Source organism: Bufo gargarizans, chromosome 4 (genome assembly GCF_014858855.1).
Source record: "Bufo gargarizans isolate SCDJY-AF-19 chromosome 4, ASM1485885v1, whole genome shotgun sequence".
In the NCBI taxonomy this organism is placed as follows: domain Eukaryota; kingdom Metazoa; phylum Chordata; class Amphibia; order Anura; family Bufonidae; genus Bufo; species Bufo gargarizans.
In genome coordinates, this window is record NC_058083.1 from 202409024 (window position 1) to 202481112 (window position 72089).

General features: G+C 46.8%; 1 protein-coding gene and 1 pseudogene across 1 annotated transcript; both read left to right on the top strand.

Moving 5' to 3' along the window:
- The first annotated feature begins 13853 nt into the window (after positions 1-13853).
- Positions 13854-38907, top strand: LOC122935063 (annotated as a pseudogene).
- LOC122935062 lies at positions 24678-29345 on the top strand. Its single transcript, XM_044290785.1, has 2 exons — positions 24678-27136; positions 28090-29345. The coding sequence occupies exon 1, from the start codon at positions 25523-25525 to the stop codon at positions 27086-27088; it is 1566 nt and encodes a 521-aa protein (XP_044146720.1). The 5' UTR covers positions 24678-25522; the 3' UTR covers positions 27089-27136; positions 28090-29345.
- Positions 38908-72089: the final 33182 nt, after the last annotated feature.

Consider the following 72089-nt stretch of genomic DNA (forward strand, 5'->3'; position numbering starts at 1 on the left):
TCCATAGGAATGTATTAGTGCCGGATCCGGCATTCAAAATACCGGAATGTCGGATCCGTCTTTCCGGTCTGCGCATGTGAGTGATCCGGCGACAGAACTGCCTGCCGGATCACTCCGCTGCAAGTGTGAAAGTACCCTAAGACCGGCATCTAAAACATCGGTCTTAATAAATTACCCCATTTGGCCCTTTAGTACTGATTAGCCTATCTAAGGCTAGTATTACACCAGCAGATAAAGCTGTCGATTGTTGAGAAGGAAGTGTTCCTTCTGACAATCGCCTGCTTATTAGTGAAGAAGACTGTTGCCATTACATGCAGCGATCTCCCCTATCACTAATGCCATCGTGCTTCCCTATACAGAATCATTAGTTGCCCAGTGTAGTGTCCCACTAGGTAGGAGTGGGCACTACACAAGGGTCAATTGGGTAACGTGTTACTTCTGCTCACAAGGGACAGTGATATCATATTTATCTATGCATTTAATGTCATTTTCTGTGTGTTTTTACATTTGTATGGTTGCCCTGTTATATGCTCAGCAGGCCTATTTGGTGTAGTTAGACATCCTAGACACTATAGGGAGATAGGGAGCCCCTAGTATAAATGTCCAGGCCCAGACAGGGAGGGGTAGGTCATCGTCAGGAGTCTGTGGAGACAGAAGTGAGAAGGCACCAGCCAGAGATATGCTGAGGGCCTCCTCCTGACATGCAGCAGGATAGTCCAGGCTTCTAGTTGCACCAGGAGGCTAGTGGAGAAATACAGCCTGCCTGGAGACCAGTAAACCCAGCTAGCACAGATGAAGTAACCCCAGTAGCAGGAATGGACCTCCTGGGAGCAATCTGCAGCCACCTTCAAACCCAGCACAGGAACAGTACAACCAGCTCAGATAAGTAAGCTGATGGGCAGATGTACTTTAATATAAAGCAAGGGTCAATACTGGAGGAAGATTTATATACCAAGGATTAAAGCCAGCATTTGGGCATCCGGGCCTTGGGATCCAGCCAGCTAGAATAGCTGAGGGGATAGTGCAGCCTAGCTCTGCGAAGCATTAACTGTTTACCCTCCAAGTATCTTGCAAGATTTATACCTGCCGTATTGTGAAGTAAACCTGCTGTGCATTTGTGACATAAGGGACTGCATCATCAACAATTGTATGTACAAAGTTGGACTGTTTCTCCAAGTAAAGCAACGTTTGGTTTACCATACCATCTGTGTACTCTATTACTACTCCTACAAATCGGTGTGCCACCGTTACAGGCACTGGTGTCACGATCCTTAAAGGGACTTTGCCTCAGGCACTCAAAATACCTGCAACATCCAGGGCACCTCATCCACCTTCAGACCTGGTCCCTATTTACAGAGTGTGCCCCAGAGGAACTTGTGTCTACCACTCCTTCATCGTTGCATGCCTGCCCAGGGTTCCCCTCTAAAAAGTGAGTAACCCTCGATTGCCCATAACCGTGACCTCACTATCGCAATACCCTTCAGGTCTGGCGTGCTGCACCAGCAGCAGACCGTGATAAGACAGCATAATCTGCCATGGTAAACAATGATTTTTTTAACCTGCTTAAAAATTGCGATGGCCTGATGAACGGGGTAACACTTGTTAGTGATGATCTGCCTGACGATCGCTAAGTCGAGGTTTATACTGTCATGCTGGTCGTCCATGCCTGCTGCGGTCTTGCTGTCCAGGGCAGGCATGGACGTCTCTCTGCTCTCCCCGTGTGAATTGGGATTAGAGCTCTGAACTTTTCTTCAGCACTAAGGCTACATTCACACGTCAGTATTTTTCTATAATCCGATTTTCGGTCCGTTTTTTGCGGATCCGTTGTTCCTGAAAATGTTTCCGTATGTCATCCGTTTTTTGCGGATAAAGTTGTTTGGATTTGGATAAATAAAGTTGTTTGGATTTCTTTGAAAAAAAAAAAAAAATTGTTATGTTTCCAGGAACGGATTCCGCAAAAAACGGATGACATACGGAATGACATCCGAATGTCTTCCGTTTTTTGTGGATCCATTGACTTTGTATTGTACCAGGATCCGAATTTTGCGGACAAGAATAGGACATGTTTTATATTTAAACGGACATGCGGAACGGAACAACGGAAACGGACAGCACACATTGTGCTGTCCGATTTTTTCCAGGACCCATTGAAAATGAATGGGTCCAGATCTGGTCCTGATCTGTTCCGCAAAAAACGGAACAGATCAGGAAAGAAAAAACGGATGTGTGAATGGACCCTTAGAGAGTTAATACTTTCCCCCTGCCCCTGTCCAGGAGCAGGTTAAGTAGCTGATCACCCTCCCTATTTAGCTGAGCTTTTGAGCTTTGAGGTTATTCCTAGCTAATAACCAGGGAAGGTGCTATCGCCTGGATATCCATGTCCCGAACATCGTTTGTCTTCCGATTCTGCTCCTTGCTGCCTTGTATTCAACCTGCCCTGACCTTGGAACTGCTATTTGGAGTACTAGTATTCTGCTGGGGGGATTCTAGTACTCGTTAGTACGGTCTTTTTTTTTTTTTTTTTACCTTCTACCTTAATAGACGTTTTTTTTCTGTCCAGCATGTATTGGATACAGCAGGACAGGAGAGGTTCCAAATAGTGTTTGTTTTAAGTTCGGCATCTAAAGTTCGGGTTTGGGTCATCGAAGAATCGCGTTATGGATTCTAAATTCCATTATGGTCCGTGGGAGCGGAATCCATAACGCGATTCTTCGATAACCTGAACTTTAGACGCCAAACTTAAAACACAAGTTCGCTCAACACTAGTTCCGAACTATCACATCCAGTTACTACAGAGGAGCGCACTTTTACTACTCTTGGAATCTCATATGTACATACAGTAATATAAAAAAAATGATACAACTATTCGTCCTTTGATTGATCTGCTCTATTCACTTAATCCCTTTGGGACTCAGCCTTATTTCACCTTAAGGACCAGGCCATTTTTTGCAAATAAATCTGACCAGTGTCACTTTAAGTGGTGATAACTTTAAAACGCTTTGACTTATCCAGGCCATTCTGAGATTGTGTTTTCGTCACATATTGTACTTCATGACACTGGTAAAATTAAGTTAAAAAAAATTCAGTTTTTTTAAAATAACAAAATACAAAATTTACCAAAAACTGGTAAAAAATTGCAAATATCCAAGTTTCAATTTCTCTACTTCTATAATACATAGTAATACCTCCAAAAATAGTTATTACTTTATATTCCCCATATGGCTACTTCATGTTTGGATCATTTTGGGAATGATATTTTATTTTTTAGGGATGCTACAAGGCTTAGAAGTTTAGAAGCAAATCTTGAAATTTTTCAGAAATTTTCAAAAACCCAATTTTTAGGGACCAGTTCAGGTCTGTAGTCACTTTGCGAGGCTTACATAATAGAAACCACCCAAAAATGACCCCATTCTAGAAACTACACCCCTCAAGGTATTCAAAACAAATTTTACAAACGTCGATAACCCTTTAGGAGTTCCACAAGAGTTAATGGCAAATGCAGATAAAATTTCAGAATTTAGATTTTTTGGCAAATTTTCAATTTTAACCCATTTTTTCCACTAACAAAGCAAGGGTTAACAGCCAAACAAGACTGATTCTTTATTGCCCTGATTCTGCAGTTTACAGAAACACCCAATATGTGGTCGTACACTATTGTTTCCAGAAAACATGTTGGTCCTTTCCTTTTTACTCTAGAGGTGCATCAGGGGGGTTTCAAAAGGGACATGGTGTCAATAAAAAAGGCCATCAAAATCGGCCTTCCAGAAAACATGTTGGTCCTTTCCTTTTGCGCCCTGCCTTTTAGTGATACAGCAGTTTACGACTACAAATGTGGCGTTTCTGTAAACTGCAGTATCAGGGTAATAAATATTAAGTTTTGTTTGGTTGTTAACCCTTGCTTTGTTACCGGAAAAACGAATTGAAATGGAAAAGTGCCAAATATAGCTGTTTTGGCACCGTTTTAAAAAAAAGATTCTTACGGATGCGGCGATACCTAATAATTCAACGATAATTTTTTATTAATTTTTAGCCAATTATCTTATGTAGGGGCTCATTTTTTACGGGATGAGAGGACGGTTTTATTGGCACTATTTTGGGGGCTATATGACTTTTTGATCGTTTGCTATTAAACTTTTTGCTATGTAAGGTGACAAAAAAAGTTCTTTTTTTGCACCGTTTATTTTTTTTGGACCGTGTTAATCTGGGGTGTTAGGTCATGGGGTATTTTTATAGAGGAGATTCTTACGGACACGGCGATACCTAATAAGTCTACTTTTTGCAATTATTTAGGATTTCGACTATATTATCCTAATTTGTAAACTTTTTAAAAATTATTTTAGTTTTTACAATTTATTGGGGTGTCTCAAGTCTGGGAACCATAGTTTTTTTTATCCGATTGTCAGTGGCTACATTGGGATATAAATTTAGTACTCCATGGAAGTGTGGTACTCCCTGAAGCAACCAATAATGCAGAGTAATCACATTGAGTAATGGTGTCCTTCCGTATCCCTCTCCTGTGACACACTCTGCACCTTTTTTGGGTCCATCCCTTCTTTCCAATATGGGGGACCACACCTGGAAAGTGTTGGCCAGGGACGATCCGGGCGCCTCCAGTTCCCGAGGTACTCCGGCCTGCTCTTTTCCGGTCAGAAAAGATCAGGTCCTTGAGGACTGCCTCATAGAACTGAAGGAATGTACCTGTGTTGCCAGCGCTCCGGGACAGCACAAAAGAGTTGTACAGGGCAACCTGCACCAAGAAGACTGCAACCTTTTTGTACCATGCCCGGGTTTTGCGCATGGCATTGTATGGCTTGAGGAATTGATCAGGGAGATCAACTCCTCCCATATAACGATTGTAGTCGATAATGCAATCGGGCTTGAGGACCGTTGCCGAGGTACCTCGCACAGGGACAGGGGGGATGCCGTTACCGTGAATTGTGGACAGTACAAGGACATCCCTCTTGTCCTTATATCTGACCAGCAACAGGTTTCCACTGGTAAGGGCATGGGTCGCACCCCTGGGGATAGATACATGGAGGGGGTGGGTAGGGAGTCTGCATTGATTTTTCCACACGGTCCCACAAGCGGACGTGGATCTGGCGGCAAGGGACTGGAACAAGGGGATACTGGTATAAAAGTTATCCACGTAAAGGTGGTAACCATTATCTAGCAGTGGGTGCATAAGGTCCCACACAAGTTTCCCGTTAACACCCAGAGTGGGGGGACATTCTGGGGGTTAAATACGGGAATCTCGCCCCTTGTACACATGAAACTTGTAAGTGTACCCTGAGGTACTCTCACAAAGTTTGTACAGCTTCACACCATACCTCCCCCGCTTAGAGGGAACATACTGACGGAAAATGAGTCTCCCCTTGAACGCAATGAGAGATTCATCAACCGCGACCTCCCTTCCAGGTACATAGGCCTGTACAAATTTGGCCCCAAAGTGATCGATGACCGGCCTGATTTCGTACAGGCGGTCATAGGCAGGATCACCTCGGGGTGGACATGCTGCATTATCTGAATAATGCAGACATTTCCGGATGGCCTGAAACCGTGTCATGGCCGTACTGTAAAGTGGGGTCTGGTAGAGGACGTCCCCACTCCAGTAATGCCTGACACTAGGTTTCTTGACTAGGCCCATATCCAGCACGAGGCCCCAAAATGAGCAATGAACTGTTGGGCGTATAGGTTCGTCTGCTGCACCATTAGATTTACCAGTTGGTCACTGAAAAAATGACTAAAAAAGTCATATGCAGTGAAGCCCACTGTGGAAATCTGGATTCCTGGTTGGCCTACAAAATCAGGAATCACGGGCTCAAATCGCTCTGGGGTATACCAGACAAGTTCACCGGCAGGGGGCTCCGGTGGATTTAACTGGTGGGCCAGAAAACTAGTACGAGCCCCAGAGCTGCTCGCACTAGGGTGGGCCACAGGGTCCCTAACATGGCAGTCCCCTTGCTCCGCCAGGCGGCATCTCCGCTGCCCTGGGGGCTTATCATCATCGCTAAATGATGAGGAGGATGCGGATGACAACAGTAAAGTGGGGTCATCCTCGTCCTCACTGGGACTCTTGGACTCGGAGGAAAGCTGGGCGTATGCCTCCTCGGCCGAGAACGTCCGGCGGGCCATAGGGGAGTGTGTCTGCGTGTGTATGTGCGTGTAAATCTTTTTTTGGTGTGCGTGTGTGTGGGGGCACGGGTGTCCACGGACTTATCCCTAAAACTAACAGAAAGAAAAAAAAACTAACTAAAAAAAGGGCAAAAAATGTGAGAAAAAAGTAAAAAAAATAATTTAAAACTGCTGATTAACCGTCCGAAGTTGATCAGCGGTGGGGTGTGCGATGCGCTAACAGTGGCCGGACGCTAAGGCTGAGTTCACACGAGCGTGTCCGGATTAGGTCCGGATGCGTCCCGATGTATTGCGGCAAACCCGCGCGAGTAGGTAAGCAATTGCAGTCAGTTTTGACTGCGATTGCGTTCCAATGTTCAGTTATCGCGCGGGTGCAATGTGTTTTGCACGCGCGTGATAAAAAACAGACTGTGGCACCCAGACCCGAACTTCTTCACAGAAGTTCAGGTTTGGGTTCGCTGGCGATGATGGATCATGTGATTGGACCATGTGATCTGACGTCACCACAGGTCATTTAGCCGGCAGCTCAGTCAATTCAGACCTAAATTGGTCAATTCAGACCTGAGGTTTGCTGAGATGGCCGACATGGGGGGGGGGTCACAGTACCCCCCGGCGCTTCTAGCCAAGGTGCCTGCTCAATGATTTGCACTGGGTTCCGATCACCGCCTGCCGGGCGGCGGTGATCGGAACTATACATGACGTACCGGTACGTCATGTGTCCTTAAGTACCAGGACAACATGCTGTACCGGTACGTCATGTGTCCTGAAGAGGTTAAAGGGAACCTGTCACCTGGATTTTGGGTATAGAGCTAAGGACATGGGCTGCTAGATCGCCGCTAGCACATATCCAGTCCCCATAGCTCTGTGTGCTTTTATTGTGTAAAAAAAAAATGATTTTATAGATATGTAAATTAACCTTAGATGAGTCCTGTCTCCCCCATGCTTCAGAGATGAGTCCAACGTTCTCTGACTCTGAGCCCAGCCACTCCCTCTGTGAAGGAGCCCAGCACCTCACGGCATCCTCCGAATCTCCTCCTTGCTCCCCGACGTCGCAAAGCTAGAGCGCCGTAATCTCGCGATGCATGAGCTAGCGCATGCACAGTTCGTTCCCTGAGGCTGGTGCCAGCACAGGGAAGGAACACTATGCCGACACTGCACATGCGCTAGATCGTGCATCGCGAGATTACGGCGCTCTAGCTTTGTGACGTCGGGGAGCAAGGAGGAGATTCGGAGTATGTGAAGGGGTGCTTGTTTTTTTTAACACAATAAAAGCACACAGAGCTATGGGGACTGGATATTGCGGAAGTGCTAGCGGCGATCTAGCAGCCCATGTCCTCAGCTAAATACCCAAAATCCCGGTGACAGGTTCCCTTTAAATGCACTACACTACAATAAAAGTTAAACCCCATAGGCCAGTGTGATGCTGTTTCTGCCATCATTGGATACAAGAGTATTTTGTTTATATGCAATAAAAAGTGATATGATAATTAGTGTATCTATGATAAATACTTAACGATTCCCTTGTTGATGATCATATGTTCCACAGTAGTTGCCATAGACATGCTTGAACTGCAGCAGCTCTTCAGTAATTAATGCCAGCATCACATGCTTCTTTGCGCTTGAACACAGCTGATAACACTTGTGCTCTCTTCAGCAGTGGAGAGTAAGTGAGATTTTAAATTAATGGGTATTTGTACAGTACATACAGTAGAACCATGTAGTGCTCAATCATCATTCACTGGTTGGCTTATGGCAAATTACTAGAAGTCAAGCACTTACTGTACTTTATTCAACTGAGAGGCTTGGACGATCGAGAAATAGAAATAACTTTGCTACAACATAGAAAATCAGATAGAAAGGAAAAGTAAAAATCATTGACTCTCGAGTTTTTGCTATTTATTTTATTTCATATTTGTTTTACATTTTAAAAGAAATAATACAAATAACCACAATGACCACAGATATTAAATACATAAATACTACAGTAATTCCTGGTTTCGGCTGGCAGCCATTTTGGGGTTACAGAGAGCTCAGGCTTGCGGTGGCTCTTTTGGATTTGGGGGTTAATCCCGGGCGGCTGGGGGCTTTCTAGTACTCGTTAGTAATGTAAGTTTTTTTTTTTTTTTACCTGTGCCGTAGCTCTTGGACCCGGTTTTGCTCAGCAGGCGTTGGGTCTCCGGTATTTTGTTTGTGCATTTCTACTGAAGCGGCAGGGAGCTCAGTGACGTGTCCAGCATGAATCCCGAGTATGACTATTTTCTGTATTTAAATTGCTTCTGATGGGAGACTCTGGTTTGGGGAAATCTTGCCTTCTCCTTAGCTTCGCAGATGACACATACACGGAAAGTTAAAATCAAGACTATAGAATAAGATGGGAAAACAATAAAACTTTAAATATGGAATACAGGACAGGAGAGGTTCCGAACTATCACATCCAGTTATTCACATACTGTATACTAACTGTATACTAGCGATTTTGCCTTCACGTAAGCAGGGACAAATACTACCGTATGAAACTGCAGTTCCATGCGCCACCTGCTGTTTACAAACCCAAATTGCACCCTGAATTTTCTCACTACTCTTTTTATGCGATTCGTTAGCAAATGAAATAGGATATCGCTCTGCGCTCACGCAATTCTACTGTGATCGCTAGCGCTGCTACATCTGTACTCAGTCTGCCCTGACTATTGGACTGTGTTCATATTATGCTTTTGCCTGTGTCTTTGGTGCTATGCACTGGTGTCTCTGACCCCTGTGGGTCAGCAGCCAACTACACCAGGACTGAAGTATTGAAAAATGTTCCAGCTCACCTGAGACAAGGACCCACACTGTGCTCGGAAGGTCTGGACCAGGACCAATTTAAACTTGTAGAAAAGTCCAGCACTGGGTATTAAAATCTATGTATTCTTTATTGAACATTCAATACAAAAAGGTGTGGAAACAGAATCTCCGTTACACGTCTAGACATCTGATACGCGTAAACAGGAACAGCAGAGATTTTGTTTTCACACCTTTATGTATTGAATGTGCAAATAAAGAATACATGGATTTTAATACCCAGTGCTACTCCAGGAGGTACCGCTGTCTGGTTGGTTCCTTGCGGTGAAGTTCTGTACAGGGGTTAAACGGTGAATACCAGGGAACTGCAAGGAAAACGGCCTTCGGTTTAGCCCAAAATCAAACTGGTTAGTTGGCACAGTGGGTCCACCTTCACTGTCCGTAAAACATACTATGCAACTAATAGTGTAAATGCTCCAAGTCATGTGCATTGTGGTTCCCACTGTATAATATTTTTATATCAGTTTTGTTCTTTTCCAGCATGGTTCTGGAGTAACATACATCCTTCTTTCGCAGTTGAATGAATAGACATAGATCCACGCCAGTGTCTAACATATAAAAGGGAATGTTCTTCCAGCTATTGGGTGCTTGGGCATGTGCTCACATTGTAACTGCAGCTGGGCTCTGCAGGAAGACACAGTGAAGGTACTGGCAGCTGCTGCTATGGGAGAGAACTTGGCCTACAAATAGGACTTATGAAGACTCTGTTCAACAAAATCACAATGGTTGGCAGGTACAAAGTCCCCAAATAGCCATATATTCCTGGATCAGGGAAGAAGTTCAAAACAAATCCATCACTGATTTCAAGCAGTGTAAAAATTGCCTCTATACCATTTGAGAACCACCACTGCTACCCTGTGAGCTGAACTGATTGTATAATAAGGAATTGCGCCGCTTTGTTATAGACAATTATGCTACTACTATATTGGATAGTAGCTACCTAGAAGGCTTACTAGTTAATTACAAGTTTTTCGATAAAGTTGACTGTGCTCCTACACCCAAATTCGTCTGTGCCATTTCCTACCATGCAGTTTTCCTGCACCACACAGACACACCTGGGGACCAGTGCTTAGTAGGAGAGACTCTGCCAGACTGCATTAGTGACAAGAAGACGTTAACATGGGAATGTTGAGCCACAGACCCCATGTTACCAGCCTGTTGACCAGGGCTCCAGCCGGATGACCGAGCCACTGGGACACCTGCCTTTTGTCGGGGAACCAGCCTTCTGAGAAAAAAAGGACAGCTAGCTCAAGCCTTCTTCTGCCAGGGAAACCTTCTTCAGACAAAGAGAACCTAGGGGTCTGGGCCTCACTATGAACTACACTGTTATACAATATATGGTAATGAAACAACCATGTCTACGATATACCATATTGGCTGAGCAGTCTGACAGGAACGCTCACCAATGTGTAGTACAGTATATGCAAGTACCAAAGCATAATTTGTAGTGAAGCCCTGGCCTCTTACCCCCCAAGGAAGCTTTACAAGATGAGACAACCAGTCTTGCTCACATTCTAGGACATGTTGCAGGCAAATGTTTAATATCATTCCCGGATAGCTCCTTTAAATAAATGTGTGTTTACATTTTGCTCACCCTAAGCACTGTAGTTAAGGCTACTTTCACACTAGCGTTCTGCTGTCCGCTCGTGAGCTCCGTTTGAAGGAGCTCACGAGCGGAGCAGAACGCTTCCGTCCAGCCCTGATGCAGTCTGAATGGAGCGGATCCGCTCAGACTGCATCAGTCTGGCGGCGTTCAGCCTCCGCTCCGCTCGCCTCCGCACGGACAGGCGGACAGCTGAACGCTGCTTGCAGCGTTCAGCTGTCCGCCTGGCCGTGCAGATCCATCCAGACTTACAATGTAAGTCAATGGGAACGGATCTGCTTGAAGATGACTCCATATGGCTCAATCTTCAAGCGGATCCGTCCCCCATTGACTTTACATTGAAAGTCTGAACGGATCCGCTCAGTCTACTTTCGCACTTAGAAATTTTTCTAAGTTAATAATGCAGACGGATCCGTACTGAACGGAGCCTCCGTCTGCATTAATATGATCGGATCCGTTCAGAACGGATCCGATCAAACGCAAGTGTGAAAGTAGCCTAAAGGGGTTATCTGGAAAATTATATTGATAACCTATCCTCTGGAAAAGTTAATCAATATCGGATTTGTGGGGGTCCGACACCCGGGACCCACACCAATTAGCTGTTAGAAGAGGCCAGCACTCCATGAGTGCTGTGGTCTCCTCCTAAGCCATGTGACATCACTGTACATCGTTCACATGGCCAAATGAGAGCTCAGCCCCATTCAAGTCAATGGAGCTAAGCTGCAATACCAAGCACAGTTGCTAAACAATGGACTTTGCTTGGAAAGCTGATTGGAGCTGGCTGCACTTACCAGAGCTCCCGTGAGAACAGCGGTTTCCTGAAACCGCTGATTGGCATGGGTGCCTATGTAACTCCCCAGAGTAAAATTACCACCTTTTACACCCCTCTACTATCTTTTATGGTTGCTTAAATGTCATCATGTGTATTTATTTCCAGGTCCTGCACAATGTGTATTTATATTTCCTTGTAAATGTTATGTTCATGTAATGTGCCTGGTCTACCAGCAGATGGCGGCGCCTATGGCAGAGCTAGTTTGCCTAGAGTGGTACTTGCTTCCCATTCTAGCCCTCTTGAGAGAGGGAGGAGTTCAGTGTTAGTTAGAAGTTGGTTCAGAGTACCCCCTGCAAGGGGAAGGGTGTGCCCTAGCCAGCAGAGCACCCCCAAGCTCTGCTGGGCATAGAGGCTCATGCTAAAAGCCGCAGAAGCCAGGAGGAAAGGTTCCCTGGATAAAGATAAAGATCAAGATACAGATACAGATAAAGACAGAGTCAGACTACAGAAAGTTAAGTACAGCAGCAAAGGAAAAGTTTCCATTTAATCCAGTTAACACAGCAGAGCTAGAAAGTTTCAGATGTAGTAGAGCTGAGAGTGTTTGCCTGACAGAATTTAAGCCAAAGCCTGCTGTTGACCAAGATAAAGTTGGAAGATTGTTCCCTGATGAAAGTTTATTCAAGTAAAACTGTTAGCAACTACAATACAAGTCTGGACTCTATTTTATTTAATCATCCCTTTCAACGACCCCGCTTTTATTTGCTGTGGACGACAATGCCTGGGGTTCCAGGATATCCAGAAAGGAGCACCGTGACATGTGCACATCCACAACATCTAAAGTGACATTATAGGCGAACCTTACACCACTCTGGCATTCCTACACTGGGTACCACCTCACACCAACACCATCTACTTAGTGGGACTCCGCCCCCCGTTGCTGAAATGAATCTGGCATCATGACAAAAACTTTTATTTAAAGGGACCCCCTGACCCCCTGCCCGCTGTACCTACAACATTCAATGTATGCCACCAGGAACGATCCATTTCATACAATGATCCGCAGATATGCCTTTAAGGGGAGAGTCTCAGGAAAGTTAAGGTCTGGAGAAGGTTAAGGGTTTTTTCCAAAGTATATAAACATACCCCCCAATCCCTGGGCTCCTCATATAGATTACACTTACCCTGCTCCCTGGCACCCACGTTGCGCTTTGTAGCCACACGGCTGGATGCTCATCTCTGTTGCGACCTATTGGTTGCCCCCCCCCCCAGGGGTCGGGAGCGACACGGAGAGCAGGGTAAGTAGAATCTATATGAGGGGCTCGAGCATTAGGGGGCATGTTTTATACTTTGGATAAACCCTTTAACTTCTATAAAAGCTTCTTAAGCGATAATACAGTGTTGTTCCATAGGGAGGTCTTGTCAGTTGAAGGCTTCATCTATCACATTTGTTGATGTTAGCTAAGAGGTCAATGCTACATGAGTGGATCTGTCCCATATTGCTGTCTCTGGTGGTTAGATACCCCCTTGTAGACCTGTCACTCACTCCTCATAACATGTCATGAGGAGTGAGTGACAGGTCTACTACATATACTTGTATCAATTTTAACCCATGAAACAAAAATTCTAGAGCATCTTTTCTTAGATCTCTAGATTGTACAATTTCTCTATTATTATTACTACTAGAAAATTTATATTTGGGTGTTACCCACCCTCCCCCCATCCCTGTTAAAGGGGTGTGTCCCTGCACAGTCTGACATGTTCCGATTCTGCATGAAGCCACCCCCCAAACTGGTAACACCCAGTTGTCAATTTCTTCATTAATTTTTAGCAGGAATAACGGAAGAATCGTACAATACACAATTGTATACTCCAGATTTTTTTATATTATGGGGATTACAATTATTTATTGGACCGACATGTCAAGAGAGCTGACAGGTCCTATTTAATTACCTTTAACATTATAATATTACAGGGGTTGTTGTACCTTTCCAGAGGTCTGCCCCCCTACAACCTGCTGGAAGGTGACGCACACTGCACCATCGACCCCTGTCAATCAGCTCAAAAATCGGTGCATTTAGATGTATTCGGTGCTTTCACCACTCTTTGCAGAGGTTATTGTATTAGCTGAACACTACAACAACTAGGCCTGAATGCAGAGTAACCCCATGCCTGCACGGAGCGCCTCTGTTCCGCAGTTAACCCCTCCAGCACCAGATGTCATCTATCATTCCTTCAGCACATTAACCTGCTCCCTATATTATTCCACATGGAGCTGATCACCCCTCAGCCCCCAGCAGAATGAGATGGATTCCTACAGAACCATTAGGCCCCTTCCACAACAAGTCTGTGCCGAATGAAACACCAGAGAAATATCATATTACAGCCTGTTTCTGTGTGCATTCTACTCTAGGCAGAGGGAAGGGAGGGACATGCAGCAGGAATAGTCATTGGCTCTACGGCCTTAAGTTTCGTTTCCTGTAAGTCACATGCACTATCTGCCAGCTGGTGATTACTCAGACTGAAAATGGACGTAGAGACCTGGGAAGATGAATTTTACGATGAGATTGAAAGACTGCCTAATGAGTGGGTATTCTGTATAGATGATGCCCTTCAAATGCAAGAGAAAGGAGCGAAGTACACACAACGCACATTCGGGAGGTAATTGTAATCATGTATAAGTACATTGCTGTTGTTATAATAGCCCCTTAAAGGGGTTGCGCAGTGGCTTAATATTGATGACCTAGTCTCAGGATAGATCATCCATATCAGATCCGCGGGGGTCTGGCACACCTACCTACTGGCTATTTTAAGGGGTTGCAGTGCTCGTGTAAGCACTTTGTGCTCTCCATTGTTTACCTGCATGACGTCTCTCATGTAGTGATGTGCAGTGTGTTTCAACTGCCCCTCCTATTCAAGCGAATAATCTTTCTCACTGTAGAATTTTGGACTTCAAATTGTTTGGACATGGTCTATGATAATTGCCAAATTGTGTGATCAATTAATCAAGGACATTTGATTAGTAACTCCTGACTGCTACTGGTGGATTTAGACACGCCAATAATCGTCCAGATTATCAGGAACGACTGTTCCCCTAAAAGTCGTTGCCGATCATCTGGCCATCTAAATGTGCCGCCAATCACCTGATGAACGATCGAAGCGCTCTTTCATAGAGGATCCTGTAGTTCGTGCAGGCACCACCATTCATGGCTTCTAAGCAGCAGATGTGTGTGACCTAAACAGCGATCTGCTGCCCAGAAACAATGATTCCCTGTCCTCATACAGTAAAGGAGATTGCTCTATTTAAATGCGCGGTTTTCTTCAATGAACGAGCAGCTGACTATGGGGAAAGAACGCTTCCTTCCCGACAATCAGCCGATGTAAATCCACCTTTACCGTCCTAATTCCTATGGATGCAGAAAGAGTGCTGTTAAAGAGGTTGTCTGGTCCCAAAATCAAAATTCTTTTAATGTGCTCCTAACACCCCTCACCATGCATACATATGCCCCCAATACCTGTTTTTCATGTCTGAGCTTTCCTTCCCCTCTAGAAGACATCACATTATCCTGGCAGATCTGTTTACTTTCTCCCCTTCTTGTTTTGTTGAATACATAACTTTATTGATACACAAGCCTGGCTGCACTGCACAGTGATGAGTCACAGGCTGGCCACACCCCCCACACTGCTCTGCATGAAGCTGCTACACCCAGTTAAACTCCTGTGTCCATCTTTCTGCACAGAGACATACCTGTGTGAAGTTGGCACCCCATGTTCTTAAATTTCAAAAAGAAATACACCATTAGTTTGTGCTGGTTTGTGCCGCAAAAATAAGTTGTGCCGGTTCGGTTCCTGAGATATTGCGCGTTAGATTTTTATGAAGCCCCGCCCACTTCCCACCCCATGTTCTTAAATTTCAAAATAAAATACACCATTCATTTGTGCTGGTTTGTGCCGCAAAAATGAACATTTGTGCTGGTTCGGTTCCTGAGATATTGCGCGTTAGATTTTTATGAAGCCCCGACCACTTGTTCTTAAATGTCAAAAAGAAATACACCATTTGTTTGTGCTGCGTTTGAGCTGCAAAAATAAACGTTTGCGCCACTTTGGTTTCCGAGATATTGCGCGCTTGATTTGCTGAAACCCCGCCCACTTTCCACCCCATGTTTTTAAATTTCAAAAAGAAATACATCATTCATTTGTGCTGCGTTTGTGCTGGTTTGTGCTGCAAAAATGAACCTTTGCGCCGCTTTGTTTTTCGAGATATTGCGCGCTGGATTTGCTGAAAACCCGCCCATTTTCCACCCCATGTTTTTAAATTTCAAAAAGAAATACATCATTCGTTTGTGCTGCGTTTGTGCTGGTTTGTGCTGCAAAAATGAACGTTTGTGCCAGTTCGGTTCCTGAGATATTGCGCGTTAGATTTTTATGAAGCCCCGCCCACTTCCCACCCCATGTTCTTAAATGTCAAAAATAAATACACCATTCGTTTGTGCTGCGTTTGTGCTGGTTTGTGCTGCAAAAATGAACGTTTGCGCCGCTTTGGTTTCCGAGATATTGCGCGCCTGATTTGCTGAAACCCCGCCCACTTTCCACCGCATGTTTTTAAATTAAAAAAAGAAATACACCATTCATTTGTGCTGCGTTTCTGCTGGTTTGTGCTGCAAAAATGAACGTTTGCACCGCTTTGGTTTCTGAGATATTGCATGCTTGATTTGCTGAAACCCCGCCCATTTTCCAACCCATGTTTTTAAATTTCCCAAAAAAATACACCAGTAATTTGTGCTGCGTTTGTGCTGGTTTGTGCTGCAAAAATGAATGTTTGCGCCACTTTGGTTTCCGAGATATTGCGCGCTTAATTTGCTGAAACCCCGCCCACTTTCCACCCCATGTTTTTAAATTTCAAAAAGAAATACACCATTCGTTTGTGCTGCCTTTGTGCTGGTTTGTGGTGCAAAAATGAACGTTTGCGCCTCTTTGGTTTCTGAGATATTGCGCGCTTGATTTGCTGAAACCCCGCTCACTTTCCACCCCATGTTTTTAACCCTGACCCTAGACCCCCCCAGGTGTGCTGCAGCTTGCCCTCTCCCCCCCTACAACTTTTTTTGGGGTGCAAGCATTTTTATTTTTCTGCATACGCTGACTGTGGCCGGCACTCTTAGCGTCCGGCCACTGTTAGCGCATCGCACACCCCATCGCTGATCAACTTCAGACGGTTGATCAGCGAGTTTGAATTTATTTGTATTTTTTTTCAAATTTTTGGGCCTTTTAAAAAAAAATAATTTTGTCTTTTGTCTGTTAGGTTTAGCGTAAGTTCGCGAACACCCGTGCCCCCACACACACGCACACCAAATAAAGTTTATCACCCGCACACACACACTCCCCTATGGCCCGCTGGATGTTCTCAGCTGAGGAGGCATACACCCAGCTTGCCTCCGAGTCCGAGAGCCCTAGTGAGGATGACGATGACCCCACTTTCCTTTTGTCATCTGTGTCCTCCTCATCATCTAGCGATGATGATGAGCCCCCAAGGCTGCGGAGACGCCGCCAGGTGGAGCAAGGGGACCCTGTGGCCCACACTAGTACGAGCAGCTCTGGGGCAGGATTGGATACACTGCTGCCCATGTGCAGCACAAGGCCCCAAAACATCCTCATCTCAACTGCACTAACCGGAGTCCAGCCACCGGGCCTAGCCAAAAAGGAGCCCGGGTGTTGAGCAATGAACTGTTGGGCGTACAGGTTTGTTTGCTCCACCATCAGATTCACAAAGTGGTCACTAAAAAAAAGACTAAAGTAGTCGTATTCAGTGAAGCCCACTGTGGAAATCTGGATTCCTGGTTGGCCTACAAAATCAGGAATCACAGGCTCAAAACGCTCTGGGGTATACCAGACAAGTTCACCGGTAGGGGGCTCTGGTGGACTTAAATGGACTCTGTCACCAGTTTCTGACCCCCACTTTTAAAAATATGGTTCTGTGCATGGAGCCCTTGTAATTCCTATTGTGGTCTTATAAGCTAAATCTGCAGGCTCATTTAGTTAAAAAAACGTTTTATCTAACCTGTCAGTCATCTTGTTAAGGTGCCCAGGGCGTTGCTCATGGCTTGAAGATGCCGCCCGCCGCCGCCGTTCGTGCCCAGCTCCTCCTCTGCTCTCATCAGCGCCGCCTGAAAATACTTAGATACGCCTCCGGCTCTCCCTCACTCCCCCCTCCTTCTTTTCTAAGATCCCGCGCGTGCGGCAGTGTTCGCGTTATCGGGAGGTTGAGCGAAGTGCCCGCGCATGCGCACTTAGCTCAATGAGGCTGAACGGAAAAGTCTGCACGAGCGCATCAGGCACAGGCCTGTGCGCACGCGCTGGATCTTAGAAAAGAAGGAGGGGGGAGTGAGGGAGAGCCGGAGACGTATCTAAGTATTTTCAGGCGGCGCTGTTGAGAGCAGAGGAGGAGCTGGGCACCAACGGCGGCGGCGGGCGGCATCTTCAAGCCATGAGCAACGCCCTGGGCACCTTAACAAGATGACTGACAGGTTAGATAAAACGTTTTTTTAACTAAATGAGCCTGCAGATTTAGCTTATAAGACCACAATAGGAATTACAAGGGCTCCATGCACAGAACCATATTTTTAAAAGTGGGGGTCAGAAACTGGTGACAGAGTCCCTTTAACTGGTGGGCTGGAAAACTAGTACGAGCCCCAGAGCTGCTCGTACTAGTGTGGGCCACAGGGTCCCTAGCATAGCGTTTCCCTTGCTCCGCCTGGCAGCGTCTCGCTAGATGATTTGGAGGACGCAGATATTTCATTTTTTGTAATTTAAGAACATGGGGTGGAAAGTGAGCGGGGTTTCAGCAAATCAAGCGCGCAATATCTCTGAAACCAAGGCGGCACAAACATTCATTTTTGCGGCACAAACCATCACAAACGCAGCACAAACGGATGGTGTATTTCTTTTTGAAATTTAAGAACATGGGGTGCCAACTTCACACATGTCAGAAACATGAATATACTTCTCACCCAGTGTCTAAATCCCATCACTGACAGTCTACAGGCTCTGCCATCACATGTGAATCTAATCCTATACTGTGTGATACAGCCTGCTGAGCTGTGTATCTAATCCCATCACTGACCATCCACAGGCTCTTCCCTCACCATCTCCAGAGTGTGATAAACACATCATATCCAATCACATTTGTATCTAATCCTATCCTGTGTGATACAACCTGCAGAGCAGTGTATCTAATCCCATCACTGACATTGCTAAAATGTGTATTTAATCCCATTTTGTATGATCCTGCCTGCTGAGCTGTGTATCTAAACCCTTATGCACACGACCGTATCCATTTTAAGATCCACATTTTTTGCAGTCCCATTGAGTTTGATGGATTTGAGGTGCTCATTTTGAGGACCAGAATAGGACATGTTCTGTTTTTACTGGAACTGACATTCGGATGTAAAAAAACACACTGAGGACATCCCTGTGCTTTCCACATCCGTGTGTCAGTTCTGTGAAAGATAGAACATGTCCCATTCTGGTCCTCATAATGCAGATCTAAAACCCATAGAGCTCATTGGGACTGCAAAACAAATGTGAATCCCATACGGACAGTAACCACATTTAGTGGATCTGCGACTTGCAGACCACAAAACAGATACGGTTCTGTGCACGAGCCCTATCACTTATACTAAGTGCCGATAACAGTGACGTCCACAGTGCCCCCATAACGGTGGCATCCACAGTGCCCCCATAACAGTGATGTCCACAGATCCCACATAACAATGTCGTCCACAGATCCCACATAACAATGTCGTCCACAGATCCTGCATAACAATGTCATCCGCAGATCCCCTATAATAGTGATGTCCTTAGTGCATCCACAGGTCCCCCATAACAGTGTCATCCGCAGATCCCCCATAACAGTGTGTCATCCGCAGATCCCCCATAACAGTGTGTCATCCGCAGATCCCCCATAACAGTGTGTCATCCGCAGATCCCCCATAACAGTGTGTCATCCGCAGATCCCCCATAACAGTGTGTCATCCGCAGATCCCACATAACACTGTGTCACACACAGATCCCCCATAACAGTGTGTCATCTGCAGATCCCCCATAACAGTGTGTCATCCGCAGATCCCCCATAACAGTGTGTCATCCGCAGATCCCCCATAACAGTGTGTCATCCGCAGATCCCCCATAACAGTGTGTCATCCACAGCGCCCCCAGAACAATGACATCCACAGCGCCCCCAGAACAGTGACCTCCACAGTGCCCCAGAACAGTGTCATCCACAGCACCGCCATAATAGTGCCATCCACAGTGCCACCATAACTGCGACCTCCACAGTGCCCCAATAATAGTGACATACACATCGCCCAATAACAGTGACTCTCTTGTGCCATATAGCGCCCCTTGTGCCAACCTGTGCCCCTCTTGTGCCATCCAGTGCCCCCTTGTGCCATCCAGTGCCCCCTTGTACCATCCAGTGCCCATCATGCCATCCTGTGCCCCTCTTGTGCCATCCTGCGCCCCTCTTGTGCCATCCTGTGCCCCTCTTGTGCCATCCTGCGCCCCTCTTGTGCCATCCTGCGACCCCTTGTCATCCAGCGCCCCCCTTGAGCCAACCTGTTCCCCCTTGTGCCATCCTGCGCCCCTCTTGTGCCATCCTGCGCCCCTCTTGTGCCATCCTGCGCCCCCTTATGCCATCCAGTGCCATCCAGTGCCAACTGTGACATGCACAGCATAGCAATCAGCCTCTGTGGCTGATCGCTATGCTGTCACTCCTGCTTACATTGCGCAGTGCAGGAGTCAATACAGGCTTCACATAGAAGACTGTACGATACAGACGTCGGTACTGCGCATGCGCACTAGCATTCAGCCTAGTGCGCCGTGTAGACGGCTGGACGGAGCTTCCTCCAGCAGGAGGCAATGACGTCATTAGTGACAAACCGTCTCCTGCTAGAGAAAGGAAGAGAGGACCGGAAGACAGGGAGACGGACTTCGTCCGGAAGAAGAGAAAAGATGGCTAGAGGGACGACATGACCAAGATCCAGATCACAACAACAGCTGCACTGTGGAAGGTAAGTATATTAGTCATACTCTTTTCTCCACAGGTTAGTTCTTTTTAGCAAAAAAAAGTTTTAGGCCGGAGAACCCCTTTAATTTCCCCCACACACAGCTTTTGCATGTTGGCCTAGTTTTTGTTAAATATTGACTGTGTGATTTGTCCCGGGTTGTTGTTCATCGGAGGTTGTACTGACCTCATTTTAAGACCTTCTAAGGACCAGAGGTTTTCATGTCCTGAACTCCTGATATATAAAACCATAGAATTCTAAGAGGGCGCACTTTTTTTTTTATAAGGGTACTTTCACACTAGCGTTTTTCTTTTCCGGCACTGAATTCCGTCATAGGGGCTCAATACCGGAAAAGAACTGATCAGTTTCAGCCCCATGCATTCTGAATAGAGAGAAATCCGTTCAGGATGCATCAGGATGTCTTCAGTTCAGGTTTTTGACTGATCAGGACAGAGATAAAACTGCAGCATGCTATGTTTTTATCTCTGGCCAAAAAAATTTAAGACTTGTTGGCATTTTTTTTACATAGGAATGTATTAGTGCTGGATCCGGCATTCAAAATACCGGAATACTGGATCCGTCCTTCCAGTCTGCGCATGCGCAGATCGGTAAAAATGTGCAAAAAAATCATAACGGATCAGTTTGTCCGTATTGTAGTGTCCCACTAGGTAGGAGTGGGCACTACACAAGGGTCAATTGGGTAACGTGTTACTTCTGCTCACAAGGGACAGTGATATTGTATTTATCCATGCATTGCAATGTATTTCCTGTGTGTTTTTGCATTGGTATGGTTCCCCTGTTATACGCTTATCAGGCCTAGTTGGGTGTAATTAGACATTCCAGACACTAGAGGGAGATAGGGAGCCCCTAGTATAAATGTCCAGGCCCAGACAGGGAGGGGTTAGGTCATAGTTAGTGATGGGAAGTTCGGATCTTTCAAATGAATCGGTTCATTTCAATCAGCTCATTCAAATGAACCGATTCATGAATCGGATCTTCGGTTCACTTCCTGAGCCGGCAGAGGCAAGTGAACTGAAGATCGATGCGCATGCTCAGCTCATTGAATCTTCGGTTCACTTGCTGAGTCGGCTCTCAAGTGAACCGAAGGTCAGGAGGGACTGGCTCCTGGCAAACACAGCTCTGCTGCAGTGAAGCAGACTGTGATAATTGTCTGAGAGTTTTAGTTAAAAGAATCGTGTCACCGAGTCCCTACCAGATTTCCTGCTCTGCTACAGCATGTAGCAGAGCTGTGTATGTACAGGGTGCATGCAGCAGTGTAGCATGTGCTACACTGCTGCATGCACCCAGTACACATACAGCTCTGCTACATGCTAGATTAATGCCCCCCTTCCCCCCGGACGGACTTACCGGGAGCCGCAGAGCAGGGAGCCTGGCAGGGACTTGGTGACTCACGGTTCTTTTAACTCAAAAGAATCAAATGAGTCTCTGACTCATTCGATTCTTTTAACTAATAGACTCAGCCGATTCTCTGAGTCCCTGCGACTCCCCCTGTGCTGGTAGGCAGTGCTGGCTGCCTCTGATTGGTTGGAGGGCGGGGAGGGGTGGGGCTAGCGTCCACTGCCGGCTCCTATTACACTGCCTGCTGCTGATCTGACTGAGCCGTTTCATATCGGATCGGCTCAGTCAGAGGAACCGACTCTTCCGGATCAGTGAACTGAATCGGTTCAAAAGAACGATTCGTTCATGATCCGGACATCACTAGTCATAGTCAGGAGTCTGTGGAGACAGAAGTGAGAAGGCACCAGCCCAGGATATGCTGAGGGCCTCCTCCTGACATGCAGCTAGATAGTCCTGGTTCCTAGCTGCACCAGGAGGCTAGAAGGAGTACAGCCTGCTTGGAGACCGTGTGTATTCCAGGTGTGGACCATAGCTGTGGGGATAGAGCAGCATTGCACTGCAAAGCATTAACTATATACCTGCCAAGTATCTTGCAAGATTGAAACCTGCTGTTACATAAACCTGCTGTGCTAACAAGTAAACCTGCTGTGCATATGTACTGTAAAGGACTGCATTATACATCACTGCAACTGATTGTATAAAGTTGGACTGTTGTCTAAAGTAAAGCAACGAAGCAACGTTTGGTTTACCAACTGTGTACTCCATTAATCCTCCTGCAAACCGGTGTGCCACCGTTACAGGCACTGGCGTCACGATTCTTAAAGGGACCTTACCTAAGGCACTCAAAACACCTGCAACATCCAGGGCACCTCACATACCATCAGGCCTGGTCCCTATTTACAGAGTGTGCCCCAGAGGAACCTGTTCTTCACTGCTGCATGCCTGCCCAGGGTTCCCCTCTAAAAAGTGAGTAACCCTCGATTGCCCATAACCGTGACCTCACTGTCGCTATACCCTGCAGGTCTGGCGTGCTGCAGTATGACAAACGGACAGATGGATCGGTTCTTGCAATGCATTTATAAGACTGATCAGAATCCTGATCAGTCATAGGCCTCCTGCATACGACCGTAGTTCTGGTCCGCATCCAAGCCGCATTTTTTGTGGCTCGGATGCGGACCCATTCACTCCGTGTGCTATCCGCATCTGTTGCTCCGTTCCGAGGCCACGCAAAAAAAATATAACATGTCCTATTCTTGCACGTTTTGCGGACAAGAATAGGCATGTCTACATTGGGCCGCCCGTTCCGTTCCGCAAATTGCGGAAGGCACATGGGCAACTTCAGTTTTTTTGTGGATCCGCGGTTTGCGGACCGCAAAAAAACGGCATGGTCGTGTGCATGAGGCCTAACTCTATGGTGGGAATTTGAAGTCAGTTTTTCTTGAGTCTGTGTTGGAGTACTTTATGCCACATTTACTTTATAAATGTTGTCTTATCCTTGTCCAGAGAAGCTGCTCCAGTCTTTCTACTCCACCCTCCTCCTGGATTGAGAGTGTGACTTAAAAAACAACAACTCATTAACATAGCTAATCACACCCACTTTCCCACCCACATTGCAAAACTGGAGTGCAAGTGAGTGCAAATATGTCGCTAAATTTTGCGCAGTCACTTACATTTTGCACAAGCGAGTGCAAAAAGTCTCAAAAGCCCTAATTTTTTGTGTGACTTTTTGATAAAATAATTCTGGAGTGAAGGTATGGAGAGCACCCGACTGGATAAGGAGGGTGATGAGGGACTGGTGGTCCCCTCCCCCCCTCTCCTTATGTTTCCCTTGTTAAGGGGGAGTATAGGCTTGGGTAGAGGTTAAGGAGGTTAGGAAAGGGTTAAGAGAAGTGGGAGGTGGAGTGAGGAATAGTGGGAGAGACGGTGGGAGGAGTAATAAGGGGTTATAAATAGGGGAGTTCAGGGAGGACGACTTCCTCTTCGATCCTTCCTCTGCCTCCGTTCCTCCTGTGTCTGCCCCGTTCCGTCTGCCGGAGACGCCGCTTGGTGAGTGCCCCTCTGATGTGCCCCGGGGGCTGCGGCGCTCTGCTCGGAGTCGCCGCCCCCCGGCTAGGTTGCGGCAGGTGTCTCCCTCCCCTGTAGTGGCGGCGGCTTCCCGCGGCCTCTGTGTTCCTCCGGTGGGGTTGGGACCGGAAGTCGGCCGCATCTTGGCTCCTCCCCTTCCGGTTTCTGTCTCGGCGGGCGCGAGTGTCCCAGCGTGGCAGGCGAGTGGTGTGGCTATTATGGGCGCCCGGCAATCTAGTGATGGGGCTGCAGATGACTGCCCCATCACTCCTCCACCCTCACAAGCGGCCCCTTCTGCCCCTCTTTCCCTCCCTTTGGCGGCACTGGTTGCCTCACCTCCCCCCCCCCCGGTTGCTGGTGACATGTCTGGAGGTAGGTCTCCTACTATTGGGGTTTCGCCTTTTGTGAGTGGGTCTTCTGCTTCGGACCCGGCCCCCCCTCCCCCCCTTTCACATATCCCTTTCATTCCTTTCGCAGCGGCTCCTGCGGTGGGGAGGGGCAGACGCAGGGAGAGATCTTTGTCCCCCACTTCCTCCAGAGAGGGCAGGAGGCGGGGGAGGCGCAGCCGCCGGAGGCGGCGTTCCAGTCGGCATTCCAGGTCCTCCCGGTACAGCAGGCGGTCCAGATCTTCCAGGTGGCGTTCCCCGTCCTCCTCAGAGGGATCCTCGGGCGTGTCGGAAGAGTCTGTTCGTACACCGCGTTCCGGGAGTGGACGACTGGCGGATGGTGAGGTGTCCAGGGTATCGAGCCTGGCTTCGGTGGCAGTACACAGGGAGGCTGTTCCTGTACCTGCGGTGGTTCCAGCGGCGATCCCGGTTCCTGGTGAGTACCAATATGTGGGGGCGTGGGGAGCGGGTGGGGGTGGGGCGTGTTTAGAATCTTTATTGAAGTCTTTGCTGGATAGGTTGCCTGTGGTTTCACCTGTTCCCCTGGCGGTTCCGGTGGATGGAGGGTCTGGGGCGCCAGTGGCGGCCCCGCAGCAGGTGGCGAAGGCCTCTGTGGTGTTAGCAGGGATCCATAAGGATTCGTGTTTTTGTGGGGTTAGCCCTTTGGGGGCTCATTTGGAGGAGTCGGTTAGGGAGAAGATCTGGTCTCACCAATATGTGGACATCTGGTCTTTGGTGTCGGTCGATCAGCATGGGGTGGATAAGGAGCGGCGTTTTGTGGATAAGCCCTATGATAAGCGGATGAAGGTTGCGCGGACGATGAATAATTGGTTGCAGGCGTTTGCGGTATTGGGGTGTGTTATGGGTCAGAAGCATCCGGAGCGTTGTGCGGAATTGTTTATTTACATGGATACCATTTATAGTGCGTATAAGGCGCATGGGGGTAGTGCTTGGTGGAAGTACGATGAGGAATTTCGTAGGCGTTTGGCGCTTCAGCCTGAGCTGGGGTGGGGGGTGAAGGCCACGGATGTCTGGCTCCGCTTGATGACGGCGCCTCGTCCGCCTTCCTTTCCTGGGGCGGCCACTGGCGCTGGGGCCTCGGCGGCCCAGGGTCCAGTGGCCGTTAGACGCCCGGGTGCATGTTGGTTGTACAACGAGGGGCACTGCAAATACGCTGGATTGTGTCGGTACAAACACGAATGTTCTGCCTGCGGGGGCTCCCATCCCGCGGGTAGGTGTCCCAGATCCCAGGGTCGAGGGGGTAAGCCAGCGGGGGCCTTTGATCAGAAGGACTCCGGTCAGCGTGGAAAGGATGTCCCCTTGGTTAGACCGGTACCCCAATAGGAGGGCGGCGGAAGTTTTGCGGACGGGGTTTTCGGAGGGTTTTTTCATACCTTTTGTCCTTAATAGATCTCCGGTTCTTTCGGACAATCTTAGATCAGCGAGGGAGTTTCCGGAGGCCCTTAGGGAGAAGCTGCAGAAGGAGGTGGCAGCAGGCAGGATTATGGGGCCCTTTGTTCGCCCTCCCTTTTCGAATTTGAGGGTTTCCCCGTGGGGGGTTGTTCCCAAAAAAGAACCGGGCAAATTTCGCCTGATACATCACTTGTCCCACCCGAAGGGCGCATCTGTGAATGATGCTATCCTTCAGGAGGAGGCTTCAGTGTCGTATGTATCTTTTGATCGGGCGGTGGCGCTGGTACGGGATGCGGGGAGGGGGGCCCTGTTAGCTAAGTCGGATGTGGAGTCTGCGTTTAGGCTTTTGCCTATCCATCCGGATTGCTTTCATTTGCTTGGGGGTTGTTTTGAGGGTTTGTTCTATTACGATACCTGTTTGCCCATGGGATGCTCCATTTCGTGCCACTATTTCGAGATGTTTAGTACATTCTTGGAGTGGGTGGTGCGTGTTGAGTCCGGGTGTTCGTCGGTTATTCATTATCTCGATGATTTCTTGTTTGTAGCACCGGGGGGGGATGGAGCTTGTCAGGCTCTCTTATCTTCCTTTTTGTCCTTGATGGAGCGTTTTGGGGTTCCCATATCGGCTGAGAAGACGGAAGGTCCGGTGACGCGGTTGTCGTTTTTGGGTATCGAGATTGATTCCGTGGCGATGGTTTTTCGTTTGCCTCAGGACAAGTTAGTCGGGCTGAAGGCTTTGATTGATGGATTTCTGGTGGTCCGGAAGGTGACGCTTAGGCAGTTGCAGTCGCTACTTGGTTTGTTGTGTTTTGCGTGTCGGGTTATGCCTATGGGGCGGGTTTTCTCGCGGCGGTTGTCGTTGGCGTCGAGGGGGGTGGTTTCTCCTCGGCATCGCATACGGCTGACAGCGTCTCTCAAGGCGGATTTGAGGGTTTGGCGGGAGTTTTTGTGCTCTTACAACGGCCATACCTGTTATATTTCCCAAGAAATATCTAGTTGCGAGTTGGAGCTGTGGTCCGATGCGTCTGGTTCCTGTGGATTTGGCACGGTGTTGGGTGCGGAATGGTGCGCTTCCCCGTGGCCGGAGGAGTGGAGAGTTAGGGGTTTGGTGAGTAACCTGACGTTGTTGGAATTGTTCCCCATTGTGGTGGCGGTGGAGATTTGGGGGGGCAAGTTGGAGAATCGTCATGTGTGCTTTTGGTCGGATAACCTGGGGACGGTTCAGTGTATTAACAGGTTGTCGTCCTCGTCGTTGCCGGTCTTAGCATTACTTCGGCAGTTGGTACTACGATGCTTAGAACGTAACATTTACTTTAGGGCCCGCCACGTGCCAGGGGTGGATAACAGGATTGCTGATGCTCTCTCTCGGTTTCGTTGGCAGGTTTTTCGGGACCTTCATCCGGAGGCGGAGATGGATGGGCTGGCTTGCCCAGATTTCCTGTGGCGGCTGGTGCTCAACAGTTGATGACGCTGGTCAGCTCTTCGGTTACGCCGGCCACTTGGCAGGCGCATGGTAAGGCCTGGGCTGAGTGGTTGGTGGTGAGAGGTAGTAGGGATGTGGCATCCAGGGATGACGTGCGTTTGGAGGTTACGGTGGAGTGGTTGTTGGGGATGCGTGAACGTGGGGTTTCTGCTCCGGTGGCGCGGCGTAAGTTGGCGGGTGTGGCTTTTTATTTTAAGCTATACGGGTGGCCGGATGTTACGAAGATGTTTTTGATCCGTCAGGCTATGAAGGGGTGGCAGAAGGAATATGTGGGGTACGATAGTAGGCGGCCGATTTCTTTCAGTTTACTGGGCAGGTTGGTGGATGTGTGTCGAGTGGTGTGTTTTTCGGATTTCGAGCGGGCGCTAGTCGCGGCGTGTTTTGGTGTTGCCTTTTTTGCGGCTTTGCGGGTGGGGGAGCTGGTTGCGCCTTCGGCCTCTCGTAATGGGGGTTTGTTGGTGTCGGATGTGATTCTCAGCAATAATGCGCTGCGTGTGCGGGTTCGTTGTTCCAAGACCGATCAGCTTGGCAAAGGGGTGTGGTTGCCCATTCTTCCGGTGGCAAGTGGGGCGTGTCCGGTGAAGTTGGTGGGGGAGTATATGTCCCTGAGGGTTAGTGGGGGGAATTTTTTCGCGCATGCGGATGGGTCTCCCTTGACTAAATTCCAGTTCGCTTCTGTGTTGCGTAAATGTTTGGCGCAGCTGGGTTTTGATCCAGGCGAGTTCGGTACCCATTCCTTTAGGATAGGCGCAGCGACGGAGGCGGCTAGGGCGGGGTTGTCGGAGTCGGAGGTCATGCGTATTGGGCGTTGGAGGTCTGCCTGTTTTGCGCGGTATGTGCGGCCAGAGTTATTAGTGGATTGATGAATAAATGATTTACAGAAAAAAAAAAAAAAAAATGTAAAAAAAAAAATAATAATATATATATTTGTAGTTGCATGTGTGGTGGGATTGTGGTGCTTTACTAATGTTTTTTCTTTTCAGGAATGGCTCGTCCGGTGGTCTGGTTGTTGGGGCATTCGTACATCTTTTGGGCGGCACAGAGGGCCGAATGCAGGCCGGGAGGTCGGAGCCTTGGTTTCAGGGAAGTGGAGGTTCATTGGAGGGGGCTTCGGGGGTTAAGATGGTCTCAAGTGTTGCCGGAGGTGGTGGAGATTGGGCGTAGATCGGTGGGGCCGGTGATCCTGGTCCTGCATGCAGGTGGAAATGACCTGTGTTCCCAGAGGATGTTGGAGTTAATGGCCTTGATGAGGTCTGACCTGGAACGTTTCCCTGCCTTTTTTCCGGAGCTAGTTGTAGTATGGTCGGAGGTGGTGCCGAGAGTGGTTTGGCATGGCGCCAGAGATGGGGAGGCTATGGAGCGGTGTAGGAGAACGTTGAATGCCCGAATGTCTCGCTTTGTACGCTCCAAGGGCGGGGTAGTGGTTCGTCATTGGCAGTTGGAGGGCGATAATAGTTCCTTGATGAGACCGGACGGGGTGCACCTCACGGAGATTGGTCTGGATATTTTTTTGTCCGGTTTGCAGGATGGCATCGAACAGGCTTTTAGTTTGCTGGGTGGTGGTCGGAGCCCCGTTTGAGACGGTCCTCCTCCGTGGCGGCATTTGGAAAGCAAGTCGTGGTGAAGAGTGACTGGCGTACGTACGCCCTGGGGATCCAGGGTGGTACACCGCATAGGAGGAATGATCTGTGGAGGAGGTGGTGTTTTGTTACCATTTTGTTGAAAGAAAAATTTGCTGTGGCCGATCATCACCCAGTAAAGGATTGGTTAAAAGAGATAAGGTGTCAGAGTTTTTATTGGGGTGGGGTAAATGGGGGGGATCCGGTGGTCTCCTCTCCTCCCCCTTTCCCCTCAGTCATCTCCATGCCCTATCCTTAGGTTAGTACCAGCAGTCTGGAGAGCACCCGACTGGATAAGGAGGGTGATGAGGGACTGGTGGTCCCCTCCCCCCCTCTCCTTATGTTTCCCTTGTTAAGGGGGAGTATAGGCTTGGGTAGAGGTTAAGGAGGTTAGGAAAGGGTTAAGAGAAGTGGGAGGTGGAGTGAGGAATAGTGGGAGAGACGGTGGGAGGAGTAATAAGGGGTTATAAATAGGGGAGTTCAGGGAGGACGACTTCCTCTTGACAGGGTAAGCGAGTTGCCCACCCTCCCGTCCCTTTTTTGGATGTAGGATTTGTTATACCAGGTTTATTTTTATACATTTATATATATATAAAAAAAAAAAAAAAAAAAATATTATTGTGCGGTTTGTTCACTGTTTCTCTCTTTTGAGGTTCGGTGGAAGCTTGAAGTCACAGCTGGAGGCGGCATTTGGAAAGCAAGTCGTGGTGAAGAGTGACTGGCGTACGTACGCCCTGGGGATCCAGGGTGGTACACCGCATAGGAGGAATGATCTGTGGAGGAGGTGGTGTTTTGTTACCATTTTGTTGAAAGAAAAATTTGCTGTGGCCGATCGTCACCCAGTAAAGGATTGGTTAAAAGAGATAAGGTGTCAGAGTTTTTATTGGGGTGGTGTAAATGGGGGGGATCCGGTGGTCTCCTCTCCTCCCCCTTTCCCCTCAGTCATCTCCATGCCCTATCCTTAGGTTAGTACCAGCAGTCTGATAAATCAGGGCCTTTGTCTTCACATTGTACAGTCTATGGGCCAGATTTATCATGACTCTGACAGCTCACTCCACTTTCACATACGGCTAAAGTCAGTTTTAGCCAAGTCAGATTTATGATTGTCCCTTTAAGACTGTAATAAATGTGGTTTCACGGGAGCAGTTTATCCGTCAGTAAGCAGCTTTACAAAAGTTGCAAGTTTTTACGAAAAAGTCGCACGTTTTTACGAAAAAGTCGCATGTTCTATTAAAAGGTCTCATAAGATAAGCATGGTCCTCACTGGAGTGAAATTGCGCATTTTTTTGCGACTTTTTAAATAGTCCCAATAGTAAATCTGTCTAGAGATTCATTTACATAAGAAAACACTCCCACTTTCAGAAAACTGGCGAGCATAGTGCAGAGCAGAAAAAAGTTTGTGCGCAGTTTTAGCATTTGCGCATTTTTTTGCAACTTTTTCACTCCATTAGGCCTCATGCACACGACAGTTTTTTTTCACGGTCCGCAAAAACGGGGTCCGTGGGTCCGTGATCCATGACCGTTTTTCGTCCGTGGGTCTTCCTTGATTTTTGGAGGATCCACGGACATGAAAAAAAAGTCGTTTTGGTGTCCGCCTGGCCGTGCGGAGCCAAACGGATCCGTCCTGAATTACAATGCAAGTCAATGGGGACGGATCCGTTTGATGTTGACACAATATGGTGCCATTTCAAACGGATCCGTCCCCATTGACTTTCAATGTAAAGTCTGGAGTTCTTTTATACCATCGGATTGGAGTTTTCTCCAATCCGATGGTATATTTTAACTTGAAGCGTCCCCATCACCATGGGAACGCCTCTATGTTAGAATATACTGTCGGATATGAGCTACTTCGTGAACCTCAGATCCGACAGTATATTCTAACACAGAGGCGTTCCCATGGTGATGGGGACGCTTCAGGTTAGAATACACTACAAACTTTGTACAAGACTGCCCCCTGCTGCCTGGCAGCATCCGATCTCTTACAGGGGGATATGATAGCACAATTAACCCCTTCAGGTGCGGCACCTAAAGGGGTTAATTGTACTATCATATTCCCCTGTAAGAGATCAGGGCTGCCAGGCAGCAGGGGGCAGCCCCCCCCCCCTCCCCAGTTTGAATATCGTTGGTGGCACAGTGTGCGCCCACCATCGCCCCCCCCTCCCTCCCTCTATTGTAATAAATCGTTGGTGGCACAGTGTGTGCCCACCATCGCCCCCCCCTCCCTCCCTCTATTGTAATAAATCGTTGGTGGCACAGTGTGCGCCCACCATCGCCCCCCCTCCCTCCCTCTATTGTATTAAATCGTTGGTGGCACAGTGTGCCAACCACCATCGCCCCCCCCCTCCCTCTATAGCAGTAACATTGGTGGCAGTGTGCGGTCTCCCATTCCCCCCCCCCCCATCATTGGTGGCAGCGGAGTTCCGATCGGAGTCCCAGTTTAATCGCTGGGGCTCCGATCGGTAACCATGGCAACCAGGACGCTACTGCAGCCCTGGTTGCCATGGTTACTTAGCAATAGTACAATTGTAGAAGATTCATACTTACCTGCTTGCTGCTGCGATGTCTGTGAACGGCCGGGAGCTCCTCCTACTGGTAAGTGAAAGGTCTGTGCGGCGCATTGCTAAAGAACTGTCACTTACCAGTAGGAGGAGCTCCCGGCCGTTCACAGACATCGCAGCAGCAAGCAGGTAAGTATGAATCTTCTACTGTTGTACTATTGCTAAGTAACCATGGCAACCAGGGCTGCAGTAGCGTCCTGGTTGCCATGGTTACCGATCGGAGCCCCAGCGATTAAACTGGGACTCCGATCGGAACTCCGCTGCCACCAATGATGGGGGGGGGGGGGAATGGGAGACCGCACACTGCCACCAATGTTGTTACTGCTATAGAGGGAGGGGGGGGGCGATGGTGGTTGGCACACTGTGCCACCAACGATTTAATACAATAGAGGGAGGGAGGGGGGGGGGATGGTGGGGGCACACTGTGCCACCAACGATTTATTACAATAGAGGGAGGGAGGGGGGGGGCGATGGTGGGCGCACACTGTGCCACCAACGATATTCAAACTGGGGAGGGGGGGGGTCTGCCCCCTGCTGCCTGGCAGCCCTGATCTCTTACAGGGGAATATGATAGTACAATTAACCCCTTTAGGTGCCGCACCTGAAGGGGTTAATTGTGCTATCATATCCCCCTGTAAGAGATCGGGTGCTGCCAGGCAGCAGGGGGCAGTCTTGTACAAAGTTTGCAGTGTATTCTAACTAGAAGCGTCCCCATCACCATGGGAACGCTTCTGTGTTAGAATATACTGTCGGAAATGAGTTTTCACGAAGTGAAAACTTAGATCAGAAAAAGCTTTTATGCAGACGGATCTTCGGATCCGTCTGTATGAAAGCAACCTACGGCCACGGATCACGGACACGGATGCCAATCTTGTGTGCATCCGTGTTCTTTCACGGACCCATTGACTTGAATGGGTCCGTGAACCGTTGTCCGTCAAAAAAATAGGACAGGTCATATTTTTTTGACGGACAGGATACACGGATCACGGCCTCGGCTGCAAAACGGTGCATTTTCCGATTTTTCCACGGACCCATTGAAAGTCAATGGGTCCGCGAAAAAAAACGGAAAACGGCACAACGGCCACGGATGCACACAACGGTCGTGTGCATGAGGCCTTATTCTGACTTGAGCTAATGATAAATCTGGCCCTATGTATTTCCTGTTATTTGTTATTACTATATGCGCCCATGCCGGTCACCGATGTCAGTGGACAGATACACAAGTTTTCATTTTTTAATCCCCATCTTAAAAGAGCCACAACTTTTTTATATTTTTGTCAACTGTGTGAGGGTGTTTTTTGTAGGGTGACTTGTACGTTTTTTATGGTAGAATTATGGTATCATATACCGTAATTTTATTGAAAATCAGTAATTAAAATTTGTGGGATAAAATAAAAAAACAACAACACATTTTCACTATTGTTCTCAGTTGAATATGATTACAGCCATTTTTCTATTTATTGGTTGCGCAGCTTATTAAATGAGGACAGCATACAGTACAATGCCTCGATTTTACATTTTGTTCAGAGGCAGAAACAGATATGGCAATGTAGTCCCCAGCTATAACATATTTAACAGTTAATTAAAAACCAACAGCATGCCAGCCAGAAATGCGTCCTTTATCTCACCCCTATTTCTGTTCCACATCATAACTATGATATATTTATTCTGCCTAGGGTGCCCATCATGTCTTCTTTTAAAGGAGTTGTCCCATTAAGAAAACTTAACCCCAATCGGTAGGATACAATAGGTGATCAATGACTGACTGGCTGGGGTCCAGCTGCTGGGGCCCTTGCTGATCATGAGAACAGGGGCCCCTGATCCCTGTTTGAATGGAGTGGCAGACACACGTGTGTTCGCCATTCCATTGAACTCAGTGGAAGTGCTGGAGATAGCCGAGTGCAAGCATGGTCAGACCCCTGCAGATCAGACACTGATCCACTATCCTGTGGCTTGGGGATAAGTTGTCTAAAAAGGGTTATTCCAGGACTAACATAAAAAATTAAAGTCAGACATCATGTAGTACACGACAACCTATTTCTAACAAAGCTAGAACCAGCCCTGTACCTCACATGGACTCAGATCTCCCTATTCATTGTTCTGATAGTTTTATATCAAGCTGGCAGCTCCAGGGGAGTGTCTTTTCTGCTGCAGCTAAGGGTGTGTGTCCATGCTCTCCCTATCACAGCTCAGGGGGCGTGTCCATGCTCTCCCTATCACAGCTAAGGAGGCGTGTCCATGCTCTCCCTATCACAGCTCAGGAGGTAGTTGAAGGGTGAAACTGAGCATGTGCGGCCATCTCAGTGAGCAGGTCAAAGAAATAAGAAATAGAACAAACAGCAGGTGGCACTATACAGATACATTTTATTGAATAACTAAGTGGTAATGCAAAATTTTTAATTACATACAATTACAAAAGAATTCAGATACAGGTGCTGGTTTAAAAACAAGAATATTTTTCGCGAGACAACCCTTTTAATCGGATAACCCCTTTAAATACCAAGAAATTTGAGCATTTATCTGGTCTTGTGAAAAATGAAACAGTATGATTGCTTTCCACTTCTTGAGAAAGCTGTTGGCGTGTTACTCCTCATGTCTCTCAGTTTGTACTCTGTTTGAGGAAAGATTATTTTTCAACTGAACAATTAACATGTCAATTGTCGGGATATCTGGGTCCAGCCATTTTTGAAAACTGAATGTTTTACTACTAAAAAGCTATTTTTGAAGCAGATGAGCATAAACATCTGTAGTAGAATCTAGTAAAGTGAGGAAATGGAACACCAGAGACACTGGTACCATCTGTAATGGTGTCATGTGCTGGTCCATCGGGGGAGAGGCATAGAGCAGAGAGGTTAGGAGTGGTGGCTGAGAAAATGTGGGTGGTTTTCGTCCTCAAAGTGGCTATTCCCAACTCCTGCACTCCTCCGAGCCACGCAGGAAGTGAATGGAGGTGCACAACCCTTCTTCCCCTTGGGGCACACCATGGGCTTGGGGGTGGGGTTGACAATGACATCATCTACAGGCTTCAGAGGTTTAAGAGTCCAAAGTACGCTTTTTTTGTTCAAAGCAACACAGTGGCATCAAAGTTGAGTAGCCACTTTGAGCAATTCTCAGGTAGAAAACAGAAAGAACAAAAATATACCTGCCTGTCTGTGCGCTAACCAAACACCGGTTACCTTACTTCAGTATAAACAGGAGATCAGGCTTCTCACAGCAAGCATTTGCAGCTTCTCGGGCTCTGACGGACACTGAGCCTTCCAGCTCTGTATTTATCCCCAGTAATGAGCCACAGCAGCTGCACATGGGCTACTTCGGGCTGGGTGAAAGTGGTGTACTGGAGAGGGGAAGGGATGGCAGGTCTCACTACCAATCCTATCTGCCATTCCATAAAAAATCCAGTGCTGTAAACTAAATCTACAAAGGCCGCAGCTAACTATAACCTCGCTGAGGTAACCTAGCTTTTGCAGATTTGTTTTAGCTCACCCAAGTAGAACAGATGAGCTATGCTCCTGTACCTTTCTAGGCACCGTGTTACACTAGATATACCATGTAATCTTTCCAAATGACCACAGGTATGCTAACTCAATATTTCTGCAGTCCCCAGCTCTGGGGTGGCCAATCTGTCTCAGAAGTGTGACGGCACCAGAAGCAATTAACCATGACACGGGCAGCAAAGTCCATACCGTAAGCATGTGTTACCTTTGCTGACTCAGGTCAAACATGGCCTTTATGGTTTTCAACCTTCTGTATAATTTCTCTGCTTCTTCCCCTAGAGGTTTAGCCTCAGCAGAGCTGACAACTGTAACCAAGGCTGCCAGCTTAACTATTTCCTCCCATACATAGATGTTCTGATTCACAGTGCATAAAACATAGCACAGCAGCAAACATTTTAAAGTAGTAAAACAGAGCATTATAGTATTTAATCCTTTAGCAGTGATCTGCTGGGTCATTGCAAGAGTCTCCAAAAAAGTTGTTTAATATAATTTGCTATGCTTTCCCGAAATCTCTGAAGGTCGAGACAGGCCAAGATTCATTGAAACAGATCTGTCCCAGGGGCATAACACTTTGGGCAAGTTGCCATCCTATCTGGCTAACAGGTAAATAGCTGCATGAATTGATTTAAAATGCAATATGCTTATAAACTAGACCTCACTCTTCAAATAAAGGAAGCTACATTGGGCATTTTGAGAGTTTCTATCCAGTATACACATTTCTTATTGTGATCTATTTTAATATAACAGCCTCAGATTATTCTATATGAAGTGAAAAAATATTTTTTTGTGTTGGATATGTCCGATGGAACCATCATACTTGTTCCCTGCTGTCTAAGGTCCTTTAATGCAAAAAGATTTTACTTGCATGCATTGTAGAAAGTTAGTACTGCTGGTTTATGCAGTGTTTTGTATCTGGATTCTGTGGAGTGGATCAGGTCTTCCACCTTTGTGATCCTCTTCCCACCATGTTTGAAAAAGCCTTCCTATTTATCCCTATGGGAATTCTACATGTGACCAGAGAGCTAAATATTTGACAAACTAAGAAGAGAGCCCATAGCGCTTACACAATTCCTTCCAGGCACTGAATTTGTGCCATAACAACACAGAGCGTTTGATATGTGGACGCAAAAGAGAGATCCTGGTGTGCAACAAGGCAACCAAGACTGTCTCGCCCACTACAGCTGATTCCAGCTCAAATCTGAATAGTAACTAGATTAGGCCCCTTGCAGACGAGCGTGTCCGGATTATGTCCGGATGCGTTGCAACCATCCGTGAAAAAATGCATCGCATCCGCAAGCAAATGCGATTTTCACGCACCTCCATTTACTTCTGTGGGGCCAGCGTTGCATCAAAATAGCAGAATATAGAACATGCTGCAATTTTCGCGCAACGCAAAAGTGATATGTGAAAAACATCGCTCATGTACACAGACCCATTAAAATGAATAGGTCCGGATTCCGTTCGCATCACGCATTGCACCCGCGCGGAATAGTAGCGTGAAAGGGGCCTTAGGCCATCCAAATCCAGTAGATGCCTACCCAAGCATGCTATATTGTACCCATTCAAGTGAGCAAGGTTTACCCCCTCTCATTAAACTGTAGATGTTGTTGTCATTTCAATAGTGATATGCAGGAATTTATCAGCTCAGATAAACCTAGTCATATTTGAGTAAAAACAGTGGAAGAGAAGGTGTGCGAAAAAGAAATTATCTTAACTAGTTGGCAACTGATCATTAAAGAAATTGGCAAGTTGATTCATCATTCCTTCTTGGATTTAAATTTCGGTCACAGCAGGAACAGTGGACAGTTTCAAAAGGGTTTAGACTAATTCTTAAAAGTAAAAAACATTAATGCTTATGAAAACGTGTAGAAATCTGAGTCTCAATTTCTTTTGGGATTTGCGTCCCCTCCTATCCCTTGGTTGAACTTGTTGGACTTATGTATTTTTTCAACCGTATTAACTATGAGTCCTACCATAAGAAACAGACTGGCCATCTGTTTAGAGACTGCATCCCGCCGAGGATATTGTGAAAATGCAGATCTAGAGTAAGTAAGAGTGAGAAATTGTACCTCTAGACCTTTATGCTGTTTATACCTATTATACACAGCGTTGGGAGAGCTGCCTATGCAGCATGTGAGATTAGAACTGTATCTATCACCGCCAATATGTGTACTTGTGAAATGCTGAAGTTGCCAGTAAAATTATTGATTTGTTACCCCTTAAAGAGGACCTTTCACCGATTATGACACACTGAACTAAGAATACAGACATGTAGAGCGGCGCCCGGGGATCTCACTACACTTACTATTATCCCTGGGCGCCGCTCCGTTCTCCTGCTATGCCCTCCGGTATCTCTGCTCACAAAGTTATGGTAGGCTGAGTCTGCCCTTGTTCTTCTGTAGCGCTGGCCAATCGCATTGCAGAGCTCACAGCCTGGGAGAAAATAACTTCCCAGGCTGTGAGCTCTGTGCTGCGATTGGCCAGCGCTAGAGCAGAACAAGGGCAGACTCCGCCCACCATAACTTAGTGACTGAAATCTCCGCCTGCTATAACTTAGTGAGCGGCGATACCGGAGGGCATAGCAGGAGAATGGAGCGGCGCCCGGGGATAATAGTAAGTGCAGTGAGATCCCCGGGCGCCGCTCTCCATGTCTGTATACTTAGTTCACAGTGTCAAAATCGGTGAAAGGTCCTCTTTAAATCAGCCTCATCAGTACCAACACCTGCAGTTCTGCAGTATTGTATTGCCTAGTTCCACCATTTGGGAACCCTGCCCCTCAAAACCCACCCTGAACCACCACTAGGCAGGTGCCCCAAAACCTGTGTGTTCTGGGAGGGGAAGAAAGAGAAGTGGAAAATCTGAATCGTTTGAAAGTACCAGTTTAAAAAAACTCCTCACACTCTGTGAAAAAATTCCACCGTGTAAATTGTCCTGCAGTATGGGTTTTAAATGTGCAGCACGTCTGTTTGCTGTGGATGTCCATTGTGGATTCTGTCCATTACAATGCAGAGCGTGAATTCTACAGCAAATCTGCTCTGTCTGCGTGACAAATCTGCATGTAACACATGTAGATTTGGTGGTGAATTTGGTGCAGATTTTGCTCAAGGTTTCAATCTCTCCGCCCCATGTAACTGCCCAAGCGTGCCGATTCGTAGCAGCATTTTTGCGGATCACACTTGGACTCATTTATTACAATGGGATGGCAAAAATAAATGGACAGCACACGAATGTGAATAGGATTGAACTGCAATACCAGGGATAGCCACTATACAATGTACAACACTGTGCTTGGTATTGTATGAAGGGGTAGCACTTTGTTATTGGCCAGTGGTGCAAAGAGCTGAACTCCCACTGATCAGATATTGATGGCCAATCCCTAAGATAGACCATCAATATATATTGCCTGGTCCTGGAAAACCCCTTTTTCTTGTGTTTTTTTTTTTGTATGTAAAAAATGTTGGATGTTCATGATATTTAAATTTGTTTTCAAGAAGAAGAAAAATGTTAGTGATGCTGTAAAGATACTATGTACTGTATAATCTACTTAAGCATTTATTCTCTTTTAAATAGATAATTTAGGATTAATATTTTGTATGTTTTATTCAGGTTCCGATGTTCTATATGTAAACGTTGGTGGAACTCCGCAGAAATTCATGTTTTATTTTTCATGAGTCTGAATAGACACCTACAACAAGGCACTGTAAAGATGAGGATCTTCAAGCAGGAATGTAAAAAATGCACCTCTCCTAAAATGGAAAACCCAGAGATTAGTCATGAGAATATCCAGAGAATCACCAAAAACCTGGTGAATCGCATTGTGGTGGTATTCTATGGAGGGAAGAAGGCCAACAAGATTTAAAGCCTGAAGTATATGGTAGGGAAATGGAAGGTCCTCACGATAAGGAGCACTGTGAGGCTTGCAGTTGGGAGTCTGTAGAAGGCAGATTGTGGCAACCAAAACACAATCGGAGGTTAGAGGTTCCTCTGTCCAAATGAATCCTACTTCAAAGCCAACATCATCATATGCTTCTCCATCTATAGCAACCTACCCAAGCTATAGCTCGGATTTTCAATCAACAGCAGCCTACTCAAACTATGAATCAGATATTACAGGAAGATCTGCAGCTCACTCACCATCAAGTAGAGGAGAAGAATCTAACTTTTCTCTGGGGGGCTTACTTATTGCAGGAATTGGGGCTTTGGCACTGTGGTATCTCAAAAGATAAAGCATAACTGTTATATTATATTTGTCCAATTCATTAAAAGAGATTACATTTGTCCATAAAAGTCTCTGTTAAGGACAGAAAAAGATAATTACAAAATTTGTATCATTGGTTAAAGATGAAAGTAGTTGAACACAGATCTTCATGATCTCTACTTTTTGAGATTACACTTACCTCAGTATAGAGTGGGGGTCTTGACGGAAAAGTGGCTGAGCATGCAGAGTCACTCTCTAGATGGAAACTGCTTACTGAGAGCACTCACTTTGGGTTCCCCTGTCCTCTGGATCATTGGCCTCCCAGTGGTCAGAACCATTCCGTTTTTTATAACAACCTGTAGATAGACTATAAAACAATAGATTGTCGTTAGTCCCTTACATATATGGTATTTTAGGTATCTTAGATATTTGGTGTTTTTTGTTTCACCCAAAAGAATATATAAATGTACGGCATAAGCCTGCCAAAAATGTACAAAACATTATTTTTATGTTACTTTTAAATGTAAAAAATATAAACACTGGATTGAAACCTACACAATGCCATTCATTTGCATATACTGTGCTAGGTATACATGGATAAATATAAAGGAAGAAAGGTACTGTATCTGTTTTAAGGACAAACGATAAGAGGTACAAGAAGGAGAATTGCATAGACCGAGAAAGGCAAAGGCAGTAATTTACATATAATATTAAAATGATTTTTCTGGTTTACATTAACATCCTTTAAACTAATCATTTATGAAGGTATCTGTAGTATTGTAATGTATTTCTTTTACCTTTATTGCTCCTCTCTTGCGCTCGGGGCCATGGTCACATGACCATGCCAACGCAGCTCTTTCTTATTTCCTGTGATGTTATGTCCATGTGTGTGTCTAAGCAGCAACGGGGCAGTGATAGGGGAGTGTGTGACTGGCTGAGCGGGAGGAGCGAGGGCGCTGCTGGAACTGTTTCATTCTTGCTTCCTATTTGAGTATTGTTTTATTTTATTTTATTTTACAAATTACTAAATGTGTCATCATCATATGCTTTTCAAACCCCTTATTTACAAGGTAGTACCCCACCTTATGCACCCACAACGTTTACATCACCCTTGTGAGATACTCTAATATACAAGGTGGGGACAACATGAAAACATAACACACCTCAGCCACCGCAGAACCTCATAGTACACATCTCAGCTGCTGCAGAACATCTTAATACACACCTCATCTGCTGCAGAACATCATAATACATACCTCATCTGCTGCAGAACATCTTAATACACACCTCATCTCCTGCAGAACATCATAACACACACCTCATCTGCTGCAGAACATCCTAATACACACCTCATCTACTGCAGAACATCATAATACATACCTCATCTGCTGCAGAACATCATAATACACACCTCATCTGCTGCAGAACATCCTAATACACACCTCATCTGCTGCAGAACATCATAATACATACCTCATCTGCTGCAGAACATCATAATACACACCTCATCTGCTGCAGAACATCATAATACACACCTTAGCTACTGCAGAACCTCCCAATACACACCTCATCTGCTGCAGAACATCATAATACATACCTCATCTGCTGCAGAACCTCCTAATACACACCTCAGCCACCGCAGAACCTCATAATACACATCTCAGCTGCTGCAGAACATCTTAATACACACCTCATCTGCTGCAGAACATCATAATACACACCTCATCTGCTGCAGAACATCATAATACACACCTTAGCTACTGCAGAACCTCCTAATACACACCTCATCTGCTGCAGAACATCATAATACATACCTCATCTGCTGCAGAACATCCTAATACACACCTCAGCCACCGCAGAACCTCATAATACACACCTCAGCCACCGCAGAACCTCATAATACACATCTCAGCTGCTGCAGAACATCTTAATACACACCTCATCTGCTGCAGAACATCATAATACATACCTCATCTGCTGCAGAACATCTTAATACACACCTCATCTCCTGCAGAACATCATAACACACACCTCATCTGCTGCAGAACATCCTAATACACACCTCATCTCCTGCAGAACATCATAACACACACCTCATCTGCTGCAGAACATCCTAATACACACCTCATCTGCTGCAGAACATCATAATACATACCTCATCTGCTGCAGAACATCATAATACACACCTCATCTGCTGCAGAACATCATAATACACACCTCATCTGCTGCAGAACATCATAATACACACCTTAGCTACTGCAGAACCTCCTAATACACACCTCAGCTGCTGAAGAACCTCCTAATACACACCTCAGCTACTGCAGAACATCATAATTCATACCGCATCTGCTGCAGAACATCCTAATACACACCTCATCTGCTGCAGAACATCCTAATACACACCTCATCTGCTGCAGAACATCATAATACATACCTCATCTACTGCAGAACATCCTAATACACACCTCATCTGCTGCAGAACATCATAACACACACCTCATCTGCTGCAGAACATCATAACACACACCTCATCTGCTGCAGAACATCCTAATACACACCTCAGCTGCTGAAGAACCTCCTAATACACACCTCAGCTGCTGAAAAACCTCCTAATACACACCTCAGCTACTGCAGAACATCCTAATACACACCTCATCTGCTGCAGAACATCATAATACACACCTCATCTGCTGCAGAACATCATAACACACACCTCATCTGCTGCAGAACATCATAATACACACCTCATCTGCTGCAGAACATCATAATACACACCTCATCTGCTGCAGAACATCATAATACACACCTCATCTACTGCAGAACATCATAATACACACCTCATCTACTGCAGAACATCATAATACACACCTCGTCTACTGCAGAACATCATAATACACACCTCATCATGTTTTTGTATCTCAATTTTCTGAAAGCCTTTTCGTTTTGTTTTTGGGAGATTGTCTCATGTAGGGCCTTTTTTTTTGCGGGATAAGGTGACTGTTTGGTACTATTTTGATCTATATTGGACTTTTTGATCGCTTGGTATTACGCTTTTTTATGTAAGGTGACAAAAAATAGCTTTTTTGGCACAATTTTTATTTTTTTAAGGCATTCACCGTCAGGGGGTAGATCATATGATATTTTATAGAGCAGGTTTTACGGATGCGGCAATACCTAATATGTAATTTTTTTTATTTTATTTTCGCTTTACACAATAAAAGCATTTTTGAAAAAATAAATAATGTTTGTGTTTCCATAGTATAGTGTACTGCAGTGTATTTTCATTTACACTAAGCCTGATCAGGCTCCTGTCTCTTGCAGGAAAATGTCAGGCTCAGATATACCATGCAAGAACACAAAATGCAATCGCACTCTGCAACCAGCGCTCTGCCCTGCCTTTATGCTGAATGTTGAATAAGGCATTGGTGTACATTTTGGCCAAAGCGTACTAAGCCACTCACCACGTCAAGGTCGCCTTAATGAGTGGTCCCTAACACTAGTTCCTACCTGTTATGGGCCATGACAGCCACACAAAGTCCAGGGAGCGCAGGTACAGCATGCACGCCAAGCACATTCTGCTTTTAACCTCGTCCGGTGCCATTACAGCTTCCATCGGATCCAGGGATGCAAGTACCAACATGCATGCTGAGCCCACTATATACTTCTCCTGGAGCCTAATGGCTACTGGTAGGTGCTATATAAGCAGACTCAGTTATATACTGACTTTAAAACCAGCCTCCAGGGCATACTAACTGGTCAGGTGTGCATGACTGCATGGAGATCGCCACCCCTCCAATACATACTACAAAGAAATACAATATATACTACAAAACTCAGATATACCATGGCAAGCCGGATGCCTGCGAAGGCGCCTGGTTGCCATGGTAACCATCGGGATGCTGCCACAGCATTGCAGCGGTATGATGAGAGAGGGAGCTCACTCCCTCTGTTAACCCTTTCCATTCGGCGGTCCCTATGGATTGCGGCATGGAAGGGGTGAAACGGCCGACATCGGTGGCTTAAGGGGTTAAAGGTGAAATCGCCAACATTGCATTGGACAGCAAATGCATTTTCTGTTTTAGTGTTCTATTAAATATATTATAAATGGGTCTTAAAAGTTAAGCAAAAACTTCTGCAGCCACTGTGAATAGGCTCACAGAGGGCTATTGTAGCCAAAGCAAGGTTTGCGTCACCTTAAATTACGTATTTGACTCATATATGGGACGCTAAAAATGTAAACAAAAAAGACTTTATTCACATTTTTTTTATTAAAAACTTGGGAGAAATTGTATATATAATAGCACTTGCTAATCAGTGGTGGTAGTGCTACATACGGGTGATAGAGCAAGATAAGCCCACATAAACCCGATTAGTAAAAGCGCACAAAGTTGCAAAAGTGCGCTGATTGTGCAATGAGCAGGACACTGGTACAATGCAGTGGGTCAGGATATATGTATATAAGTCTATAGTTTGTTCGTGACGCCAATTGCAGCTTGTGCAAGTACTATAGCAGGGCCCTTTAAGATGTATAACTCACATACCAGGTGAGGAATGCCAGAGGGGGATAATGTCTCTGTATAGTGTCAACTGTATCTCCTACCCTGGTACGGCTGGACTCCTGGATCCTGGCTCACTTGCAATAAAATTGAGTGTTGTTAATAGGAGTAATGGAGGAATGAATGAGATCCAGACTTGAAATATAATGCAACTTGTCTTTACTGGATGGATGGCAACAGAAATCCATACGAGTTACAGCAGTAGTCTTTAGGTCCCAGCAGGTATTGGCAATATGGGCAGGAATCTATATATATTCTGCTTCTTGTCATATGCCTAGAGAATCTGGCAGGTATTTATCTTCTGCTCTGTCTGTCTTCTGCTTAGTATGGGCCTGACTAGCTGAGAAGGAATTTGGCTTCTCCTAGACTCTGGATAAGTACTCACAGGACTGCTTGCAGGGAATGACTCTTCCTGGAGATCTGTAGTTCTGGAAGTGTTGCTTGGTTGTCCACAGTCGAGGCTGAAGGGCTCAGACTGGGAGGAGGGATCCTTGGTCTCAGCCGAGGCTGGATTCTAGGTTGAGGTCCCTGTAACTGGGAGCTCCTACTAACACAGTCTTCCCCAAGCAGGGGGGCTGGTACACTAACTAGAACTTTCTTTCCTCCCATGAGGCAGGAAGTGGGAACATTCCACACCACCTCAAAGAGGGGGGGGGGGGGGGGGGGAGCTAGATTAGAATGTACTATTCCAGTCCAGATATGCTAAACTGTCTAAGTCTATGCTAAACACATTGCTGCCACCTGCTGGTGAACATGAAAATTGCAGCAAATTTATGAAACAGGCATAGAAAATGCACATAATGGAGAATGCAATGTTAGCAGGGGCGTACATACAGGGGTCGCAGTTGCGACCGGGCCCGGCACTCCAGGGGGCCCGGCCGCCTGTGGACCCCTGGCCCCGCCCCGCAGTAGTGCTGTGCCTGCCTGTTTAACCTGGGCGGCCGACCCGGGGCCCGCCGCCCAGTGTTGCGTTTCTGAGCTGCAGTCAGTGCCAGGCCAGGCCTACCCTCCTTGAGTCTCCACCCCCTGATTCTCCTCCCCATGCTGGTGCGGCGTGCCTCGTCATTTCCGGTTGGGCGGCCGCACCGGACATGACGCCGAGATGCAGCAGGGAGAAGGCGCTTTCGGGAGAGCGCGAAGAAGCCGGTGCCGGTCCGGAAGTTAAGATAAGATAAGATTAGATTTGTAAAAAGAAAAAAAAAAGGTCTTCCTAATTGCTCACCACATTTATGAGTGAGTGAGTTCAGAGTAGACTCAGAGTAGGGTCTGCTGGGGGCTGGCTTTATAACTAGCTAGCTCTGCTATATTCCTGTAGCCTGCAACCTCTAACTGCCCAGTTGGGCTGAAACTACTACACCCAACATGTTTTGGCAGTAATAGTAAATGGATATTGGTGCATTTCTGGGATACTAGTCTATATTATATAGACTAATAGCTCAGAATTGCACCAATATCCATTTACTATTACTGCCAAAACATGTTGGGTGTAGTAGTTTCAGCCCAACTGGGCAGTCAGAGGTTGCAGGCTACAGAAATATAGCAGAGTTAGGCTACTTTCACACCTGCGTTAATTGTGGATCCGTCTGGTATCTGCACAGACGGATCCGCACCTATAATGCAAATGCTTTCTGGGTCCGCTTGTGAGATCCGTTTCAGGGTTCTCATAAGAGGCCCAAAACAGATCAGTTCAACCCCAATGCATTCTGAATGGATAAGGATCCGCTCAGAATGCATCAGTTTGCCTCCGTTCAGCCTCCATTCCGCTCTGGAGGCGGACACCAAAACGCTGCTTGCAGCCAAACGGATCTGTTCTGAACGGATACAAGCATTTGCATTATAGGTGCGGATCCGTCTGTGCAGATTCGTTTTGGTGTGCGCCTGGCGATGCGGAGCCAAACGGATCCATCCTGACTTACAATGTAAGTCAATGGGGACGGATCCGTTTTCACTGACACAATATGGTGCAATTGAAAACAGATCTGCCTCCCATTGACTTTTAGTGTAAGTCAAAACGGATCCGTTTGCATTATCTTTATTTATTTTTTCTCGTGGTAATGCAAACAGATCTGTTCAGAACGGATACAAGCGTTTGCATTATAGGTGCGGATCCGTCTGTGCAGATGCCAGACGGATCCGCACCTAACGCAGGTGTGAAAGTAGCCTAACTCTGCTGCTGGTGGAGGGAGGTTGGGGGGGCAGCGACGGGGAGGGGGGCCCCATGATTCAGTTTTGCACCGGGGCCCCATGGATTGTGTGTACGCCACTGAATGTTAGATTACACCAGATGACAATACCCATACACCTAACATGTTGTAGCAGGTAAACAGAGTTTAGTAACATAACTCTGGGATGTTACAATTGCCACCACTGATAAAAATGAAACACACTCTGGGGTATAACTCAGACCCCTATGTGTTCAAAATAGCCTGTTTTAAACCCATTACACTGACCCTGTACTCAATACACAGCAATGTGACAAGTACACCGCAAAGACACCACTCTTGTGATAATACAGCTGGGGCTAAGCTGGAGCACACTGAACGTCAGCTAAGGGTTAAACACTGTATACCTGACACTAGATACTCATTACATTTAGTTACTACCACTGCTATTGATACACTATGCACTGGCTCAACGCATTTCTTGTTTCTATCATCAGGAGTACTTCAAAAGAAGCATGGAGTACTTTCATTAAGTATCAGGAGTACTTTAAAAGAAGCATGGAGTACTTTCATTAAGTATAGATCAGAGCAGCATCGCGCTCTGATCCCTCCCCCCCGTATGGAGGAGGGCCTTTAAACTATTAACCCCTTCCATCGCCAACAAGGCCACGCCCCCCAGATGTCAAGGGACAAAACCCCATAAGAAACTAGGGATCAAACGGCAGATATGTATAATAGCTTAAGAGGACCATTGTGTATTCACAAAGGGGACATAGTGAGCACCAGAATGTGAATGATGTCAAACATAGAAGGTCAAAGCGAGGAATCTCAAGAATTGTACAGAAATTTGCACATAAAATAGTATAAGTACTACCAATCATGTAGTACTTCACCACATGTTGTTTGGAAACTGACAATACCATACTCCCAATTAGTGATGGACGAACATCGGCTGGGACAGTTCGCAAATGCACAAACGCAATCAAATGTTTGCAAGCCTCAAGTTCGCGGCAGGTCCCATTTACTTTAAAGGCAAGGCGAACCTGGAATACCTTCAGGTCATATTTGCAGCCACCAAATACATACTAGAAGTGTACAAATAGTCCCACAACATGGACAGGGACATACCAGATGTATTATTTGAATTTGCGATCTATATTCATAATTTTTTTCAATGCAAAATATTGGCAATGTAATTTTAGCCTATGCACATGCACAAAATATGGGCGGCCTACTACGTCCTGGACCCCGGGGTATTTGGCAACGAAACGCTGCACGACTAAGTTCAGGACGTGTGCCATGCACTGCACATTTTGCCCTGTTGCAGCGCGCTCAGCAGATTGGCACCGTTGTTGTACACCACTTTAACAACTGTCAAATTGAGCGGAGTTGTCCACTAATCGGCCTGTGACCGCAGAGCTGAAAGCAGTGCAGAACCGGTGTGGCTCTTGACTTCAAGGCACAACAGACGCGGCACAGCATGTCAACGTCTCACCTGGCACGTCAAATAGGTTCTGGTGATCTTGGGGGGCGCAGCGGAAGAGACGTTAGCAGCGGAAAAGGAGGAGTCAGCCGAGGAGGAGAGGGAGGATGGAGTAGGAGGAGAAGAAGAGGCAGGCCTGCATGCAATCCGTGGCGGTAACACAAAATCTACACGGGTGCCACGGGTTGCATGCTTGACGGCCGTCAGAAGGTTCACCCAGTGGGCAGTAAAAGTTATGTACCTTCCCTGCCTGTGTTTGCTAGACCACGTGTCTGTGGTCAGATGTATCTTGGCATCGACACTGTGTGCCAGAGATACATTCACTTGTCGCTGAAAGTGGCCATATAGCTTTGGGATGTCCTTCTGGGAGAAATATTTCCTTCCGGGGACCTTTCATTGTGGTGTTCCAATGGCCACAAATTTTCTAAAGGCCTCCGAGTCCACTAGTTTATATGGCAGTAGTTGGCAGGCTAGCAGTTGGGCAAGCCAGCGGTCAGCCGTTGGGCAAGAGGGTTATCCGGCGTCATCATCTTGTTTCGCTCGAACATTTGGGGCAAGGAAGCCTGCCTTTTGCCAGATGAACGTGATGACGGCACGGTGGAAGGTAGAGTGGAGGATAACTGGGAGGAGAGAGGAGAAGGAGAAGAGGCAGGACGGTGAGCGCCGGGAGTGTGGCTTTGTGGGTTTTGACGGTGTTGCTCCCACTGGGCTCGGTGATGGGAGGCCAGGTGCCTTCTTAAGGCAGTCGTCCCTAGGTGAATGTTGGGCTAACCGCGACTTGTGCGTTGACAGCACAGGCTGCATATGGCAACACTATTGTCAGCAGCGGGCACGTTAAAAAAATCCCACAATGCTGAGCCATGTGCCGGCATCCTGGGAGCACCAGATGTGACCGTGCATGGTGGATGTTTCGTTCCAGATACATTAGCAGTTTGCTTTTTGCCTCCTGTGCAATGTAAGTTCTGCCTGCTTCTTCTCCCTATCTGCTGCTCCGTCTCTCCCTCTGAACTCCCCTCCTCTTCCTCTCTTGTGGGCACCTGCGTGACATCCATTGACACGTCATCATTGGATTCGTCACCTTCACCACCACTCACATTAGAGATCTCGGAGTAGGCAGCAACAGCGGGGACCACCCTCCTTGGGCTGATCTGGGTACTGTTGTTAGACTGCTGGGTGGCGACCGTTGATACCTCCTCTTCCTGATCCGATGCCAAGAATGGCTGCGCATCGGTAAGGTCTTGGAATGTATGGGAAAATAATTCCTCTGACTCGAGCGGAGGGGATATGGTGGTGGTGGTGGTGGTGTCTTTGGGGGTGGACACAACAGAGAGTGAAGAGGGTGCAGATAGAGAGGATGAGGAGGTTGCAGAAGTGGAAGGCTGAGTGAGCCACTCAACCAAGTCTGGTGTGTACTTTGACGTAATCGCATGCACCTTCTGCAACTTCTCGCTTAGGCTTGGGCCTGGTGCACCTGCCCGACCCCTACCACCCCTGCGGAATGGCCTGCCTCTTCCTCTGCCTGTCATTTTCAAAATGACCCTGTGACAAAAGTCCCTATAGAAGAGCAGTATTTGTGGAAGAAGGTATATCACACCCTTGCCTCAATCAGTTTTTTTGTGGGGCAACTGGTAAATCACACCAGTAGAAATTATTTCTTCAAATAGTTTTTTTCACTCTGTGTAGATGCGCATGGTAACGCAGCAAAACCGCAGACAAATGCTGCACTACCTAAATGCACTAGATAGAACGCATATATTAGTGGTATATAAAATCCATGCTTCAATCAGTTTTTGGGGGGATAAACTGGTAAATCACACCAGTAGAAATTATTTCTTCAAACAGTGTTTGTCACTCTGTGTAGATGCGGTAAAACGCAGCAAAACCGCACACAACTGCTGCACAATACAATTGTACTATAATATACTTTCTATGTTAGAAAGTATATTATAGGTATATTACACCCCTCAGTATGTCACACCTATCGATAGCACACCTATACCAGTCCTTAAAAGGACTTTTGTGACCCTATTAGCTAGCGATTTGTGTCCCTAACAGTCTGTCCATGGGGGATGTCCATTAAGGAAACTGGGATGATCTCGGTCAAAGTCGCCACCTCTTGAGGATGGCCTGATAACCTCTATGCCCTGAAAATTAATTGCGTGCTTATCTCCATTGTGGCATTCAACTACATGTCTGGCAACCGATGTATCTGCTTTATTCTTGACATCATTAAGATGTTCGCCAATTCTCCTCCTAAATTTTCTAGTAGTTTTTCCCACGTATTGGATCCCACAAATGCAGGTAATCAAGTATACCAGGCCCACATTTCTGCAATTAATAAAAGTCCTGATGTGATATGTGAGGCCTGTACTTGTACTCTGAAAAGTGTTGCCTTTTTTGATAGCCTCACAAGCAATACACCCTCTACAACGGTAAGTACCACGTAACGAATTGGTTAGCCACTCTAAGGTGCAAGGAATGGGTTCATAGAAACTGTGGACCAACTGGTCCTTTATGTTCCTGCCTCGCCGATACGAGATCGCTGGAGTTTCACCAACCAAATGTCCAATGTCAGGGTCAGCTCTTAAAATTCCCCAGTATTGGAATATAATCTCCCTCACATGATTATGGGCCTCGTCAAATTCACCAATAATCCGAATTTGATCAGACTCTGATGCCCTGATATGAGGAGTAAGTAGAGATTTTCTATCACATCCCAGGACATGTTGATATGCCTGTTTGAGGACATTGTGGGGGCTAATCACCACGTATAAACCTTTATCTTTGGCAGCTAACCAAAAATCGTGCATGTTGGTACAGTTGCGGCAGAGGCGCAAGTACTGGCCTTTAGGAATACCTAGTTTGAGGGTTACTGAATAACAGCTTTGCCACTCAAGCAGGCTGTTTGTTGCTGTTTTTTTTCTGAAACAGCCTAGTACCAATAACACCTCTGGAATCCTTATAAATTGTAGGATCCAAAAACGTAATGGTGGAATTGTGGATCTCTGAGCTGAAATAGGGACCCCAATCATTGACATTGAGGAGTTGAACAAATGAGTCAAAACTGTTATTGTCCCATTGCCACAGGATCAGCACGTCATCAATGTACCTTAGCCAAAGTACAATTGATAACGCAAATTTGGTAATTTTTTCTCCAAAAACCTCATCTCGTTCCCAGCCTCCCAAATAAAGGTTTGCGTACAAGGGGGCACAGGGGCTCCCCATTGCCACGCCCCTTACTTGGTGGTAGATTTTCCTGTTGAACATGAGACAATACCCCTATTGATATGTTCCTCAGGATTGTAGTAGAAAAGCTAAGTGGGCTTGAGGGGCTACAGTTTGGAGGCAATAATTTATTGAAATTTGAGAGGATATGATCTCTGGAAACTGACTGTCACGGAAGGTGTACAGGAAACTAGAAGACACAAAATGAATATCCGACTGACTGGATCCAAAACTAAGGAACTAAAAGGGATAGCCCTGCATCAGACCTGGCACTCTCCCTGACTGCTCAGCCTATGCGAAAATTCCAATGGTAGATGATCGCATATCCTCGTACCTCGACTGTATAACACCTGAACACCCTATAATAGTGAGTAGAGTTGAGCGAACACCTGGATGTTCGGGTTCGAGAAGTTCGGCCTGAACTTCCCGAAAATGTTCAGGTTCGGGATCCGAACCCGATCCGAACTTCGTCCCGAACACGAACCCCATTGAAGTCAATGGGGACCCAAACTTTTCGGCACTAAAAAGGCTGTAAAACAGCCCAGGAAAGGGCTAGAGGGCTGCAAAAGGCAGCAACATGTAGGTAAATCCCCTGCAAACAAATGTGGATAGGGAAATTAATTAAAATAAAAATTAAATAAATAAAAATTAACCAAAATCAATTGGAGAGAGGTCCCATAGCAGAGAATCTGGCTTCCCGTCACCCACCACTGGAACAGTCCATTCTCAGATATTTAGGCCCCGGAACCCAGGCAGAGGAGAGAGGTCCCGTAACAGAGGATCTGGCTTCATGTCAGCAGAGAATTAGTCTGCATGTCATAGCAGAGAATCAGGCTTCACGTCAGCCACCACTGCAACAGTCCATTGGCATATATTTAGGCCCAGCACCCAGGCAGAGGAGAGAGGTCCTGTAACAGAGAATCTGTCTTCATGTCAGCAGAGAATTAGTCTGCATGTCATAGCAGAGAATGAGGCTTCACGTCAGCCACCACTGCAACAGTCCATTGGCATATATTTAGGCCCAGCACACAGGCAGAGGAGAGAGGTCCCGTAACAGACAATCTGGCTTCATGTCAGCAGAGAATTAGTCTGCATGTCATAGCAGAGAATCAGGCTTCACGTCAGCCACCACTGCAACAGTCCATTGGCATATATTTAGGCCCAGCACACAGGCAGAGGAGAGAGGTCTCGTAACAGAGAATCTGGCTTCATGTCAGCAGAGAATCAGTCTGCATGTCATAGCAGAGAATCAGGCTTCACGTCAGCCACCACTGCAACAGTCCATTGGCATATATTTAGGCCCAGCACCCAGGCAGAGGAGAGAGGTCCCGTAACAGACAATCTGGCTTCATGTCAGCAGAGAATCAGTCTTCATGTCATAGCAGAGAATCAGGCTTCACGTCAGCCACCACTGCAACAGTCCATTGTCATAAATTTAGGCCCAGCACCCAGGCAGAGGAGAGAGGTCCCGTAACAGAGGATCTGGCTTCATGTCAGCAGAGAATTAGTCTGCATGTCATAGCAGAGAATGAGGCTTCACGTCAGCCACCACTGCAACAGTCCATTGGCATATATTTAGGCCCAGCACACAGGCAGAGGAGAGAGGTCCCGTAACAGACAATCTGGCTTCATGTCAGCAGAGAATCAGTCTGCATGTCATAGCAGAGAATCAGGCTTCACGTCACCCACCACTGCAACAGTCCATTGTCATAAATTTAGGCCCAGCACCCAGGCAGAGGAGAGAGGTCCCGTAACAGACAATCTGGCTTCATGTCAGCAGAGAATTAGTCTGCATGTCATAGCAGAGAATGAGGCTTCACGTCACCCACCACTGTAAGAGTCCATTTTCATAAGTTTAGGCCCAGCACCCAGGCAGAGGAGAGAGGTCCCGTAACAGACAATCTGGCTTCATGTCAGCAGAGAATTAGTCTGCATGTCATAGCAGAGAATGAGTCTTCACGTCAGCCACCACTGCAACAGTCCATTGGCATATATTTAGGCCCAGCACCCAGGCAGAGGAGAGAGGTCCCGTAACAGACAATCTGGCTTCATGTCAGCAGAGAATCAGTCTGCATGTCATAGCAGAGAATGAGGCTTCACGTCAGCCACCACTGCAACAGTCCATTGGCATATATTTAGGCCCAGCACCCAAGCAGAGGAGAGAGGTCCCGTAACAGAGGATCTGGCTTCATGTCAGCAGAGAATCAGTCTGCATGTCATAGCAGAGAATGAGGCTTCACGTCAGCCACCACTGCAACAGTCCATTGGCATATATTTAGGCCCAGCACCCAGGCAGAGGAGAGAGGTCCCGTAACAGACAATCTGGCTTCATGTCAGCAGAGAATCAGTCTTCATATCATAGCAGAGAATCAGGCTTCACGTCACCCACCACTGTAAGAGTCCATTTTCATAAATTTAGGCCCAGCACCCAGGCAGAGGAGAGAGGTCCCGTAACAGAGGATCTGGCTTCATGTCAGCAGAGAATCAGTCTTCATGTCATAGCAGAGAATCAGGCTTCACGTCACCCACCACTGTAAGAGTCCATTTTCATAAGTTTAGGCCCAGCACCCAGGCAGTGGAGAGAGGTCCCGTAACAGACAATCTGGCTTCATGTCAGCAGAGAATCAGTCTGCATGTCATAGCAGAGAATGAGGCTTCACGTCAGCCACCACTGCAACAGTCCATTGGCGTATATTTAGGCCCAGCACCCAGGCAGAGGAGAGAGGTCCCGTAACAGACAATCTGGCTTCATGTCAGCAGAGAATCAGTCTTCATATCATAGCAGAGAATCAGGCTTCACGTCACCCACCACTGTAAGAGTCCATTTTCATAAATTTAGGCCCAGCACCCAGGCAGAGGAGAGAGGTCCCGTAACAGAGGATCTGGCTTCATGTCAGCAGAGAATCAGTCTGCATGTCATAGCAGAGAATCAGGCTTCACGTCACCCAACATTGGAACAGTCCATTGGCATATATTTAGGCCCCAGCACCCAGACAGAGGAGAGGTTCATTCAACTTTGGGTAGCCTCGCAATATAATGGTAAAATGAAAATAAAAATAGGATTGAATGAGGAAGTGCCCTGGAGTCCAATAATATATGGTTAAGGGGAGGTAGTTAATGTCTAATCTGGACAAGGGACGGACAGGTCCTGTGGGATCCATGCCTGGTTCATTTTTATGAACGTCAGCTTGTCCACATTGGCTGTAGACAGGCGGCTGCGTTTGTCTGTAATGACGCCCCCTGCCGTGCTGAATACACGTTCAGACAAAACGCTGGCTGCCGGGCAGGCCAGCACCTCCAAGGCATAAAAGGCTAGCTCTGGCCACGTGGACAATTTAGAGACCCAGAAGTTGAATGGGGCCAAACCATCAGTCAGTACGTGGAGGGGTGTGCACATGTACTGTTCCACCATGTGAGTGAAATGTTGCCTCCTGCTAACACGTTGCGTATCAGGTGGTGGTGCAGTTAGCTGTGGCGTGTTGACAAAAGTTTTCCACATCTCTGCCATGCTAACCCTGCCCTCAGAGGAGCTGGCATTGACACAGCTGCCTTGGCGACCTCTTGCTCCTCCTCTGCCTTGGCCTTGGGCTTCCACTTGTTCCCCTGTGACATTTGGGAATGCTCTCAGTAGCGCGTCTACCAACGTGCGCTTGTACTCGCGCATCTTCCTATCACGCTCCAGTGCAGGAAGTAAGGTGGGCACATTGTCTTTGTAGCGTGGATCCAGCAGGGTGGCAACCCAGTAGTCCGCACAGGTTAAAATGTGGGCAACTCTGCTGTCGTTGCGCAGGCACTGCAGCATGTAGTCGCTCATGTGTGCCAGGCTGCCCAGGGGTAAGGACAAGCTGTCCTCTGTGGGAGGCGTATCGTCATCGTCCTGCCTTTCCCCCCAGCCACGCACCAGTGATGGACCCGAGCTGCGTTGGGTGCTACCCCGCTGTGACCATGCTTCATCCTCATCCTCCTCCACCTCCTCCTCGTCCTCGTCCTCCTCGTCCTCCAGTAGTGGGCCCTGGCTGGCCACATTTGTACCTGGCCTCTGCTGTTGCCAAAAACCTCCCTCTGAGTCACTTCGAAGAGACTGGCCTGAAAGTGCTAAAAATGACCCCTCTTCCTCCTCCTCCTCCTCCTGGGCCACCTCCTCTTGCATCATCGCCCTAAGTGTTTTCTCAAGGAGACATAGAAGTGGTATTGTAACGCTGATAACGGCGTCATCGCCACTGGCCATGTTGGTGGAGTACTCGAAACAGCGCAACAGGGCACACAGGTCTCGCATGGAGGCCCAGTCATTGGTGGTGAAGTGGTGCTGTTCTGTAGTGCGACTGACCCGTGCGTGCTGCAGCTGAAACTCCACTATGGCCTGCTGCTGCTCGCACAGTCTGTCCAGCATGTGCAAGGTGGAGTTCCACCTGGTGGGCACGTCGCATATGAGGCGGTGAGCGGGAAGGCCGAAGTTACGCTGTAGCGCAGACAGGCGAGCAGCAGCAGGATGTGAACGCCGGAAGCGCGAACAGACGGCCCGCACTTTATGCAGCAGCTCTGACATGTCGGGGTAGTTGTGTATGAACTTCTGCACCACCAAATTCAGCACATGCGCCAAGCAAGGGATGTGCGTCAAATTGGCTAGTCCCAGAGCTGCAACGAGATTTCGCCCATTATCACACACCACCAGGCCGGGCTTGAGGCTCACCGGCAGCAACCACTCGTCGGTCTGTTGTTCTATACCCCGCCACAACTCCTGTGCGGTGTGGGGCCTGTCCCCCAAACATATGAGTTTCAGAATGGCCTGCTGACGTTTACCCCGGGCTGTGCTGAAGTTGGTGGTGAAGGTGTGTGGCTGACTGGATGAGCAGGTGGAAGAAGAGGAGGAGGAAGCCGAGAAGGAGGAGGTGGCAACAGGAGGCAAAGAATGTTGCCCTGCGATCCTTGGCGGCGGAAGGACGTGCGCCAAACAGCTCTCCGCCTGGGGCCCAGCTGCCACTACATTTACCCAGTGTGCAGTTAGGGAGATATAGCGTCCCTGGCCGTGCTTACTGGTCCACGTATCTGTGGTTAGGTGGACCTTGCTACAGATGGCGTTGCGCAGTGCACACTTGATTTTATCGGATACTTGGTTGTGCAGGGAAGGCACGGCTCTCTTGGAGAAGTAGTGGCGGCTGGGAACAACATACTGTGGGACAGCAAGCGACATGAGCTGTTTGAAGCTGTCTGTGTCCACCAACCTAAATGACAGCATTTCATAGGCCAGTAGTTTAGAAATGCTGGCATTCAGGGCCAGGGATCGAGGGTGGCTAGGTGGGAATTTACGCTTTCTCTCAAATGTTTGTGAGATGGAGAGCTGAACGCTGCCGTGTGACATGGTTGAGACGCTTGGTGACGGAGGTGGTGGTGGTGGTGTTGGTGGTACATCCCCTGTTTGCTGGGCGGCAGGTGCCAACGTTCCTCCAGAGGCGGAGGAAGAGGCCGAGGCGGCAGCAGCAGAAGAGGCCGAGGCGGCAGCAGCAGAAGAGGTAGCAGGGGGAGCCTGAGTGACTTCCTTGGTTTTAAGGTGTTTACTCCACTGCAGTTCATGCTTTGCATGCAGGTGCCTGGTCATGCAGGTTGTGCTCAGGTTCAGAACGTTAATGCCTCGCTTCAGGCTCTGATGCAGTGGCGTACACACAATCCACGGGGCCCCGGTGCGAAACTGATCCATGGGCCCCCCCCCCCCCCCCAAACCCGCTGCCGCGTGTGTATGCATGTGCGTGTGTGTGTATGCGTGTGTGTGTGTGTGTGTATGTATATATATATATATATATATATATATATATACACTGTATATTACTATATACAAGAGGATGATATTCGGTATAACCCACGGTATTCCTACGTAAAACCAGCTCTGCTACATTATGTAGCAGTGCTGGTTTTGTCATGCATTTCTTTTGCCTTCATATAGTAAAATACTTTATTGGCCTATCAATGGCTTTATAACTAACTCTGCTATATTTCTGTAGCCTACAACCTCTGACTGCCCAGTTGAAACTACTACACCCAACATGTTCTGGCAGCAATAGTAAATGGATATTGGTGCAATTCTGAGCTACTAGTCTATATAATAAATATGTAGGCTACATATGTATTATATAGACTAGTAGCTCAGAATTGCACCATTATCCATTTACTATTACTGCCAGAACATGTTGGGTGTAGTAGTTTCAACTGGGCAGTCAGAGGTTGTAGGTTACAGAAATATAGCAGAGTTAGTTATAAAGCCATTGATAGGCCAATGAAGTATTTTACCATATGAAGGCAAAAGAAATGCATGACAAAACCAGCTCTGCTACATCCAAGCATATACTAGAAGCTCAATAGAAGCGCCTACACAAAAGAGCTGCACCCCAAGACAACAGAAAAAAAAACATTACTTCATAGCACAAGTCACCGGTCATAACTTTACATACATTGCCCAACTCTCAGCCCCCATCAGACCTCACTCTGAAAGCCAGACCGGCTTCTTTGCGCAGCGCTCTCCCTCTCCCTTTCTTTTCCGGCGCCTTCTCCCTGTCCCTGCATCTCAACGTCATGTCCGGCACGCCGCACTGCCGGCCGGGGAGGAGACTCAGGGGCAGGAGCGTACATAAAAATCACTGGGGCCCATAGCAGGAATCTAAATTGGGCCCCCATTCCCCTTTAATAGCCCCTCCCTTTGTTCCATGAACTATTCTTGCTGCTGCGTTTTATAATTTATGCCATCAGGGCCGGATTGGGATTACAAAACAGCCCTGGCACACAAAAGAGGTATAATAGATGCAGTGTGTACAGATGTATATTATATACAGCGGTGTACAGTCATATGAGGAACGCGGTATAATATATGCAGTGTGTACAGGTATATAGTATATACAGCAGTGTACTGATATGTGAGGTACGGGGTATAAAATATGCAGTGTATACAGTATATACAGTAGTGTAATATGTGAGGTATAATAGATGCAGTGTGTACAGATATATAGTATATACAGCAGTGTACTGATATGTGAGGTACAGGGTATAATATATGCAGTGTGTACAGGTATATAGTATATACAGCAGTGTACTGATATGTGAGGTACAGGGTATAATATATGCAGTGTGTACAGGTATATAGTATATACAGCAGTGTACTGATATGTGAGGTACGGGGTATAAAATATGCAGTGTATACAGTATATACAGTAGTGTAATATGTGAGGTATAATAGATGCAGTGTGTACAGGTATATAGTAAATACAGCAGTGTATTGACACCTCATACCTCACATATCAGTACACCGCTGTATATACTATATATCTGTACACACTGCATCTATTATACCTCATACCTCACATATATAGTATATACAGCAGTGTACTGATATCTGTACACACAGCATCTATTATACCTCATACCTCACATATCAGTACACTGCTGTATATACTATATATCTGTACACACTGCATCTATTATACCTCGTACCTCACATATATAGTATATACAGCAGTGTACTGATATCTCTACACACAGCATCTATTATACCTTGTACCTCACATATCAGTGCACTGCGGTATATACTATATATCTGTACATATTGCATGTATAATACTGTGTAATATATGCAGTGTGTGTGTGTATGCGTGTATATATATATACACACAAACACACACACACACAGCAGTGTATTGATGTGAGACATAGAAGGTATAATACTGTAGCTGCAGTGTTTACAGATATATGTGGTCAGTTATACATTATGGTCACTGTGTGTGTGAGGTATATGAGGTAGTGGTCACTGTAAGGCTACTTTCACACCTGCGTTCAGGTGTCCGCTCGTGAGCTCCGTTTGAAGGGGCTCACAAGCGGCCCTGAACGCAGCCGTCTGGCCCTAATGCATTCTCAGTGGAGGCGGATCCACTGAGAATGCATCCGTCTGCCAGCGCTCAGCCTCCACCTCCGCTCAGTGAGCGGACACCTGAACGCTGCTTGCAGCGTTCGGGTGTCCGCCTGGCTGTGCGGAGGCGAGCGGATCCGTTCCGACTTACAATGTAAGTCAATGGGGACGGATCCGCTTGAAGATGACACCATATGGCTCAATCTTCAAGCGGATCCGTCCCCCATTGACTTTCAATGTAAAGTCGGAACGGATCCGCTCAGGCTACTTTCAGACTTAGAAAATTTTTCTAAGTTCTAATGCAGAAGGATCCGTTCTGAACGGATGCAAACGTCTGCATTATAGGAGCGGATCCGTTCAGAACGGATCCGATCGAACGCAGGTGTGAAAGTAGCCTAACTGTCTGAAGTATTATATATGAGTGAGCAATGAGTAAAAACAGGGCATGGAGGGGGGGTAAATGATGAAAAGTGGAGGACCTCCTCTTACCACTCCAGTCCAGTCTGTATGAATTAACGCAGAGCTGATTGTGAACTTCTAATACTTGCTGTTAGGGGTTGAAGGACCTGGGATGATGTCATCACAGGTCCTGGCAGATATACCTTTGAAACCTAGGAACTACACCATTTTTGGTGCAGTTCCTTTGCTAGATTCTGCAGGACCTGTGATGTTGAATATGATGTCATCACAGGTCCTGGCAGATGCACTGTTCTAACCTGGGAACTACACTTTACACTGTGCAGTTCCCTTACAGGACCTCTGATGACATCATCAAAGGTCCTTTAGCTTTAGAAAGATAAATAGGAGCAATTAGGGGGCGGGGCCTCTCCTCCACTTTGGGGCCCCGTCTGCCTATATGGTAGGTAGCCACTGCTCAGGGGGAGGAGACTCAAGGGAGGGTAGGGCTGGTAGCAAGGAAACAACACTGGGGGGGGCGGGCCCCGGGCCGGCCACCCGGGTTATACAGGCACAGCACTACTGCAGGGAGGGTCCACAGGCGGCCGGGGAGGAGACTTAGGGGGAGGAGACTCAAGGGAGGGTAGGGCTGGCAGCAGGGAAACTCAACACTGGGGGGCGGGCCCCGGCCGACCGCCCGGGTTATACAGGCACAGTACTACTGCAGGGCAGGTCCACAGGCGGCCGGGCCCCCTGGAGTGCCGGGCCCGGTCGCAAGTGCGACCCCTGCGACCCCTGTATGTACGCCACTGCTCTGATGGCACAGCGTGCAAACCACTCGGGTCTTGTCGTCAGCACATTGTTTGAAGAAGTGCCATGCCAGGGAACTCCTTGAAGCTGCCTTTGGGGTGCTCGGTCCCAGATGGCGGCGGTCAGTAGCAGGCGGAGTCTCTTGGCGGTGGGTGTTCTGCTTTTGCCCACTGCTCCCTCTTTTGCTACGCTGTTGGCTCGGTCTCACCACTGCCTCTTCCTCCGAACTGTGAAAGTCAGTGGCACGACCTTCATTCCATGTGGGGTCTAGGACCTCATCGTCCCCTGCATCGTCTTCCACCCAGTCTTGATCCCTGACCTCCTGTTCAGTCTGCACACTGCAGAAAGACGCAGCAGTTGGCACCTGTGTTTCGTCATCATCAGAGACATGCTGAGGTGGTATTCCCATGTCCTCATCATCAGGAAACATAAGTGGTTGTGCGTCAGTGCATTCTATGTCTTTCACCGCTGGGGAAGGGCTAGGTGGATGCCCTTGGGAAACCCTGCCAGCGGAGTCTTCAAACAGCATAAGAGACTGCTGCATAACTTGAGGCTGAGACAGTTTCCCTGGTATGCATGGGGGTGATGTGACAGACTGATGGGGTTGGTTTTCAGGCGCCATCTGTGCGCTTTCTGCAGAAGACTGGGTGGGAGATAATGTGAACGTGCTGGATCCACTGTCGGCCACCCAATTGACTAATGCCTGTACCTGCTCAGGCCTTAACATCCTTAGAACGGCATTGGGCCCCACCATATATCGCTGTAAATTCTGGTGGCTACTGGGACCTGAGGTAGTTGGTACACTAGGACGTGTGGATGTGGCAGAACGGCCACGTCCTCTCCCAGCACCAGAGGGTCCACTAACACCACCACGACCATGTCCACGTCCGCGTCCCTTACTAGATGTTTTCCTCATTGTTATGGTTCACCACAACAACAAAAATATTATTTGGCCCAATGTATTGTATTCAAATTCAGCGGGATATAAATTTGAGGCCTAGTATTTAGGCGCTGGGTGACCGGTATGGATTTACTAACAGAATTAGACTTGGAAATGCACAGTAGCGTGTGTGTGAAGTTATTCTGAATGACCCTATGTGCACCTTGAATATTATATACCCTTTTAGGGATAGATTTCAAATAGCTCTGATATAGCAGGAACCACAAAATTATGAAATTGCTAAATTGGGAATTGTATTTCAACCCAGAACAAAAAATGTGCTTTGACGGACACTAAATAACTTTCCCAGCAACAACAGGACAGCGGTAACGAGAGATTTAGCGGGATATAAATTTGAGGCCTAGTATTTAGGCTCTGGGTGACCGGTATGGATTTACTAACAGAATTGGACTTGGAAATGCACAGTAGCGTGTGTGTGAAGTTATTCTGAATGACCCTATGTGCACCTTGAATATTATATACCCTTTTAGGGATAGATTTCAAATAGCTCTGATATAGCAGAAACCACTAAATTATGAAATTGCTAAATTGGGAATTGTATTTCAACCCAGAACAAAAAATGTGCTTTGACGGACACTAAATAACTTTCCCAGCCACAACAGGACAGCGGTAACGAGAGATTTAGCGGGATATACATTTGAGGCCTAGTATTTAGGCGCTGGGTGACCGGTATGGATTTACTAACAGAATTGGACTTGGAAATGCACAGTAGCGTGTGTGTGAAGTTATTCTGAATGACCCTATGTGCACCTTGAATATTATATACCCTTTTAGGGATAGATTTCAAATAGCTCTGATATAGCAGAAACCACTAAATTATGAAATTGCTAAATTGGGAATTGTATTTCAACCCTGAACAAAAAATGTGCTTTGACGGACACTAAATAACTTGCCCAGCCACAACAGTACAGCGGTAACAACAGATTTAGCGGGATATAAATTTGAGGCCTAGTATTTAGGCGCTGGGTGACCGGTATGGATTTAGTGACAGAATTAGACTGGGATATGGCCAAAAAATAACCACACTATTGCTGGTTAAATGCACTTGGTGACGGGCGCAGCTTGCCCCTGATGTAGTATATGGCCAAAAAATGAACAGACTATTGCTGGTTAAATGCACTTGGTGTCACAGCTTGACGAACCACACTACTGAGGGTTAAATGCACTTGGTGACGGGCGCAGCTTGCCCCTGATGTAGTATATGGCCAAAAAATGAACAGACTATTGCTGGTTAAATGCACTTGGTGTCACAGCTTGACCAACCACACTACTGAGGGTTAAATGCACTTGGTGACGGGCGCAGCTTGCCCCTGATGTAGTATATGGCCAAAAAATGAACAGACTATTGCTGGTTAAATGCACTTGGTGACAGGCGCAGCTTGCCCCTGATTTAGTATATGGCCAAAAAATGAACAGACTATTGCTGGTTAAATGCACTTGGTGTGATAGCTTGACCAACCACACTACTGAGGGTTAAATGCACTTGGTGACGGGCGCAGCTTGCCCCTGATGTAGTATATGGCCAAAAAATGAACAGACTATTGCTGGTTAAATCCACTTGGTGACGGGCGCAGCTTGCCCCTGATTTAGTATATGGCCAAAAAATGAACAGACTATTGCTGGTTAAATGCACTTGGTGTGATAGCTTGACCAACCACACTACTGAGGGTTAAATGCACTTGGTGACGGGCGCAGCTTGCCCCTGATGTAGTATATGGCCAAAAAATAAACAGACTATTGCTGGTTAAATGCACTTGGTGTGACAGCTTCACCCTGATGTAGGCTTTAGCCAAAAAACAACCACACCATTGAGGGTTAAATGCACTTGGTGACAGGCGCAGCTTGCCCCTGATGTAGTATATGGCCAAAAAATAAACAGACTATTGCTGGTTAAATGCACTTGGTGTGACAGCTTCACCCTGATGTAGGCTTTAGCCAAAAAACAACCACACCATTGAGGGTTAAATGCACTTGGTCGCAGCTTGTGCTGGCGCACCACAAGACACAAAATGGCCGCCGATCACCCCAGAAAAATGTGACTGACAAACGGTCTGGGCAGCCTAAAAACAGTGAGCAATTGAGTATCAGCAGCTCAATGACCCACAGCTGCAGATCGATCAATAATCAAGTCCTTTGGAGGAGTTAATCTGCCTAATCTCGCCCTACTGTCGCAGCCGCAACCTCTCCCTATGCTAATCAGAGCAGAGTGACGGGCGGCGCTATGTGACTCCAGCTTAAATAGAGGCTGGGTCACATGGTGCTCTGGCCAATCACAGCCATGCCAATAGTAGGCATGGCTGTGATGGCCTCTTGGGGCAAGTAGTATGACGCTTGTTGATTGGCTGCTTTGCAGCCTTTCAAAAAGCGCCAAGAAAGCGTCACAAAAGCGCCAAGAAAGCGACGAACACCGAACCCGAACCCAGACTTTTACGAAAATGTCCGGGTTCGGGTCCGTGTCACGGACACCCCAAAATTCGGTACGAACCCGAACTATACAGTTCGAGTTCGCTCATCCCTAATAGTGAGGGGACACGGCCACCGGCTCCCTACACTTGATACGGAGGGAGTCAGGGTCACCTGGGATCCAGCAAACAGAAAAACACAAATGAATGAACAAAACTTATCTGTAGAAGACTCTGAAGTAGGATCAGCATGCACACACTCCAGGAAGGAATATAAACCGCAAAGTGAAGCAGTCTGGGAAGGGATTTAAAGGGATGCAATCAGTGCTACTACATGACAGCTGTGAGAGAGGCTAACGAGGTGAGAAAATGAAAGCAAAACAAAAGGAAGCTCGAGGGGGAGGTTCTGAAAGACATCTGTCAGAGCTTCTCAGATGTCTGGTGGTGACAGTACCCCTCCTTCTACGAGTGGACTCCGGACACTCAGAGCCCACCTTCTCAGGATGGGACCTATGGAAAGCCCTGATGAGATGAGTGGCCTTAATGTCCGTCACTGGACACATCCACATCCTCTCCTCAGGACCATAACCCTCCCAATGAACGAGGTACTGGAGAAAACCGCGGACAACATGAGAATCCACAATCCTAGAGACCTGAAATTCAAGATTACCATCAACCACACTCGGAGGAGGAGGCAAAGACGAGGGTACAATGGGTTGGACATAAGGTTTTAATAAGGACTTATGAAAAACATTATGGATCTTCCAAGTCTGAGGAAGATCAAGACGGTAGGCAACAGGATTGATGACGGACAAGATTTTGTAAGGCCCAATAAACTTAGGACCCAACTTCCAGGAGGGAACCTTCAATTTGATATTCTTAGTAGACAACCACACCAGATCACCAACATTCAGGTCCGGACCAGGCACACGTCTCTTATCCGCCACACGCTTATATCTCTCACTCATGCTCTTTAGATTATTCTGAATCTTTTGCCAAATAGATGACAAAAACAAGGAGAATCTGTCCTCATCAGGTAAACCAGAAGACCCCTCTCCAGAGAATGTCCCAAACTGCGGATGAAACCCATATGCACCAAAAAATGGTGACTTATCAGAGGACTCCTGACGACGTTTATTTAAAGCAAACTCCGCAAGGGACAAAAAAGAACACCAATCCTCCTGATTCTCCGCCACAAAACAGCGCAGATATGTCTCCAGATTCTGATTGACGCGCTCTGTCTGGCCATTCGACTGCGGGTGGAAAGCAGAAGAGAATGACAACCGAACCCCCAAACGAGAACAGAAAGCCTTCCAGAATCTGGAAACAAACTGCGTGCCCCTATCAGAGACTATGTCTGAAGGGATACCATGCAATTTGGCAATGTGATCAATAAATGCCTGCGCCAGCGTCTTAGCATTGGGCAAGCCAGGAAAAGGGATGAAATGCACCATTTTGCTAAAACGGTCCACCACCACCAGAATCACAGTCTTCCCCGAGGAACGAGGCAGGTCCGTAATGAAGTCCATGGACAGATGTGTCCAAGGACGGGAAGGAATGGGTAAGGGAAGGAGAGGACCTGATGGCCGTGAATGAGGGACTTTGGCACGAGCGCAGGTCTCGCAGGCTGCCACAAAACCCTCAACCGACTTACGAAGTGCCGGCCACCAGAATCTCCGAGCGATGAGATCCACTGTGGCTCTTGCCCCCAGGTGCCCAGCAAGGACAGTATCGTGGTGTTCCTTAAAAATCTTGTGTCTTAAAGCGAGAGGCACAAACAACCTCCCAGGAGGACAAAGATCAGGAGCCTCTGACTGGGCTACCTGAACCTCTGCCTCCAATTCAGGATAAAGAGCAGAGACCACCACACCTTCAGCCAAAATGGGACCTGGGTCTTCAAAATTCCCACCTCCCGGAAAACAACGTGACAGAGCATCCGCCTTCACATTCTTAACCCCAGGGCGGAACGTGACAACAAAATTAAACCTGGAAAAGAACAAAGACCATCTGGCCTGTCTCGGGTTCAGACGCTTGGCTGACTCCAAGTAGGCCAGATTCTTATGGTCAGTAAACACGGTAATAGGGTGTCTGGCTCCCTCTAGGCAATGGCGCCATTCCTCAAAAGCCAACTTGATGGCCAACAACTCCCTATCTCCCACATCGTAATTTCTCTCTGCGGAGGAGAGTTTCTTCGAGAAAAAGGCACATGGTCGCCATTTGGCAGGAGAGGGACCCTGAGACAAGACCGCACCCACACCCACCTCAGAAGCATCCACCTCAACTATGAAGGGTAGAGAAATACCGACCAGGAGGAAAAATCTACCCCCTTTCTCGTCATATCAGTGAGTGGTTTAACAACAGAGGAATAATTCAAAATAAACTTCCTGTAATAATTGGCAAAGCCTAAAAAACGCATTAGCGCCTTCTGATTCTCAGGAAGCTCCCACTCAAGCACAGCGCGGACCTTCTCAGGGTCCATGCGAAAACCAGAAGCGGAGAGAAGAAACCCCAGAAATTGAATTTCTGGAACCGCAAACACACATTTTTCCAGTTTAGCGTACAATTTATTCTCCCGCAGGATGAGCAAGACCTGACGTAAGTGTTCCTTATGAGTTTTGAAATCAGGAGAAAAAAATAAAAATGTCATCTAGATACACTAATACAAATTTCCCCATTAAATGATAAAAAATGCTGTTCACAAAATGCTGAAAGACGGCTGGAGCATTCATCAAACCAAAAGGCATAACCAAATTCTCAAAATGGCCCTCAGGGGTATTGAAGGCCGTCTTCCATTCGTCTCCTTCTCTGACCCTGACCAGGTTGTATGCCCCTCTTAGATCCAACTTGGAAAAAACTTTAGCCCCAACAATCTGGTTAAACAGTTCCGGGATCAGAGGAAGCGGATAAGGGTCACGAATTGTGATACTGTTCAGCTCCCTGAAATCCAGACATGGTCTTAAAGAACCATCTTTTTTCTTAACAAAGAAAAAACCAGCGGCAACAGGTGACTTCGAGGGTCGTATGTGTCCTTTTCTCAGACTCTCAGAGATATAAGCACGCATAGCGACCCTTTCAGGTTGGGAGAGATTGTATAAACGAGATTTAGGCAGCTTGGCGCCTGGGGTGAGATTAATAGGGCAATCATACTCCCTGTGAGGGGGCAAGTCCTGAACACCACTCTCAGTATATCTCTGCGGACTGTTTACCCTGGCATAAAAGATGTAGTCTAGACTCAGCCAAAGCAATACGATCCGGATCATCATATATCTGACCCAGGGCTAAAAAGAATTAATCTACTGAACGGAGGGGCCGTGCCCCCACCGGCAGCGAAAAGGACCAGGACTGAGCGTTATCCCTGAGCAGCGATATGATGATCCCCACCCTCCGCTCCTCATCACCAGAGGAATGGGGAAGTAGGCGAAAATGGAGTTTGCAAGCCTCTCTAAAACGAACAAAATTCTCACTACCCCCGGAGAACGTATCCGGAAGCGAGCTTTTAGGCTCAGAACAAACTCCATGAACTTAAGCAGAAACTGTCACCTCAAACTGAGAGACAGTTTTCCGGAGATCTTCTACCTCCAGTGAAAGACCCTGCATGCGGTCAATCAAGGTTGAAACCGGATTCATGCTTAAGACGGTTTTGGCGGTTTATAATGTCACGGAAGGTGTACAGGAAACTAGAAGACACAAAATGAATATCCGACTGACTGGATCCAAAACTAAGAAACCAAAAGGGAGAGCCCTGCATCAGACCTGGCACTCTCCCTGACTGCTCAGCCTATGCGAAAATCCCAATGGTAGATGATCGCATATCGTCGTACCTCGACTGTATAACACCTGAACAGCCTATAATAGTTAGGGGACACGGCCACCGGCTCCCTACACTTGATACGGAGGGAGTCAGGGTCACCTGGGATCCAGCAAACAGAAAAACACTAATGAATTAACAAAACTTATCTGTAGAAGACTCTTAAGTAGGATCAGCATGCACACACTCCAGGAAGGAATATAAACCGCAAAGTGAAGCAGTCTGGGAAAGGATTTAAAGGGATGCAATCAGTGCAACTACATGACAGCTGAGAGAGGCTAACGAGATGAGAAAATGAAAGCAAAACAAAAGGAAGCTCGAGGGGGAGGTTCTGAAAGACATCTGTCAGAGCTTCTCAGATGTCTGGTGGTGACACTGACCCATGTATTGTAATTAAACCATCGGACAAAGGTGGCAATTTGGTCATCCTGGACCATGATCAATATACGAGGATGCGTCTCAATATTCTGCAGGACCAGAAAGGTTACACCACTCTACCCTCTAATCCATCTATCTCTGATCGTAGGGAACTTAGTGCAATACTATCACTGGTCCAGCAGTCTAGGCTCATTAGTAATACCAAAAAGGAATCTTTATTGCCTCCTCATTCTAAAATGGCCTGTTTTTATGGCCTCCCCAAAATTCACAAGGTCCTGGAGCCACTGAAGGGAAGACCCATAATCTCAGGCACTGACACATCCGATAAGTACCTATGTAGATCGTAGATCAGATTTTGAGGCCTTTTGTGCTGTCACTTCCATCTTACGTCAGGGACTCTATGGAGGTGATCAAAAGAGTGGATGGTCTTTAAGTCGAAATGAATGTTCAACTAGCGAGTCTGGATGTTGAGGCTTTGTATAACTCAATTCCACATGAAAAAGGGTGTGCTGTGGTGTCCTCCTTCTTACAACAAAGGGGGGTGCATCTATGGTCACATAATGAATTGGTATTACAGCTGTTGAAATTCATTCTAGAACAATGGCGATGGAGAGCCCCTGTGCCCCCATGTACACAAACCTTTATTTGGGAGACAGGGAACGCGATTAGGTTTTTGGAGAAAAAATGACCAAATTTGCGTCATCTATTGTACTTTGGCTAAGGTACATTGATGACGTGCGGATCCTGTGGCAAGGGGACAGTTTTGACTCATTTGTTCAACTCCTTAAAGTATAACTGTCATCTTTTTTTTTTTGGGGAGTATTGGATTGTGGTGATTAATATCTCCTTGGTGGCCCTATTTCAACTTTTCACTGTGTACTCAATTACCCCTTAATTCCACAGTTTTGTTCCCTGTACTGCCTACTTTTACCTGTGCTTAAAATCCGGTTGCTAGGCATGGTCTGTCTATGTGTTGAAGGACGGAGGACGCAGAAGCACGCTGCGTGCAGGGTCAGATTACAGACAGCCAGGGACTGTAAGTAAATTATTAAAGCCAGGTCCTGCCCAGCAGCTGATAACCGTGCCTGGGCTGTGTGCACTTCTCCCTGTCCCTGCGCTTGGCAGATGCTCCCTCACTCAGAAGAGCTGGAGAAGTAGAGTTGGAGCAGCGCAGACCAGGAAGGGAGATCTGCCATCTGCTCAGTGTATACATGAAAGCAACATGTGGTAAGAGGACCCCTTTGTGCTGCAGGAGATTAACCCTTTAGGGGGGAGGACTCTGGTTACTGACACTTTTGGGGGGCTATTGTTACTGGCTAGTGAGGGCAGGCGGTGGCCATCTTAACTGAATAGTGAAATTGCAGTTTTATGTAGACTGGTTGCTAAGGGCTGAATCTTATTAAATATGGGGTAAGTCAGTCTAATAGTAACTGATTCTGGAATATCATGTTATTAGTAACTACATATATGAAAATTGAAATTAGGGTCTAAGTGTGACAGTTATCCTTTAATGTCAATAATTGGGGTCTCTATTTCACCTCAGAGATCCACAATTCCACCATTACGTTTTTGGATCTTACAATTTATAAGTATTCCAGGGTGTTATTGGTACAAACAGATAGCCTGCTTGAGTGGCAAAGCTGTCATCCAGTAAGTATTATCTTGTGACTTATTCTCTTTTTAATTAGAATTAATAAAAGCTATATTTTAAAAGGGTCCAATACTCTAAGATAATACTCACTTTACGGACACCTATATGACTGTTATACATACTGTTATACAAACCGGGTTCCAAAAAAGTTGGGACACTAGACAAATTGTGAATAAAAACTGAATGCAATGATGTGGAGATGGCAAATGTCAATATTTTATTTGTAATAGAACGTAGATGACAGATCAAACGTTTAATCCGAGTAAATGTATCATTTTAAAGGAAAAATACGTTGATTCAAATTTTCACGGTGTCAACAAATCCCCAAAAAGTTGGGACAAGTAGCAATAAGAGGCTGGAAAAAGTAAATTTGAGCATAACGAAGAGCTGGAAGACCAATTAACACTAATTAGGTCAATTGGCAACATGATTGGGTATAAAAAGAGCTTCTCAGAGTGGCAGTGTCTCTCAGAAGCCAAGATGGGTAGAGGATCACCAATTCCCACAATGTTGCGCAGAAAGATAGTGGAGCAATATCAGAAAGGTGTTACCCAGCGAAAAATTGCAAAGACTTTGCATCTATCATCATCAACTGTGCATAACATCATCTGAAGATTCAGAGAATCTGGAACAATCTCTGTGCGTAAGGGTCAAGGCCTTAAAACCATACTGGATGCCCGTGATCTCCGGGCCCTTAAACGACACTGCACCACAAACAGGAATGCTACTGTAAAGGAAATCAGAGAATGGGCTCAGAAATACTTCCAGAAACCATTGTCAGTGAACACAATCCACCGTGCCATCCGCCGTTGCCAGCTGAAACTCTACAGTGCAAAGAAGAAGCCATTTGTAAGCAAGAGCCACAAGCTCAGGCGTTTTCACTGGGCCAGGGATCATTTAAAATGGAGTGTGGCAAAATGGAAGACTGTTCTGTGGTCAGACGAGTCACGATTCAAAGTTATTTTTGGAAATCTGGGACGCCATGTCATCCGGACCAAAGAGGACAAGGACAACCCAAGTTGTTATCAACGCTCAGTTCAGAAGCCTGCATCTCTGATGGTATGGGGTTGCATGAGTGTGTGTGGCATGGGCAGCTTGCATGTCTGGAAAGGCACCATCAATGCAGAAAAATATATTCAGGTTCTAGAACAACATATGCTCCCATCCAGACGTCATCGCTTTCAGGGAAGACCCTGCATTTTTCAACAAGATAATGCCAGACCACATTCTGCATCAATCACAACATCATGGCTGCGTAGGAGAAGGATCCGGGTACTGAAATGGCCAGTCTGCAGTCCAGATCTTTCACCTATAGAGAACATTTGGTGCATCATAAAGAGGAAGGTGCAACAAAGAAGGCCCAAGATGATTGAACAGTTAGAGGCCTGTATTAGACAAGAATGGGAGAGCATTCCTATTTCTAAACTTGAGAAACTGGTCTCCTCAGTCCCCAGAAGTCTGCTGAGTGTTGTAAGAAGAAGTGGAGATGCCACACAGTGGTGAAAATGGCCTTGTCCCAACTTTTTGTGGATTTGTTGACACCATAAAATTCTGATTCAACATATTTTTCCCTTAAAATGGTACATTTTCTCAGTTTAAACTTTTGTTCCGTGATTTATGTTCTATTCTGAATAAAATATTAGAAGTTGGCACCTCCACATCATTGCATTCAGTTTTTATTCACGATTTGTATAGTGTCCCAACTTTTTTGAAATCCGGTTTGTACAAATTTTTTCTGAGATCTGTCATCCAGTAACCCTCAAACAAGATATTCCTAAAGGCCAGTACTTGAGCCATCCCCGCAACTGTACCAACATCAATGATTTTCGGTTAGCTGCCAAAGATCTGATAGCGGTTTATATGCCATGGATACCCCCCAATGTCCTCAAACAGGCATATCAACATGCCCTGTGATGTGATAGAGAATATCTACTGTTTCCTCGCATCAGGGCCTCAGAGTCTTATCAAATTCGGATTATTGGCAAATTTGACGAGGCCCATAATCATGTGAGGGAGATTATATCCCGATACAGGGGAATTTTAAGAGCTGACCCTGACATTGGACATTTGGTTGGTGAAACTCCAGCGATCACATATTGGCGAGGCAGGAACATGAAGGAACGGTTGGTCAACAGTTTCTATGAACCCCTTCCTTGCACCTTAGAGTGGCTAACCAAATCGTTACGTGGTACTTACTGTTGTAGCAGGTGCATTGCTTGTGCGGCTATCAAAAAAGGCAACACTTTTCAGAGTACAAGTACAGGCCTCACATATCCCATCAGGACTTTTATTAATTGCAGAACTGTGGGCCTGGTATACTTGATTACCTGCATTTGTGGCATCCAATATGTGGGAAAAACTACTAGACAATTTAGGAGGAGAATTGGCGAACATCTTAATGATGTCAAAAATGAAGCAGATACATCGGTTGCCAGACATGTAGTTGAATGCCACAATGGAGATAAGCACGCAATTAATTTTCAGGGCATAGAGGTTATTAGGCCATCCCCAAGAGGTGGCGACTTTGACCGAGATCTCCTAAATAAAGAGGCACAATGGATTTTTTATTTGAAAACCATACGTCCCAGTTTCCTTAATGAGCACATATAATGTACTTGTTTCCTATAAGTGGATCCCAGACAGTGATATATCTAATGTAAGGAAAGAAGGCCATACTGTTTACATCTGATGTTTTGGTGGTAACCCCAAAATATATACCTCCCCCTAGTTGGTCAACTGTATTTCACTGTCTGTGAGGTACATCTACCACTTAGGGAATGCAATGTGTGGCTGTCTGCCATGTTAATGCATACCTTTGGGGTTAACTCAATACGCGAATATTGAATTTAAATGTACAGTACAGTACGACGCAGAAAAGGTGAACGGATGGACTCTACATGCCTGGTTCCCACCGTGAAGCATGGAGGAGGAGGTGTGATGGTGTGGGGGTGCTTTGCTGGTGACACTGTTGGGGATTTATTTAAAATTGAAGGCATACTGAACCAGCATGGCTACCACAGCATCTTGCAGCGGCATGCTATTCCATCCGGTTTGCGTTTAGTTGGACCATCATTTATTTTTCAACAGGACAATGACCCCAAACACACCTCCAGGCTGTGTAAGGGCTATTTGACATGAAGGAGAGTGATGGGGTGCTGCGCCAGATGACCTGGCCTCCACAGTCACCGGACCTGAACCCAATCGAGATGGTTTGGGGTGAGCTGGACCGCAGAGTGAAGGCAAAAGGGCCAACAAGTGCTAATCTCTGGGAACTCCTTCAAGACTGTTGGAAGACCATTTTAGGTGACTATCTCTTGAAGCTCATCAAGAGAATGCCAAGAGTGTGCAAAGCAGTAATCAAAGCAAAAGGTGGCTACTTTGAAGAACCTAGAAT

Excerpts from the sequence above, each read along its gene's own strand:
- LOC122935062 (XM_044290785.1), top strand. The coding sequence starts at position 25,523 with ATGTCCCCTTGGTTAGACCGGTACCCCAATAGGAGGGCGGCGGAAGTT.